The sequence below is a fragment of the Ambystoma mexicanum genome, unplaced genomic scaffold, assembly GCF_040938575.1.
Source record: "Ambystoma mexicanum isolate Mex_15411 unplaced genomic scaffold, UKY_AmexF1_1 Mex_scaf66, whole genome shotgun sequence".
Lineage (NCBI taxonomy): Eukaryota > Metazoa > Chordata > Amphibia > Caudata > Ambystomatidae > Ambystoma > Ambystoma mexicanum.
This window is the reverse complement of record NW_027182484.1, coordinates 715,323-787,411: the sequence shown is the minus strand read 5'-3', so window position 1 is coordinate 787,411 and position 72,089 is coordinate 715,323. Positions and strand designations below refer to the sequence as shown.

The window sequence follows — 72,089 nt, the reverse complement described above, 5'->3', positions numbered from 1 at the left end:
GAGGTTTCCATTGCAAGAATTCATACATTTCGTATCACATGTAGATCTTGGAACTGGAAAAAAAAACTTTTGTCAAATGCACAAATTCTGCAAAACGTAACTGCTTCTCTACTGCAGTTTGTTGATTTTGTGCTAACAGCATAGTTAAACCCAATTGTTCATTGTTTTTTATATGAAATGATGATATATCCTATTGTTTCTTACAGTACATTGGGTTGAAAAACATTTTAACAGGATGTATTGACGAGGGTATATGGTTATGAAACAGGGACTTCTTGAACTGCACTCCTACGTTCTACCATTGAGTTAAACCCTTGAATGCTGAAAACTGCCCTTTTTTAAAAAGGTGATAGAGTGGGTGACTGTATGGAACTTGTAGAACTAATGACATCAGTGCACTTCTGGTCAGCTGTACAAATTAATACATTTCATTAAGAGCATATCATTGGTTTCCACCACAGTTTTATAACATTCATATGAGCTTCCAATGGACTATTTCAAACTGATCATATCACCAGTAGAACTTGGGTGAATGTAAAACACAGCTTGTATCATATGAAGAAATCCTAAACAGTTTCATGGTGTTTACCCTATGTTTCAGGAGATGATCAGGAGTATTTCAAATGTAGAAATGTGTTGCTCATTACATTAAATGCTAAGATTGTAAATGTTTTCTTCAATTTATTTAATTAAAATAATATTTCTACAGGTAAAACAGTTGAACAAGGGGGCACCCAGATTTGAACTAGGGACCTCTTGATCTGCAGTCAAATGCTCTACCACTGAGCTATACCCCACCTCTGAAAAGTTCACCTTTATTAATTCAGTAATATGTACAAAGTACAAGCAACATGCAATCACCATCAAAGCAAACCATTTTCAGCCACCAAACCCTCCTTATAAGTATATGCGGTGCGAAGGATGCCCTTTATCTGCCTTGGTAAAATACAGTGAGGTTTCCATTGCAAGAATTCATACATTTCGTATCACATGTAGATCTTGGAACATGGAAAAAAAAACTTTTGTCAAATGCACAAATTCTGCAAAACGTAACTGCTTCTCTACTGCAGTTTGTTGATTTTGTGCTAAGAGCATAGTTAAACCCAATTGTTCATTGTTTTTTATATGAAATGATGATATATCCTATTGTTTCTTAATGTGCATTGGGTTGAAAAACATTTTAACAGGATCTATTGATGAGGGTATATGGTTATGAAACAGGAACTTCTTGAACTGTACTCCTACGCTCTACCACTGAGTTAAACCCTTGAATGCTGAAAACTGCCCTTTTTTAAAAAGGTGATAGAGTGGGTGACTGTATGGAACTTGTAGAACTAATGACATCAGTGCACTTCTGGTCAGCTGTACAAATTAATACATTTCATTAAGGGCATATTATTGGTTTCCACCACAGTTTTATAACATTCATATGAGCTTCCAATGGACTATTTCAAACTGATAATATCACCAGTAGAACTTGGGTGAATGTAAAACACAGCTTGTATCATATGAAGAAATCCCAAACAGTTTCATGGTGTTTACCCTATGTTTCAGGAGATGATCAGGAGTATTTCAAATGTAGAAATGTGTTGCTCATTACATCAAATGCTAAGATTGTAAATGTTTTTTTCTATAGGTAAAACAGTTGAACAAGGGGGCACCCAGATTTGAACTAGGGACTTCTTGACCTGCAGTCAAATGCTCTACCACTGAGCTATACCCCACCTCTGAAAAGTTCACCTTTATTAATTCAGTAATATGTACAAAGTACAAGCAACATGCAATCACCATCAAAGCAAACCATTTTCAGCCACCAAACCCTCCTTATAAGTATATGCGGTGCGAACGATGCCCTTTATCTGCCTTGGTAAAATACAGTGAGGTTTCCATTGCAAGAATTCATACATTTCGTATCACATGTAGATCTTGGAACATGGAAAAAAAAACTTTTGTCAAATGCACAAATTCTGCAAAATGTAACTGCTTCTCTACTGCAGTTTGTTGATTTTGTGCTAAGGGCATAGTTAAACCCAATTGTTCATTGTTTTGTATATGAAATGATGATATATCCTATTGTTTCTTACAGTGCATTGGGTTGAAAAACATATTAACAGGATCTATTGAAGAGGGTATATGGTTATGAAACAGGGACTTCTTGAAAATCACTCCTACGCTCTACCACTGACATAAACCCTTGAATGCTGAAAACTGCCCTTTTTTAAAAAGGTGATAGAGTGGGTGACTGTATGGAACTTGTAGAACTAATGACATCAGTGCACCTCTGGTCATTTGTACAAATTAATACATTTCATTAAGGCCATATTATTGGTTTCCACCACAGTTTTATAACATTCATATGAGCTTCCAATGGACTATTTCAAACTGATAATATCACCAGTAGAACTTGGGTGAATGTAAAACACACCTTGTATCATATGACGAAATCCTAAACAGTTTCATGGTGTTTACCCTATGTTTCAGGAGATGATCAGGAGTATTTCAAATGTAGAAATGTGTTGCTCATTACATGAAATGCTAAGATTGTAAATGTTTACTTCAATTTATTTAATTAAAAAAATATTTCTACAGGTAAAACAGTTGGACAAGGGGGCACCCAGATTTGAACTAGGGACCTTTTGATCTACAGTGAAATGCTCTACCACTGAGCTATGCCCCCATTTCTGAAATGTTCACCTTTATTTATTCAGTAATATGTACAAAGTGGAAGCAGCATGCAATCACCATCAAAGCAATGCATGTTCAGCCACCAAACCCTCCTTATAAGTATCAGGGGTGCGAAGGATGTCCTTTATCTGCCTTGGTAAAATACAGTGAGGTTTCCATTGCAAGAATTCATACATTTCGTATCACATGTAGATCTTGGAACATGGAAAAAAAATCTTTTGTCAAATGCACAAATTCTGCAAAATGTAACTGCTTCTCTACTGCAGTTTGTTTAGTTTGTGCTAAGAGCATAGTTAAACCCAATTGTTCATTGTTTTGTATATGAAATGATGATATATCCTATTGTTTCTTACAGTGCATTGGGTTGAAAAACATTTTAACAGGATTTATTGAAGAGGGTATATGGCTATGAAACAGGGACTTCTTGAACTACACTCTTACGCTCTACCACTGACATAAACCCTTGAATGTTGAAAACTGCCCCTTTTAAAAAGGTGATAGAGTGGGTGACTCTATGGAACTTGTAGAACTAATGACATCAGTGCACTTCTGGTCAGCTGTACAAATTAATACATTTCATTAAGGGCATATTATTGGTTTCCACCACAGTTTTATAACATTCATATGAGCTTCCAATGGACTATTTCAAACTGATCATATCACCAGTAGAACTTGGGTGAATGTAAAACACAGCTTGTATCATATGAAGAAATCCTAAACAGCTTAATGGTGTTTACCCTATGTTTCAGGTGATGATCAGGAGTATTTGAAATATAGAAATGTGTTGCTCATTACATAAAATGCTAAGATTGTAAATGTTTACTTCAATTTATTTCATTAAAAAAATATTTCTACAGGTAAAACAGTTGGACAAGGGAGCACCCAGATTTGAACTAGGGACTTTTTGATCTGCAGTGAAATGCTCTACCCCTGCCCTATATCCCCATTTCCGAAATATTCACCTTTATTTATTCAGTAATATGTACAAAGTGGAAGCAACATGCAATCACCATCAAAGCAATGCATTTTCAGCCACCAAACCCTCCTTATAAGTATAAGGGTTACAAAAGATGTCCTTTATCTGCCTTGGTAAAATACAGTGAGGTTTCCATTGCAAGAATTCATACATTTCGTATCACATGTAGATCTTGGAACATGGAAAACAATCTTTTGTCAAATGCACAAATTCTGCAAAATGTAACTGCTTCTCTACTGCAGTTTGTTGATTTTGTGCTAAGAGTATAGTTAAACCCAATTGTTCATTGTTTTGTATATGAAATGATGATATATCCTATTGTTTCTTACAGTGCATTGGGTTGAAAAACATTTTAGCAGGATCTATTGAAGAGGGTATATGGTTATGAAACAGGGACTTCTTGAACTACACTACTACGCTCTACCACTGAGTTAAACCCTTGAATGCTGAAAACTGCCCTTTTTTAAAAAGGTGATAGAGTGGGTGACTGTATGGAACTTGTAGAACGAATGACATCAGTGCACTTCTGGTCAGCTGTACAAATTAATACATTTCATTAAGGGCATATTATTGGTTTCCACCACAGTTTTATAACATTCATATGAGCTTCCAATGGACTATTTCAAACTGATAATATCACCAGTAGAATTTGGGTGAATGTAAAACACAGCTTGTATCATATGAAGAAATCCTAAACAGCTTAATGGTGTTTACCCTATGTTTCAGGTGATGATCAGGAGTATTTCAAATGTGGAAATGTGTTGCTCATTACATCAAATGCTAAGATTGTAAATGTTTTTTTCTATAGGTAAAACAGTTGAACAAGTGGGCACCCAGATTTGAACTAGGAACCTCTTGATCTGCAGTCAAATGCTCTACCACTGAGCTATACTCCCCGTTCTGAAAAGATCACCTTTATTAATTCAGTAATATGTACAAAGTGCAAGCAACATGCAATCACCATCAAAGCAATGCATTTTCAGCCACCAAACCCTCCTTATAAGTATATGGGATGCGAAGGATGTCCTTTATCTACCTTGGTAAAATACAGTGAGGTTTCCATTGCAAGAATTCATAAATATCGTATCACATGTAGATCTTGGAACATGGAAAAAAAATCTTTTGTCAAATGCACAAATTCTGCAAAATGTAACTGCTTCTCTACTGCAGTTTGTTGATTTTGTGCTAAGCGCATAGTTAAACCCAATTGTTCATTGTTTTGTATATGAAATGATGATATATCCTATTGTTTCTTACAGTGCATTGGGTTGAAAAACATTTTAACAGGATCTATTGAAGATGGTATATGGTTATGAAACAGGGACTTCTTGAAAAGCACTCCTATGCTCTACCACTGACATAAACCCTTGAATGCTGAAAACTGCCCTTTTTTAAAAAGGTGATAGAGTGGGTGACTGTATGGAACTTGTAGAACTAATGACATCAGTGCACCTCTGGTCATTTGTACAAATTAATACATTTCATTAAGGGCACATTATTGGTTTCCACCACAGTTTTATAACATTCATATGAGCTTCCAATGGACTATTTCAAACTGATAATATCCCCAGTAGAACTTGGGTGAATGTAAAACACAGCTTGTATCATATGACGAAATCCTAAACAGTTTCATGGTGTTTACCCTATGTTTCAGGAGATGATCAGGAGTATTTGAAATGTAGAAATGTGTTCCTCATTACATCAAATGCTAAGATTGTAAATGTGTTTTTCTACAGGTAAAACAGTTGAACAAGGGGGCACCCAGATTTGAACTAGAGACCACTTGATCTGCAGTCAACTGCTGTACCACTGAGCTATACCCCCAGTTCTGAAAAGTTCACCTTTATTAATTCAGGAATATGAACAAAGTGGAAGCAACATGCAATCACCCTCAAAGCAATGAATTTTCAGCCACCAAACCCTCCTTATAAGTATAAGGGGTAGAAAAGATGTCCTTTATCTGCCTTGGTAAAATACTGTGAGGTTTCCATTGCAAGAATTCATACATTTCGTATCACATGTAGATCTTGGAACATGGAAAAAAAATGTTTGTCAAATGCACCAATTCTGCAAAACGTAACTACTTCTCTACTGCAGTTTGTTGATTTTGTGCTAAGAGCATAGTTAAACCCAATTGTTCATTGTTTTTTATATGAAATGATGATATATCCTATTGTTTCTTACAGTACATTGGGTTGAAAAACATTTTAACAGGATGTATTGATGAGGGTATATGGTTATGAAACAGGGACTTCTTGAACTGCACTCCTACGCTCTACCACTGACATAAACCCTTGAATGTTGAAAACTGCCCTTTTTTAAAAAGGTGATAGAGTGGGTGACTGTATGGAACTTGTAGAACTAATGACATCAGTGCACTTCTGGTCATCTCTACAAATTAATACATTTCATTAAGGGCATATTATTGGTTTCCAACACAGTTTTATAACCTTCATATGAGCTTCCAATGGACTATTTCAAACTGATAATATCACCAGTAGAACTTGGGTGAAAGTAAAACACAGCTTGTATCATATGAAGAAATCCTAAACAGTTTCATGGTGTTTCCCCTGTGTTTCAGGAGATGATCAGGAGTATTTCAAATGTAGAAATGTGTTGCTCATTACATCAAATGCTAAGATTGTAAATGTTTTTTTCTACAGGTAAAACAGTTGAACAAGAGGGCACCCAGATTTCAACTAGGGACCTCTTGATTTGCAGTCAAATGCTCTACCACTGAGATATACCCCCAATTTTGAAAAGTTCACCTTTATTAATTCAGTAATATGTACAAAGTGCAAGCAACATGCAATCACCATCAAAGCAATGCATTTTCAGCCACCAAACCCTCCTTATAAGTATATGGGGTGCGATGGATGTCCTTTATCTGCCTTGGTAAAATACAGTGAGGTTTCCATTGCAAGAATTCATACATTTCGTATCACATGTAGATCTTGCAACATGGAAAAAAATCTTTTGTCAAATGCACAAATTCTGCAAAATGTAACTGCTTCTCTACTGCAGTTTGTTGATTTTGTGCTAAGAGCATAGTTAAACCCAATTGTTCATTGTTTTGTATTTGAAATGATGATATATCCTATTGTTTCTTAAAATGCATTGGGTTGAAAAACATTTTAACAGGATCTATTGAAGAGGGTATATGGTTATGAAACAGGGACTTCTTGAAAAGCACTCCTACGCTCAACCACTGACATATACCCTTGAATGCTGAAAACTGCCCTTTTTTAAAAAGGTGATAGAGTGGGTGACTGTATGGAACTTGTAGAACTAATGACATCAGTGCACTTCTGGTCAGCTGTACAAATTAATACATTTCATTAAGGGCATATTATTGGTTTCCACCACAGTTTTATAACATTCATATGAGCTTCCAATGGACTATTTCAAACTGATCATATCACCAGTAGAACTTGGGTGAATGTAAAACACAGCTTGTATCATATGAAGAAATCCTAAACAGCTTAATGGTGTTTACCCTATGTTTCAGGTGATGATCAGGAGTATTTGAAATATAGAAATGTGTTGCTCATTACATAAAATGCTAAGATTGTAAATGTTTACTTCAATTTATTTCATTAAAAAAATATTTCTACAGGTAAAACAGTTGAACAAGGGGGCACCCAGATTTGAACTAGGGACCTCTTGATCTGCAGTCAAATGCTCTACCACTGAGCTATACCCCCAGTTCTGAAAAGTTCATCTTTATTAATTCAGTAATATGTACAAAGTGCAAGCAACATGCAATCACCATCAAAGCAAAGCATTTTCAGCCACCAAACCCTCCTTATAAGTATATGCGGTGCGAAGGATGTCCTTTATCTGCCTTGGTAAAATACAGTGAGGTTTCCATTGCAAGAATTCATACATTTCGTATCACATGTAGATCTTGGAACATGGAAAAAAAATCTTTTGTCAAATGCAAAAATTCTGCAAAATGTAACTGCTTCTCTACTGCAGTTTGTTGATTTTGTGCAAAGAGCATAGTTAAACCCAATTGTTCATTGTTTTGTATATGAAATGATGATATATCCTATTGTTTCTTACAGTGCATTGGGTTGAAAAACATTTTAACAGGATCTATTGAAAAGGGTATATGGTTATGAAACAGGGACTTCTTGAAAAGCACTCCTACGCTCTACCACTGACATAAACCCTTGAATGCTGAAAACTGCCCTTTTTGAAAAAGGTGATAGAGTGGGTGACTGTATGGAACTTGTAGAACTAATGACATCAGTGCACTTCTGGTCAGGTGTACAAATTAATACATTTCATTAAGGGCATATTATTGGTTTCCACCACAGTTTTATAAGATTCATATGAGCTTCCAATGGACTATTTCAAACTAATCATATCACCAGTAGAACTTGGGTGAATGTAAAACACAGCTTGTATCATATGAAGAAATCCTAAACAGCTTAATGGTGTTTACCCTATGTTTCAGATGATGATCAGGAGTATTTGAAATATAGAAATGTGTTGCTCATTACATAAAATGCTAAGATTGTAAATGTTTACTTCAATTTATTTCATTAAAAAAATATTTCTACAGGTAAAACAGTTGGACAAGGGGGCACCCAGATTTGAACTAGGGACCTTTTGATCTGCAGTGAAATGCTCTACCCCTGCCCTATACCCCCATTTCTGAAATATTCACCTTTATTTATTCAGTAATATGTACAAAGTGGAAGCAACATGCAATCACCATCAAAGCAATGCATTTTCAGCCACCAAACCCTCCTTATAAGTATATGCGGTGCGAAGGATGTCCTTTATCTGCCTTGGTAAAATACAGTGAGGTTTCCATTGCAAGAATTCATACATTTCGTATCACATGTAGATCTTGGAACATGGAAAAAAATCTTTTGTCAAATGCACAAATTCTGCAAAATGTAACTGCTTCTCTACTGCCGTTTGTTGATTTTGTGCTAAGAGTATAGTTAAACCCAATTGTTCATTGTTTTGTATATGAAATGATGATATATCCTATTGTTTCTTACAGTGCATTGGGTTGAAAAACATTTTAACAGGATCTATTGAAGAGGGTATATGGTTATGAAACAGGGACTTCTTGAACTACACTCCTACGCTCTACCACTGACAAAAACCCTTGAATGTTGAAAAGTGCCCTTTTTAAAAAGGTGATAGAGTGGGTGGCTGTATGGAACTTGTAGAACTAATGACATCAGTGCACTTCTGGTCAGCTGTACAAATTAATACATTTCATTAAGGGCATATTATTGGTTTCCACCACAGTTTTATAACATTCATATGAGCTTCCAATGGACTATTTCAAACTGATAATATAACCAGTAGAACTTGGGTGAATGTAAAACACAGCTTGTATCATATGAAGAAATCCTAAACAGTTTCATGGTGTTTACCCTATGTTTCAGGAGATGATCAGGAGTATTTCAAATGTAGAAATGTGTTGCTCATTACATGAAATGCTAAGATTGTAAATGTTTACTTCAATTTTTTTAATTGATAAATATTTCTACAGGTAAAACATTTGGACAAGGGGGCACCCAGATTTGAACTAGGGACCTCTTGATCTGCAGTCAAATGCTCTACCACTGAGCTATACTCCCAGTTCTGAAAAGTTCACCTTTATTAATTCAGTAATATGTACAAAGTGCAAGCAACATGCAATCACCATCAAAGCAATGCATTTTCAGCCACCAAACCCTCCTTATAAGTATATGGGATCCGAAGGATGTCCTTTATCTACCTTGGTAAAATACAGTGAGGTTTCCATTGCAAGAATTCATACATTTCGTATCACATGTAGATCTTGGAACATGGAAAAAAAAATCTTTTGTCAAATGCACAAATTCTGCAAAATGTAACTGCTTCTCTACTGCAGTTTGTTGATTTTGTGCTAAGCGCATAGTTAAACCCAATTGTTCATTGTTTTGTATATGAAATGATGATATATCCTATTGTTTCTTACAGTGCATTGTGTTGAAAAACATTTTAACAGGATCTATTGAAAAGGGTATATGGTTATGAAACAGGGACTTCTTGAAAAGCACTCCTACGCTCTACTACTGACATAAACCCTTGAATGCTGAAAACTGCCCTTTTTGAAAAAGGTGATAGAGTGGGTGACTGTATGGAACTTGTAGAACTAATGACATCAGTGCACTTCTGGTCAGGTGTACAAATTAATACATTTCATTAAGGGCATATTATTGGTTTCCACCACAGTTTTATAACATTCATATGAGCTTCCAATGGACTATTTCAAACTAATCATATCACCAGTAGAACTTGGGTGAATGTAAAACACAGCTTGTATCATATGAAGAAATCCTAAACAGCTTAATGGTGTTTACCCTATGTTTCAGATGATGATCAGGAGTATTTGAAATATAGAAATGTGTTGCTCATTACATAAAATGCTAAGATTGTAAATGTTTACTTCAATTTATTTCATTAAAAAAATATTTCTACAGGTAAAACATTTGGACAAGGGGGCACCCAGATTTGAACTAGGGACCTCTTGATCTGCAGTCAAATGCTCTACCACTGAGCTATACTCCCAGTTCAGAAAAGTTCACCTTTATTAATTCAGTAATATGTACAATGTGCAAGCAACATGCAATCACCATCAAAGCAATGCATTTTCAGCCACCAAACCCTCCTTATAAGTATATGGGATCCGAAGGATGTCCTTTATCTACCTTGGTAAAATACAGTGAGGTTTCCATTGCAAGAATTCATACATTTCGTATCACATGTAGATCTTGGAACATGGAAAAAAAATCTTTTGTCAAATGCACAAATTCTGAAAAATGTAACTGCTTCTCTACTGCAGTTTGTTGATTTTGTGCTAAGCGCATAGTTAAACCCAATTGTTCATTGTTTTGTATATGAAATGATGATATATCCTATTGTTTCTTACAGTGCATTGGGTTGAAAAACATTTTAACAGGATCTATTGAAGAGGGTATATGGTTATGAAACAGGGACTTCTTGAAAAGCACTCCTACGCTCTACCACTGACATAAACCCTTGAATGCCGAAAACTGCCTTTTTTTAAAAAGGTGATAGAGTGGGTGACTGTATGGAACTTGTAGAACTAATGACATCAGTGCACCTCTGGTCATTTGTACAAATTAGTACATTTCATTAAGGGCATATTATTGGTTTCCACCACAGTTTTATAACATTCATATGAGCTTCCAATGGACTATTTCAAACTGATAGTATCACCAGTAGAACTTGGGTGAATGTAAAACACAGCTTGTATCATATGACGAAATCCTAAACAGTTTCATGGTGTTTACCCTATGTTTCAGGAGATGATCAGGAGTATTTCAAATGTAGAAATGTGTTCCTCATTACATCAAATGCTAAGATTGTAAATGTTTTTTTTCTACAGGTAAAACAGTTGAACAAGGGGGCACCCAGATTTTAACTAGAGACCACTTGATCTGCAGTCAAATGCTGTACCACTGAGCTATACCCCCAGTTCTGAAACGGTCACCTTTATTAATTCAGGAATATGAACAAAGTGGAAGCAACATGCAATCACCCTCAAAGCAATACATTTTCAGCCACCAAACCCTCCTTATAAGTATAAGGGGTACAAAAGATGTCCTTTATCTGCCTTGGTAAAATACAGTGAGGTTTCCATTGCAAGAATTCATACATTTCGTATCACATGTAGATCTTGGAACATGGAAAAAAAAAACTTTTGTCAAATGCACAAATTCTGCAAAACGTAACTGCTTCTCTACTGCAGTTTGTTGATTTTGTGCTAAGAGCATAGTTAAACCCAATTGTTCATTGTTTTTTATATGAAATGATATATCCTATTGTTTCTTACAGTGCATTGGGTTGAAAAACATTTTAACAGGATCTATTGACGAGGGTATATGGTTATGAAACAGGGACTTCTTGAACTGCACTCCTACGCTCTACCACTGAGTTAAACCCTTGAATGCTTAAAACTGCCCTTTTTTAAAAAGGTGATTGAGTGGTGACTGTATGGAACTTGTAGAACTAATGACATCAGTGCACTTCTGGTCAGCTGTACAAATTAATACATTTCATTAAGGGCATATTATTGGTTTCCACCACAGTTTTATAACATTCATATGAGCTTCCAATGGACTATTTCAAACTGATAATATCACCAGTAGAACTTGGATGAATGTAAAACACAGCTTGTATCATATGAAGGAATCCTAAACAGTTTCATGGTGTTTACCCTATGTTTCAAGAGTATTTCAAATGTAGAAATGTGTTGCTCATTACATCAAATGCTAAGATTGTAAATGTTTTTTTCTACAGGTAAAACAGTTGAACAAGAGGGCACCCAGATTTCAACTAGGGACCTCTTGATTTGCAGTCAAATGCTCTACCACTGAGCTATACCCCCAATTTTGAAAAGTTCACCTTTATTAATTCAGTAATATGTACAAAGTGCAAGCAACATGCAATCACCATCAAAGCAATGCATTTTCAGCCACCAAACCCTCCTTATATGTATATGGGGTGCGATGGATTTCCTTTATCTGCCTTGGTAAAATACAGTGAGGTTTCCATTGCAAGAATTCATACATTTCGTATCACATGTAGATCTTGGAACATGGAAAAAAATCTTTTGTCAAATGCACAAATTCTGCAAAATGTAACTGCTTCTCTACTGCAGTTTGTTGATTTTGTGCTAAGAGCATAGTTAAACCCAATTGTTCATTGTTTTGTATTTGAAATGATGATATATCCTATTGTTTCTTAAAATGCATTGGGTTGAAAAACATTTTAACAGGATCTATTGAAGAGGGTATATGGTTATGAAACAGGGACTTCTTGAAAAGCACTCCTACGCTCAACCACTGACATAAACCCTTGAATGCTGAAAACTGCCCTTTTTTAAAAAGGTGATAGAGTGGGTGACTGTATGGAACTTGTAGAACTAATGACACCAGTGCACTTCTGGTCAGCTGTACAAATTAATACATTTCATTAAGGGCATATTATTGGTTTCCACCACAGTTTTATAACATTCATATGAGCTTCCAATGCACTATTTCAAACTAATCATATCACCAGTAGAACTTGGGTGAATGTACAACACAGCTTGTATCATATGAAGAAATCCTAAACAGCTTAATGGTGTTTACCCTATGTTTCAGGTGATGATCAGGAGTATTTCAAATGTAGAAATGTGTTGCTCATTGCATAAAATGCTAAGATTGTAAATGTTTACTTCAATTTATTTAATTAACAAAAATATTTCTACAGGTAAAACAGATAGATAAAGGAAGCACCCAGATTTGAACTAGGGACCTCTTGATCTGCAGTGAAATGCTCTACCCCTGAGCTATAACCCAATTTCTCAAATGTTCACCTTTATTTATTCAGTAATATGTACAAAGTGGAAACAACATGCAATCACCACCAAAGCAATGCATTTTCAGCTGCAACCAAACCCTCCTTATAAGTATAAGGGGTACAAAAGATGTCCTTTATCTGCCTTGGTAAAATACAGTGAGGTTTCCATTGCAAGAATTCATACATTTCGTACTACATGTAGATCTTGGAACATGGAAAAAAAAACTTTTGTCAAATGCACAAATTCTGCAAAACATAACTGCTTCTCTACTGCAGTTTGTTGATTTTGTGCTAAGAGCATAGTTAAACCCAATTGTTCATTGATTTTTATATGAAATGATGATATACCCTATTGTTTCTTACAGTACATTGGGTTGAAAAACATTTTAACAGGATCTTTTGACAAAGGTATATGGTTATGAAACAGGGACTTCTTGAACTGCACTCCTACGCTCTACCACTGAGTTAAACCCTTGAATGCTGAAAACTGCCCTTTTTTAAAAAGGTAATAGAGTGGGTGACTGTATGGAACTTGTAGAACTAATGACATCAGTGCACTTCTGGTCAGCTGTACAAATTAATACATTTCATTAAGGGCATATTATTGGTTTCCTCCACACTTTTATAACATTCATATGAGCTTCCAATGGACTATTTCAAACTGATAATATCACCAGTAGAACTTGGGTGAATGTAAAACACAGCTTGTATCATATGAAGGAATCCTAAACAGTTTCATGGTGTTTACCCTATGTTTCAAGAGTATTTCAAATGTAGAAATGTGTTGCTCATTACATCAAATGCTAAGATTGTAAATGTTTTTTTCTACAGGTAAAACAGTTGAACAAGAGGGCACCCAGATTTCAACTAGGGACCTCTTGATTTGCAGTCAAATGCTCTACCACTGAGCTATACCCCCAATTTTGAAAAGTTCACCTTTATTAATTCAGTAATATGTACAAAGTGCAAGCAACATGCAATCACCATCAAAGCAATGCATTTTCAGCCACCAAACCCTCCTTATATGTATATGGGGTGCGATGGATTTCCTTTATCTGCCTTGGTAAAATACAGTGAGGTTTCCATTGCAAGAATTCATACATTTCGTATCACATGTAGATCTTGGAACATGGAAAAAAATCTTTTGTCAAATGCACAAATTCTGCAAAATGTAACTGCTTCTCTACTGCAGTTTGTTGATTTTGTGCTAAGAGCATAGTTAAACCCAATTGTTCATTGTTTTGTATTTGAAATGATGATATATCCTATTGTTTCTTAAAATGCATTGGGTTGAAAAACATTTTAACAGGATCTATTGAAGAGGGTATATGGTTATGAAACAGGGACTTCTTGAAAAGCACTCCTACGCTCAACCACTGACATAAACCCTTGAATGCTGAAAACTGCCCTTTTTTAAAAAGGTGATAGAGTGGGTGACTGTATGGAACTTGTAGAACTAATGACATCAGTGCACTTCTGGTCAGCTGTACAAATTAATACATTTCATTAAGGGCATATTATTGGTTTCCACCACAGTTTTATAACATTCATATGAGCTTCCAATGCACTATTTCAAACTAATCATATCACCAGTAGAACTTGGGTGAATGTACAACACAGCTTGTATCATATGAAGAAATCCTAAACAGCTTAATGGCGTTTACCCTATGTTTCAGGTGATGATCAGGAGTATTTCAAATGTAGAAATGTGTTGCTCATTGCATAAAATGCTAAGATTGTAAATGTTTACTTCAATTTATTTAATTAACAAAAATATTTCTACAGGTAAAACAGATAGATAAAGGAAGCACCCAGATTTGAACTAGGGACCTCTTGATCTGCAGTGAAATGCTCTACCCCTGAGCTATAACCCAATTTCTCAAATGTTCACCTTTATTTATTCAGTAATATGTACAAAGTGGAAACAACATGCAATCACCACCAAAGCAATGCATTTTCAGCTGCAACCAAACCCTCCTTATAAGTATAAGGGGTACAAAAGATGTCCTTTATCTGCCTTGGTAAAATACAGTGAGGTTTCCATTGCAAGAATTCATACATTTCGTACTACATGTAGATCTTGGAACATGGAAAAAAAAACTTTTGTCAAATGCACAAATTCTGCAAAACATAACTGCTTCTCTACTGCAGTTTGTTGATTTTGTGCTAAGAGCATAGTTAAACCCAATTGTTCATTGATTTTTATATGAAATGATGATATATCCTATTGTTTCTTACAGTACATTGGGTTGAAAAACATTTTAACAGGATCTTTTGACAAAGGTATATGGTTATGAAACAGGGACTTCTTGAACTGCACTCCTACGCTCTACCACTGAGTTAAACCCTTGAATGCTGAAAACTGCCCTTTTTTAAAAAGGTAATAGAGTGGGTGACTGTATGGAACTTGTAGAACTAATGACATCAGTGCACTTCTGGTCAGCTGTACACATTAATACATTTCATTAAGGGCATATTATTGGTTTCCACCACAGTTTTATAACATTCATATGAGCTTCCAATGGACTATTTCAAACTGATAATATCCCCAGTAGAACTTGGGTGAATGTAAAACACAGCTTGTATCATATGAAGAAATCCTAAACAGTTTCATGGTGTTTACCGTATGTTTCAGGAGTATTTCAAATGTAGAAATGTGTTGCTCATTACATCAAATGCTAAGATTGTAAATGTTTTTTTCTACAGGTAAAACAGTTGAACAAGAGGGCACCCAGATTTGAACTAGGGACCGCTTGATCTGCGGTTAAATGCTCTACCACTGAGCTATACCCCCAATTTTGAAAAGTTGACCTTTATTAATTCAGTAATATGTACAAAGTGCAAGCAACATGCAATCACCATCAAAGCAATGCATTTTCAGCCACCAAACCCTCCTTATAAGTATATGGGGTGCGAAGGATGTCCTTTATCTGCCTTGGTAAAATACAGCGAGGTTTCCATTGCAAGAATTCATACATTTCGTATCACATGTAGATCTAGGAACATGGAAAAAAAATCTTTTGTCAAATGCACAAATTCTGCAAAATGTAACTGCTTCTCTACTGCAGTTTGTTGATTTTGTGCTAAGAGCATAGTTAAACCCAATTGTTCATTGTTTTGTATATGAAATGATGATATATCCTATTGTTTCTTAAAGTGCATTGGGTTGAAAAAACATTTTAACAGGATCTGTTGAAGAGGGTATATGGTTATGAAACAGGGACTTCTTGAACTGCACTCCTACGCTCTACCACTGAGTTAAACCCTTGAATGCTGAAAACTGCCCTTTTTTAAAAAGGTGATAGAGTGGGTGACTGTATGGAACTTGTAGAACTAATGACATCAGTGCACTTCTGGTCAGCTGTACAAATTAATACATTTCATTAAGGGCATATTATTGGTTTCCTCCACACTTTTATAACATTCATATGAGCTTCCAATGGACTATTTCAAACTGATAATATCACCAGTAGAACTTGGGTGAATGTAAAACACAGCTTGTATCATATGAAGAAATCCTAAACAGCTTAATGGTGTTTACCCTATGTTTCAGGTGATGATCAGGAGTATTTCAAATGTAGAAATGTGTTGCTCATTACATCAAATGCTAAGATTGTAAATGTTTTTTTCTACAGGTAAAACAGTTGAATAAGAGGTCAGCCAGATTTGAACTAAGGACCTCTTGATCTGCGGTTAAATGCTCTACCACTGATCTACACCGCCAGTTCCGAAAAGTTCATCTTTATTTATTCAGTAATATGTACAAAGTGGAAGCAACATGCAATCACCATCAAAGCAATGCATGTTCAGCCACCAAACCCTCCTTATAAGTATAAGGGGTGTGAAGGATGTCCTTTATCTGCCTTGGTAAAATACAGTGAGGTTTCCATTGCAAGAATTCATACATTTCGTATCACATGTAGATCTTGGAACATGGAAAAAAAATCTTTTGTCAAATGCACACATTCTGCAAAATGTAACTGCTTCTCTACTGCAGTTTGTTGATTTTGTGCTAAGAGCATAGTTAAACCCAATTGTTCATTGTTTTGTATATGAAATGATGATATATCCTATTGTTTCTTACAGTGCATTGGGTTGAAAAACATTTTAACAGGATCTATTGAAGAGGGTATATGGTTATGAAACAGGGACTTCTTGAACTACACTCCTACGCTCTACCACTGACATAAACCCTTCAATGTTGAAAACTGCCCTTTTTTAAAAATGTGATAGAGTGGGTGACTCTATGGAACTTGTAGAACTAATGACATCAGTGCACTTCTGGTCAGCTGTACAAATTAATACATTTCATTAAGGGCATATTATTGGTTTCCACCACAGTTTTATAACATTCATATGAGCTTCCAATGGACTATTTTAAACTGGTCATATCACCAGTAGAACTTGGGTGAATGTAAAACACAGCTTGTATCACATGAAGAAATCCTAAACAGCTTAATGGTGTTTACCCTATGTTTCAGGTGATGATCAGGAGTATTTCAAATGTAGAAATGTGTTGCTCATTACATAAAATGCTAAGATTGTAAATGTTTACTTCAATTTATTTAATTAAAAAAATATTTCTACAGGTAAAGCAGTTGGACAAGGGGGCACCCGGATTTGAACTAGGGCCTTCTTGATCTGCAGTGAAATGCTCTACCCCTGAGCTATAACCCCATTTCTGAAATGTTCACCTTTATTTATTCAGTAATATGTATAAAGTGGAAGCAACATGCAATCACCATCAAAGCAATTCATTTTCAGCCACCAAACCCTCCTTATACGTATAAGGGGTACAAAAGATGTCCTTTATCTGTCTTGGTAAAATACAGTGAGGTTTCCATTGCAAGAATTCATACATTCCGTATCACATGTAGATCTTGGAACATGGAAAAAAAACTTTTGTCAAATGCACAAATTCTGCAAAACGTAACTACTTCTCTACTGCAGTTTGTTGATTTTGTGCTAAGAGCATAGTTAAACCCAATTGTTCATTGTTTTTTATATGAAATGATATATCCTATTGTTTCTTACAGTGCATTGGGTTGAAAAACATTTTAACAGGATCTATTGAAGAGGGTATATGGTTATGAAACAGGGACTTCTTGAAAAGCACTCCTACGCTCTACCACTGACATAAACCCTTGAATGCTGAAAACTGCCCTTTTTTAAAAAGGTGATAGAGTGGGTGACTGTATGGAACTTGTAGAACTAATGACATCAGTGCACTTCTGGTCAGCTGTACAAATTAATACATTTCATTAAGGGCATATTATTGGTTTCCACCACAGTTTTATAACATTCATATGAGCTTCCAATGGACTATTTCAAACTAATCATATCACCAGTAGAACTTGGGTGAATGTACAACACAGCTTGTATCATATGAAGAAATCCTAAACAGCTTAATGGTGTTTACCCTATGTTTCAGGTGATGATCAGGAGTATTTCAAAGGTAGAAATGTGTTGCTCATTGCATAAAATGCTAAGATTGTAAATGTTTACTTCAATTTATTTAATTAACAAAAATATTTCTACAGGTAAAACAGATAGATAAAGGAAGCACCCAGATTTGAACTAGGGACCTTTTGATCTGCAGTGAAATGCTCTACCCCTGAGCTATAACCCAATTTCTGAAATGTTCACCTATATTTATTCAGTAATATGTACAAAGTGGAAACAACATGCAATCACCACCAAAGCAATGCATTTTCAGCTGCAACCAAACCCTCCTTATAAGTATAAGGGGTACAAAAGATGTCCTTTATCTGCCTTGGTAAAATACAGTGAGGTTTCCATTGCAAGAATTCATACATTTCGTACTACATGTAGATCTTGGAACATGGAAAAAAAAAACTTTTGTCAAATGCACAAATTCTGCAAAACATAACTGCTTCTCTACTGCAGTTTGTTGATTGTGTGCTAAGAGCATAGTTAAACCCAATTGTTCATTGTTTTTTATATGAAATGATGATATATCCTATTGTTTCTTACAGTACATTGGGTTGAAAAACATTTTAACAGGATCTTTTGACGAAGGTATATGGTTATGAAACAGGGACTTCTTGAACTGCACTCCTACGCTCTACCACTGAGTTAAACCCTTGAATGCTGAAAACTGCCCTTTTTTAAAAAGGTAATAGAGTGGGTGACTGTATGGAACTTGTAGAACTAATGACATCAGTGCACTTCTGGTCAGCTGTACACATTAATACATTTCATTAAGGGCATATTATTGGTTTCCACCACAGTTTTATAACATTCATATGAGCTTCCAATGGACTATTTCAAACTGATAATATCACCAGTAGAACTTGGGTGAATGTAAAACACAGCTTGTATCATATGAAGAAATCCTAAACAGTTTCATGGTGTTTACCGTATGTTTCAGGAGTATTTCAAATGTAGAAATGTGTTGCTCATTTCATCAAATGCTAAGATTGTAAATGTTTTTTTCTACAGGTAAAACAGTTGAACAAGAGGGCACCCAGATTTGAACTAGGGACCGCTTGATCTGCGGTTAAATGCTCTACCACTGAGCTATACCCCCAATTTTGAAAAGTTCACCTTTATTAATTCAGTAATATGTACAAAGTGCAAGCAACATGCAATCACCATCAAAGCAATGCATTTTCAGCCACCAAACCCTCCTTATAAGTATATGGGGTGCGAAGGATGTCCTTTATCTGCCTTGGTAAAATACAGCGAGGTTTCCATTGCAAGAATTCATACATTTCGTATCACATGTAGATCTAGGAACATGGAAAAAAAAATCTTTTGTCAAATGCACAAATTCTGCAAAATGTAACTGCTTCTCTACTGCAGTTTGTTGATTTTGTGCAAAGAGCATAGTTAAACCCAATTGTTCATTGTTTTGTATATGAAATGATGATATATCCTATTGTTTCTTACAGTGCATTGGGTTGAAAAACATTTTAACACGATCTATTGAAAAGGGTACATGGTTATGAAACAGGGACTTCTTGAAAAGCACTCCTACGCTCTACCACTGACATAAACCCTTGAATGCTGAAAACTGCCCTTTTTGAAAAAGGTGATAGAGTGGGTGACTGTATGGAACTTGTAGAACTAATGACATCAGTGCACTTCTGGTCAGGTGTACAAATTAATACATTTCATTAAGGGCATATTATTGGTTTCCACCACAGTTTTATAACATTCATATGAGCTTCCAATGGACTATTTCAAACTAATCATATCACCAGTAGAACTTGGGTGAATGTAAAACACAGCTTGTATCATATGAAGAAATCCTAAACAGCTTAATGGTGTTTACCCTATGTTTCAGATGATGATCAGGAGTATTTGAAATATAGAAATGTGTTGCTCATTACATAAAATGCTAAGATTGTAAATGTTTACTTCAATTTATTTCATTAAAAAAATATTTCTACAGGTAAAACAGTTGGACAAGGGGGCACCCAGATTTGAACTAGGGACCTTTTGATCTGCAGTGAAATGCTCTACCCCTGCCCTATACCCCCATTTCTGAAAGATTCACCTTTATTTATTCAGTAATATGTACAAAGTGGAAGCAACATGCAATCACCATCAAAGCAATGCATTTTCAGCCACCAAACCCTCCTTATAAGTATAAGGTTTACAAAAGATGTCCTTTATCTGCCTTGGTAAAATACAGTGAGGTTTCCATTGCAAGAATTCATAAATTTCGTATCACATGTAGATCTTGGAACATGGAAAAAAATCTTTTGTCAAATGCACAAATTCTGCAAAATGTAACTGCTTCTCTACTGCAGTTTGTTGATTTTGTGCTAAGAGTATAGTTAAACCCAATTGTTCATTGTTTTGTATATGAAATGATGATATATCCCATTGTTTCTTACAGTGCATTGGGTTGAAAAACATTTTAACAGGATCTATTGAAGAGGGTATATGGTTATGAAACAGGGACTTCTTGAACTACACTCCTACGCTCTACCACTGACAAAAACCCTTGAATGTTGAAAACTGCCCTTTTTAAAAAGGTGATAGAGTGGGTGGCTGTATGGAACTTGTAGAACTAATGACATCAGTGCACTTCTGGTCAGCTGTACAAATTAATACATTTCATTAAGGGCATATTATTGGTTTCCACCACAGTTTTATAACATTCATGTGAGCTTCCAATGGACTATTTCAAACTGATAGTATCACCAGTAGAACTTGGGTGAATGTAAAACACAGCTTGTATCATATGACGAAATCCTAAACAGTTTCATGGTGTTTACCCTATGTTTCAGGAGATGATCAGGAGTATTTCAAATGTAGAAATGTGTTCCTCATTACATCAATTGCTAAGATTGTAAATTTTTTTTTTCTACCTACAGGTAAAACAGTTGAACAAGGGGGCACCCAGATTTGAACTAGAGACCACTTGATCTGCAGTCAAATGCTGTACCACTGAGCTATACCCCCAGTCCTGAAACGTTCACCTTTATTAATTCAGGAAATGAACAAAGTGGAAGCAACATGCAATCACCCTTAAAGCAATGCATTTTCAGCCACCAAACCCTCCTTATAAGTATAAGGGGTACAAAAGATGTCCTTTATCTGCCTTGGTAAAATACAGTGAGGTTTCCATTGCAAGAATTCATACATTTCGTATCACATGTAGATCTTGGAACATGGAAAAAAAAACTTTTGTCAAATGCACAAATTCTGCAAAACGTAACTGCTTCTCTACTGCAGTTTGTTGATTTTGTGCTAAGAGCATAGTTAAACCCAATTGTTCATTGTTTTTTATATGAAATGATGATATATCCTATTGTTTCTTACAGTACATTGGGTTGAAAAACATTTTAACAGGATGTATTGACGAGGGTATATGGTAATGAAACAGGGACTTCTTGAAAAGCACTCCTACGCTCTACCACTGACATAAACCCTTGAATGCTGACAACTGCCCTTTTTTCAAAAGGTGATAGAGTGGGTGACTGTATGGAACTTGTAGAACTAATGACATCAGTGCACTTCTGGTCAGGTGTACACATTAATACATTTCATTAAGGGCATATTATTGGTTTCCACCACAGTTTTATAACATTCATATGAGCTTCCAATGGACTATTTCAAACTAATCATATCACCAGTAGAACCTGGGTGAATGTAAAACACAGCTTGTATCATATGAAGAAATCCTAAACAGCTTAATGGTGTTTACCCCATGTTTCAGGTGATGATCAGGAGTATTTCAAATGTAGAAATGTGTTGCTCATTACATATTACATAAAATGCTAAGATTGTAAATGTTTACTTCAATTTATTTAATTAAAAAAATATTTCTACAGGTAAAACATTTGGACAAGGGGGCACCCAGATTTGAACTAGGGACCTCTTGATCTGCAGTCAAATGCTCTACCACTGAGCTATACCCCCAGTTCTGAAAAGTTCACCTTTATTAATTCAGTAATATGTACAAAGTGCAAGCAACATGCAATCACCATCAAAGCAAAGCATTTTCAGCCACCAAACCCGCCTTATAAGTATATGCGGTGCGAAGGATGTCCTTTATCTGCCTTGGTAAAATACAGTGAGGTTTCCATTGCAAGAATTCATACATTTCGTATCACATGTAGATCTTGGAACATGGAAAAAAAATCTTTTGTCAAATGCAAAAATTCTGCAAAATGTAACTGCTTCTCTACTGCAGTTTGTTGATTTTGTGCTAAGATCATAGTTAAACCCAATTGTTCATTGGTTTGTATATGAAATGATGATATATCCTATTGTTTCTTACAGTGCATTGGGTTGAAAAACATTTTAACAGGATCTATTGAAAAGGGTATATGGTAATGAAACAGGGACTTCTTGAAAAGCACTCCTACGCTCTACCACTGACATAAACCCTTGAATGCTGAAAACTGCCCTTTTTTAAAAAGGTGATAGAGTGGGTGACTGTATGGAACTTGTAGAACTAATGACATCAGTGCACTTCTGGTCAGGTGTACAAATTAATACATTTCATTAAGGGCATATTATTGGTTTCCACCACAGTTTTATAACATTCATATGAGCTTCCAATGGACTATTTCAAACTAATCATATCACAAGTAGAACTTGGGTGAATGTAAAACACAGCTTGTATCATATGAAGAAATCCTAAACAGCTTAATGGTGTTTACCCTATGTTTCAGGAGATGATCAGGAGTATTTCAAATGTAGAAATGTGTTGCTCATTACATAAAATGCTAAGATTGTAAATGTTTACTTCAATTTATTTCATTAAAAAAATATTTCTACAGGTAAAACAGTTGAACAAGGGGGCACCCAGATTTGAACTAGGGACCTCTTGATCTGCAGTCAAATGCTCTAGCACTGAGCTATACACCCAGTACTGAAAAGTTCATCTTTATTAATTCAGTAATATGTACAAAGTGCAAGCAACATGCAATCACCATCAAAGCAAAGCATTTTCAGCCACCAAACCCTCCTTATAAGTATATGCGGTGCGAAGGATGTCCTTTATCTGCCTTGGTAAAATACAGTGAGGTTTTCATTGCAAGAATTCATACATTTCGTATCACATGTAGATCTTGGAACATGGAAAAAAATCTTTTGTCAAATGCAAAAATTCTGCAAAATGTAACTGCTTCTCTACTGCAGTTTGTTGACTTTGTGCAAAGAGCATAGTTAAACCCAATTGTTCATTGTTTTGTATATGAAATGATGATATATCCTATTGTTTCTTACAGTGCATTGGGTTGAAAAACATTTTAACAGGATCTATTGAAAAGGGTATATGGTTATGAAACAGGGACTTCTTGAAAAGCACTCCTACGCTCTACCACTGACATAAACCCTTGAATGCTGAAAACTGCCCTTTTTGAAAAAGGTGATAGAGTGGGTGACTGTATGGAACTTGTAGAACTAATGACATCAGTGCACTTCTGGTCAGGTGTACAAATTAATACATTTCATTAAGGGCATATTATTGGTTTCCACCACAGTTTTATAACATTCATATGAGCTTCCAATGGACTATTTCAAACTAATCATATCACCAGTAGAACTTGGGTGAATGTAAAACACAGCTTGTATCATATGAAGAAATCCTAAACAGCTTAATGGTGTTTACCCTATGTTTCAGATGATGATCAGGAGTATTTGAAATATAGAAATGTGTTGCTCATTACATAAAATGCTAAGATTGTAAATGTTTACTTCAATTTATTTCATTAAAAACATATTTCTACAGGTAAAACAGTTGGACAAGGGGGCACCCAGATTTGAACTAGGGACCTTTTGATCTGCAGTGAAATGCTCTACCCCTGCCCTATACCCCCATTTCTGAAATATTCACCTTTATTTATTCAGTAATATGTACAAAGTGGAAGCAACATGCAATCACCATCAAAGCAATGCATTTTCAGCCACCAAACCCTCCTTATAAGTATAAGGGTTACAAAAGATGTCCTTTATCTGCCTTGGTAAAATACAGTGAGGTTTCCATTGCAAGAATTCATACATTTCGTATCACATGTAGATCTTGGAACATGGAAAAAAATCTTTTGTCAAATGCACAAATTCTGCAAAATGTAACTGCTTCTCTACTGCAGTTTGTTGATTTTGTGCTAAGAGTATAGTTAAACCCAATTGTTCATTGTTTTGTATATGAAATGATGATATATCCTATTGTTTCTTACAGTGCATTGGGTTGAAAAACATTTTAACAGGATCTATTGAAGAGGGTATATGGTTATGAAACAGGGACTTCTTGAACTACACTCCTACGCTCTACCACTGACAAAAACCCTTGAATGTTGAAAACTGCCCTTTTTAAAAAGGTGATAGAGTGGGTGGCTGTATGGAACTTGTAGAACTAATGACATCAGTGCACTTCTGGTCAGCTGTACAAATTAATACATTTCATTAAGGGCATATTATTGGTTTCCACCACAGTTTTATAACATTCATATGAGCTTCCAATGGACTATTTCAAACTGATAATATAACCAGTAGAACTTGGGTGAATGTAAAACACAGCTTGTATCATATGAAGAAATCCTAAACAGTTTCATGGTGTTTACCCTATGTTTCAGGAGATGATCAGGAGTATTTCAAATGTAGAAATGTGTTGCTCATTACATGAAATGCTAAGATTGTAAATGTTTACTTCAATTTATTTAATTGATAAATATTTCTACAGGTAAAACATTTGGACAAGGGGGCACCCAGATTTGAAGTAGGGACCTCTTGAACTGCAGTCAAATGCTCTACCACTGAACTATACTCCCAGTTCTGAAAAGTGCACCTTTATTAATTCAGTAATATGTACAAAGTGCAAGCAACATGCAATCACCATCAAAGCAATGCATTTTCAGCCACCAAACTCTCCTTATAAGTATATGGGATCCGAAGGATGACCTTTATCTACCTTGGTAAAATACAGTGAGGTTTCCATTGCAAGAATTCATACATTTCGTATCACATGTAGATCTTGGAACATGGAAAAAAAATCTTTTGTCAAATGCACAAATTCTGCAAAATGTAACTGCTTCTCTACTGCAGTTTGTTGATTTTGTGCTAAGCGCATAGTTAAACCCAATTGTTCATTGTTTTGTATATGAAATGATGATATATCCTATTGTTTCTTACAGTGCATTGGGTTGAAAAACATTTTAACAGGATCTATTGAAGAGGGTATATGGTTATGAAACAGGGACTTCTTGAAAAGCACTCCTACGCTCTACCACTGACATAAACCCTTGAATGCTGAAAACTGCCCTTTTTTAAAAAGGTGATAGAGTGGGTGACTGTATGGAACTTGTAGAACTAATGACATCAGTGCACCTCTGGTCATTTGTACAAATTAGTACATTTCATTAAGGGCATATTATTGGTTTCCACCACAGTTTTATAACATTCATATGAGCTTCCAATGGACTATTTCAAACTGATAGTATCACCAGTAGAACTTGGGTTAATGTAAAACACAGCTTGTATCATATGACGAAATCCTAAACAGTTTCATGGTGTTTACCCTATGTTTCAGGAGATGATCAGGAGTATTTCAAATGTAGAAATGTGTTCCTCATTACATCAAATGCTAAGATTGTAAATGTTTTTTTTCTACAGGTAAAACAGTTGAACAAGGGGGCACCCAGATTTGAACTAGAGACCACTTGTTCTACAGTCAAATGCTGTACCACTGAGCTATACCCCCAGTTCTGAAACGGTCACCTTTATTAATTCAGGAATATGAACAAAGTGGAAGCAACATGCAATCACCCTCAAAGCAATGCATTTTCAGCCACCAAACCCTCCTTATAACTATAAGGGTTACAAAAGATGTCCTTTATCTGCCTTGGTAAAATACAGTGAGGTTTCCATTGCAAGAATTCATACATTTCGTATCACATGTAGATCTTGGAACATGGAAAAAAATCTTTTGTCAAATGCACAAATTCTGCAAAATGTAACTGCTTCTCTACTGCAGTTTGTTGATTTTGTGCTAAGAGTATAGTTAAACCCAATTGTTCATTGTTTTGTATATGAAATGATGATATATCCTATTGTTTCTTACAGTGCATTGGGTTGAAAAACATTTTAACAGGATCTATTGAAGAGGGTATATGGTTATGAAACAGGGACTTCTTGAACTACACTCCTACGCTCTACCACTGACAAAAACCCTTGAATGTTGAAAACTGCCCTTTTTAAAAAGGTGATAGAGTGGGTGGCTGTATGGAACTTGTAGAACTAATGACATCAGTGCACTTCTGGTCAGCTGTACAAATTAATACATTTCATTAAGGGCATATTATTGGTTTCCACCACAGTTTTATAACATTCATATGAGCTTCCAATGGACTATTTCAAACTGATAATATAACCAGTAGAACTTGGGTGAATGTAAAACACAGCTTGTATCATATGAAGAAATCCTAAACAGTTTCATGGTGTTTACCCTATGTTTCAGGAGATGATCAGGAGTATTTCAAATGTAGAAATGTGTTGCTCATTACATGAAATGCTAAGATTGTAAATGTTTACTTCAATTTATTTAATTGATAAATATTTCTACAGGTAAAACATTTGGACAAGGGGGCACCCAGATTTGAACTAGGGACCTCTTGATCTGCAGTCAAATGCTCTACCACTGAGCTATACTCCCAGTTCTGAAAAGTGCACCTTTATTAATTCAGTAATATGTACAAAGTGCAAGCAACATGCAATCACCATCAAAGCAATGCATTTTCAGCCACCAAACTCTCCTTATAAGTATATGGGATCCGAAGGATGACCTTTATCTACCTTGGTAAAATACAGTGAGGTTTCCATTGCAAGAATTCATACATTTCGTATCACATGTAGATCTTGGAACATGGAAAAAAAAATCTTTTGTCAAATGCACAAATTCTGCAAAATGTAACTGCTTCTCTACTGCAGTTTGTTGATTTTGTGCTAAGCGCATAGTTAAACCCAATTGTTCATTGTTTTGTATATGAAATGATGATATATCCTATTGTTTCTTACAGTGCATTGGGTTGAAAAACATTTTAACAGGATCTATTGAAGAGGGTATATGGTTATGAAACAGGGACTTCTTGAAAAGCACTCCTACGCTCTACCACTGACATAAACCCTTGAATGCTGAAAACTGCCCTTTTTTAAAAAGGTGATAGAGTGGGTGACTGTATGGAACTTGTAGAACTAATGACATCTGTGCACCTCTGGTCATTTGTACAAATTAGTACATTTCATTAAGGGCATATTATTGGTTTCCACCACAGTTTTATAACATTCATATGAGCTTCCAATGGACTATTTCAAACTGATAGTATCACCAGTAGAACTTGGGTGAATGTAAAACACAGCTTGTATCATATGACGAAATCCTAAACAGTTTCATGGTGTTTACCCTATGTTTCAGGAGATGATCAGGAGTATTTCAAATGTAGAAATGTGTTCCTCATTACATCAAATGCTAAGATTGTAAATGTTTTTTTTCTACAGGTAAAACAGTTGAACAAGGGGGCACCCAGATTTGAACTAGAGACCACTTGTTCTACAGTCAAATGCTGTACCACTGAGCTATACCCCCAGTTCTAAAACGGTCACCTTTATTAATTCAGGAATATGAACAAAGTGGAAGCAACATGCAATCACCCTCAAAGCAATGCATTTTCAGCCACCAAACCCTCCTTATAACTATAAGGGGTACAAAAGATGTCCTTTATCTGCCTTGGTAAAATACAGTGAGGTTTCCATTGCAAGAATTCATACATTTCGTATCACATGTAGATCTTGGAACATGGAAAAAAAAACTTTTGTCAAATGCACAAATTCTGCAAAACGTAACTGCTTCTCTACTGCAGTTTGTTGATTTTGTGCTAAGAGCATAGTTAAACCCAATTGTTCATTGTTTTTTATATGAAATGATGATATATCCTATTGTTTCTTACAGTACATTGGGTTGAAAAACATTTTAACAGGATGTATTGACGAGGGTATATGGTAATGAAACAGGGACTTCTTGAAAAGCACTCCTACGCTCCACCACTGACATAAACCCTTGAATGCTGAAAACTGCCCTTTTTTAAAAAGGTGATAGAGTGGGTGACTGTATGGAACTTGTAGAACTAATGACATCAGTGCACTTCGGGTCAGGTGTACACATTAATACATTTCATTAAGGGCATATTATTGGTTTCCACCACAGTTTTATAACATTCATATGAGCTTCCAATGGACTATTTCAAACTAATCATATCACCAGTAGAACTTGGGTGAATGTAAAACACAGCTTGTATCATATGAAGAAATCCTAAACAGCTTAATGGTGTTTACCCTATGTTTCAGGAGATGATCATGAGTATTTCAAATGTCGAAATGTGTTCCTCATTACATCAAATGCTAAGATTGTAAATGTTTACTTCAATTTATTTAATTAAAAAAATATTTCTACAGGTAAAGCAGATGGACAAGGGGGCACCCGGATTTGAACTAGGGACCTCTTGATCTGCAGTGAAATGCTCTACCCCTGAGCTATAACCCCATTTCTGAAATGTTCACCTTTATTTATTCAGTAATATGTATAAAGTGGAAGCAACATGCAATCACCATCAAAGCAATTCATTTTCAGCCACCAAACCCTCCTTATAAGTATAAGGGGTACAAAAGATGTCCTTTATCTGTCTTGGTAAAATACAGTGAGGTTTCCATTGCAAGAATTCATACATTTCGTATCACATGTAGATCTTGGAACATGGAAAAAAAACTTTTGTCAAATGCACAAATTCTGCAAAACGTAACTACTTCTCTACTGCAGTTTGTTGATTTTGTGCTAAGAGCATAGTTAAACCCAATTGTTCATTGTTTTTAATATGAAATGATATATCCTATTGTTTCTTACAGTGCATTGGGTTGAAAAACATTTTAACAGGATCTATTGACGAGGGTATATGGTTATGAAACAGGGACTTCTTGAACTGCACTCCTACGCTCTACCACTGAGTTAAACCCTTGAATGCTTAAAACTGCCCTTTTTTAAAAAGGTGATTGAGTGGTGACTGTATGGAACTTGTAGAACTAATGACATCAGTGCACTTCTGGTCAGCTGTACAAATTAATACATTTCATTAAGGGCATATTATTGGTTTCCACCACAGTTTTATAACATTCATATGAGCTTCCAATGGACTATTTCAAACTGATAATATCACCAGTAGAACTTGGGTGAATGTAAAACACAGCTTGTATCATATGAAGGAATCCTAAACAGTTTCATGGTGTTTACCCTATGTTTCAAGAGTATTTCAAATGTAGAAATGTGTTGCTCATTACATCAAATGCTAAGATTGTAAATGTTTTTTTCTACAGGTAAAACAGTTGAACAAGAGGGCACCCAGATTTCAACTAGGGACCTCTTGATTTGCAGTCAAATGCTCTACCACTGAGATATACCCCCAATTTTGAAAAGTTCACCTTTATTAATTCAGTAATATGTACAAAGTGCAAGCAACATGCAATCACCATCAAAGCAATGCATTTTCAGCCACCAAACCCTCCTTATAAGTATATGGGGTGCGATGGATGTCCTTTATCTGCCTTGGTAAAATACAGTGAGGTTTCCATTGCAAGAATTCATACATTTCGTATCACATGTAGATCTTGGAACATGGAAAAAAATCTTTTGTCAAATGCACAAATTCTGCAAAATGTAACTGCTTCTCTACTGCAGTTTGTTGATTTTGTGCTAAGAGCATAGTTAAACCCAATTGTTCATTGTTTTGTATTTGAAATGATGATATATCCTATTGTTTCTTAAAATGCATTGGGTTGAAAAACATTTTAACAGGATCTATTGAAGAGGGTATATGGTTATGAAACAGGGACTTCTTGAAAAGCACTCCTACGCTCAACCACTGACATATACCCTTGAATGCTGAAAACTGCCCTTTTTTAAAAAGGTGATAGAGTGGGTGACTGTATGGAACTTGTAGAACTAATGACATCAGTGCACTTCTGGTCAGCTGTACAAATTAATACATTTCATTAAGGGCATATTATTGGTTTCCACCACAGTTTTATAACATTCATATGAGCTTCCAATGGACTATTTCAAACTAATCATATCACCAGTAGAACTTGGGTGAATGTACAACACAGCTTGTATCATATGAAGAAATCCTAAACAGCTTAATGGTGTTTACCCTATGTTTCAGGTGATGATCAGGAGTATTTCAAATGTAGAAATGTGTTGCTCATTGCATAAAATGCTAAGATTGTAAATGTTCACTTCAATTTATTTAATTAACAAAAATATTTCTACAGGTAAAACAGATAGATAAAGGAAGCACCCAGATTTGAACTAGGGACCTCTTGATCTGCAGTGAAATGCTCTACCCCTGAGCTATAACCCAATTTCTCAAATGTTCATCTTTATTTATTCAGTAATATGTACAAAGTGGAAAGAACATGCAATCACCACCAAAGCAATGCATTTTCAGCTGCAACCAAACCCTCCTTATAAGTATAAGGGGTACAAAAGATGTCCTTTATCTGCCTTGGTAAAATACAGTGAGGTTTCCATTGCAGGAATTCATACATTTCGTACTACATGTAGATCTTGGAACATGGAAAAAAAAACTTTTGTCAAATGCACAAATTCTGCAAAACATAACTGCTTCTCTACTGCAGTTTGTTGATTTTGTGCTAAGAGCATAGTTAAACCCAATTGTTCATTGTTTTTTATATGAAATGATGATATATCCTATTGTTTCTGACAGTACATTGGGTTGAAAAACATTTTAACAGGATCTTTTGACAAAGGTATATGGTTATGAAACAGGGACTTCTTGAACTGCACTCCTACGCTCTACCACTGAGTTAAACCCTTGAATGCTGAAAACTGCCCTTTTTTAAAAAGGTAATAGAGTGGGTGACTGTATGGAACTTGTAGAACTAATGACATCAGTGCACTTCTGGTCAGCTGTACACATTAATACATTTCATTAAGGGCATATTATTGGTTTCCACCACAGTTTTATAACATTCATATGAGCTTCCAATGGACTATTTCAAACTGATAATATCACCAGTAGAACTTGGGTGAATGTAAAACACAGCTTGTATCATATGAAGAAATCCTAAACAGTTTCATGGTGTTTACCGTATGTTTCAGGAGTATTTCAAATGTAGAAATGTGTTGCTCATTACATCAAATGCTAAGATTGTAAATGTTTTTTTCTACAGGTAAAACAGTTGAACAAGAGGGCACCCAGATTTGAACTAGGGACCGCTTGATCTGCGGTTAAATGCTCTACCACTGAGCTATACCCCCAATTTTGAAAAGTTCACCTTTATTAATTCAGTAATATGTACAAAGTGCAAGCAACATGCAATCACCATCAAAGCAATGCATTTTCAGCCACCAAACCCTCCTTATAAGTATATGGGGTGCGAAGGATGTCCTTTATCTGCCTTGGTAAAATACAGCGAGGTTTCCATTGCAAGAATTCATACATTTCGTATCACATGTAGATCTAGGAACATGGAAAAAAAATCTTTTGTCAAATGCACAAATTCTGCAAAATGTAACTGCTTCTCTACTGCAGTTTGTTGATTTTGTGCTAAGAGCATAGTTAAACCCAATTGTTCATTGTTTTGTATATGAAATGATGATATATCCTATTGTTTCTTAAAGTGCATTGGGTTGAAAAACATTTTAACAGGATCTGTTGAAGAGGGTATATGGTTATGAAACAGGGACTTCTTGAACTGCACTCCTACGCTCTACCACTGAGTCAAACCCTTGAATGCTGAAAACTGCCCTTTTTTAAAAAGGTGATAGAGTGGGTGACTGTATGGAACTTGTAGAACTAATGACATCAGTGCACTTCTGGTCAGCTGTACAAATTAATACATTTCATTAAGGGCATATTATTGGTTTCCTCCACACTTTTATAACATTCATATGAGCTTCCAATGGACTATTTCAAACTGATAATATCACCAGTAGAACTTGGGTGAATGTAAAACACAGCTTGTATCATATGAAGAAATCCTAAACAGCTTAATGGTGTTTACCCTATGTTTCAGGTGATGATCAGGAGTATTTCAAATGTAGAAATTTGTTGCTCATTACATCAAATGCTAAGATTGTAAATGTTTTTTTCTACAGGTAAAACAGTTGAATAAGAGGTCAGCCAGATTTGAACTAGGGACCTCTTGATCTGCGGTTAAATGCTCTACCACTGAGCTACACCGCCAGTTCCGAAAAGTTCATCTTTATTTATTCAGTAATATGTACAAAGTGGAAGCAACATGCAATCACCATCAAAGCAATGCATGTTCAGCCACCAAACCCTCCTTATAAGTATAAGGGGTGTGAAGGATGTCCTTTATCTGCCTTGGTAAAATACAGTGAGGTTTCCATTGCAAGAATTCATACATTTCGTATCACATGTAGATCTTGGAACATGGAAAAAAAATCTTTTGTCAAATGCACAAATTCTGCAAAATGTAACTGCTTCTCTACTGCAGTTTGTTGATTTTGTGCTAAGAGCATAGTTAAACCCAATTGTTCATTGTTTTGTATATGAAATGATGATATATCCTATTGTTTCTTACAGTGCATTGGGTTGAAAAACATTTTAACAGGATCTATTGAAGAGGGTATATGGTTATGAAACAGGGACTTCTTGAACTACACTCCTACGCTCTACCACTGACATAAACCCTTCAATGTTGAAAACTGCCCTTTTTTAAAAATGTGATAGAGTGGGTGACTCTATGGAACTTGTAGAACTAATGACATCAGTGCACTTCTGGTCAGCTGTACAAATTAATACATTTCATTAAGGGCATATTATTGGTTTCCACCACAGTTTTATAACATTCATATGAGCTTCCAATGGACTATTTTAAACTGGTCATATCACCAGTAGAACTTGGGTGAATGTAAAACACAGCTTGTATCACATGAAGAAATCCTAAAGAGCTTAATGGTGTTTACCCTATGTTTCAGGTGATGATCAGGAGTATTTCAAATGTAGAAATGTGTTGCTCATTACATAAAATGCTAAGATTGTAAATGTTTACTTCAATTTATTTAATTAAAAAAATATTTCTACAGGTAAAGCAGTTGGACAAGGGGGCACCCGGATTTGAACTAGGGACCTCTTGATCTGCAGTGAAATGCTCTACCCCTGAGCTATACCCCCATTTCTGAAATGTTCACCTTTATTTATTCAGTAATATGTATAAAGTGGAAGCAACATGCAATCACCATCAAAGCAATTCATTTTCAGCCACCAAACCCTCCTTATAAGTATAAGGGGTACAAAAGATGTCCTTTATCTGTCTTGGTAAAATACAGTGAGGTTTCCATTGCAAGAATTCATACATTCCGTATCACATGTAGATCTTGGAACATGGAAAAAAAACTTTTGTCAAATGCACAAATTCTGCAAAACGTAACTACTTCTCTACTGCAGTTTGTTGATTTTGTGCTAAGAGCATAGTTAAACCCAATTGTTCATTGTTTTTTATATGAAATGATATATCCTATTGTTTCTTAAAGTGCATTGGGTTGAAAAACATTTTAACAGGATCTATTGACGAGGGTATATGGTTATGAAACAGGGACTTCTTGAACTGCACTCCTACGCTCTACCACTGAGTTAAACCCTTGAATGCTTAAAACTGCCCTTTTTTAAAAAGGTGATTGAGTGGTGACTGTATGGAACTTGTAGAACTAATGACATCAGTGCACTTCTGGTCAGCTGTACAAATTAATACATTTCATTAAGGGCATATTATTGGTTTCCACCACAGTTTTATAACATTCATATGAGCTTCCAATGGACTATTTCAAACTGATAATATCACCAGTAGAACTTGGGTGAATGTAAAACACAGCTTGTATCATATGAAGGAATCCTAAACAGTTTCATGGTGTTTACCCTATGTTTCAAGAGTATTTCAAATGTAGAAATGTGTTGCTCATTACATCAAATGCTAAGATTGTAAATGTTTTTTTCTACAGGTAAAACAGTTGAACAAGAGGGCACCCAGATTTCAACTAGGGACCTCTTGATCTACAGTCAAATGCTCTACCACTGAGCTATACCCCCAATTTTGAAGAGTTCACCTTTATTAATTCAGTAATATGTACAAAGTGCAAGCAACATGCAATCACCATCAAAGCAATGCATTTTCAGCCACCAAACCCTCCTTATAAGTATATGGGGTGTGATGGATGTCCTTTATCTGCCTTGGTAAAATACAGTGAGGTTTCCATTGCAAGAATTCATACATTTCGTATCACATGTAGATCTTGGAACATGGAAAAAAATCTTTTGTCAAATGCACAAATTCTGCAAAATGTAACTGCTTCTCTACTGCAGTTTGTTGATTTTGTGCTAAGAGCATAGTTAAACCCAATTGTTCATTGTTTTGTATTTGAAATGATGATATATCCTATTGTTTCTTAAAGTGCATTGGGTTGAAAAACATTTTAACAGGATCTATTGAAGAGGGTATATGGTTATGAAACAGGGACTTCTTGAAAAGCACTCCTACGCTCTACCACTGACATAAACCCTTGAATGCTGAAAACTGCCCTTTTTTAAAAAGGTGATAGAGTGGGTGACTGTATGGAACTTGTAGAACTAATGACATCAGTGCACTTCTGGTCAGCTGTACAAATTAATACATTTCATTAAGGGCATATTATTGGTTTCCACCACAGTTTTATAACATTCATATGAGCTTCCAATGGACTATTTCAAACTAATCATATCACCAGTAGAACTTGGGTGAATGTACAACACAGCTTGTATCATATGAAGAAATCCTAAACAGCTTAATGGTGTTTACCCTATGTTTCAGGTGATGATCAGGAGTATTTCAAATGTAGAAATGTGTTGCTCATTGCATAAAATGCTAAGATTGTAAATGTTTACTTCAATTTATTTAATTAACAAAAATATTTCTACAGGTAAAACAGATAGATAAAGGAAGCACCCAGATTTGAACTAGGGACCTCTTGATCTGCAGTGAAATGCTCTACCCCTGAGCTATAACCCAATTTCTGAAATGTTCTCCTTTATTTATTCAGTAATATGTACAAAGTGGAAACAACATGCAATCACCACCAAAGCAATGCATTTTCAGCTGCAACCAAACCCTGCTTATAAGTATAAGGGGTACAAAAGATGTCCTTTATCTGCCTTGGTAAAATACAGTGAGGTTTCCATTGCAAGAATTCATACATTTCGTACTACATGTAGATCTTGGAACATGGAAAAAAAAAACTTTTGTCAAATGCACAAATTCTGCAAAACATAACTGCTTCTCTACTGCAGTTTGTTGATTTTGTGCTAAGAGCATAGTTAAACCCAATTGTTCATTGTTTTTTATATGAAATGATGATATATCCTATTGTTTCTTACAGTACATTGGGTTGAAAAACATTTTAACAGGATCTTTTGACGAAGGTATATGGTTATGAAACAGGGACTTCTTGAACTGCACTCCTACGCTCTACCACTGAGTTAAACCCTTGAATGCTGAAAACTGCCCTTTTTTAAAAAGGTTATAGAGTGGGTGACTGTATGGAACTTGTAGAACTAATGACATCAGTGCACTTCTGGTCAGCTGTACACATTAATACATTTCATTAAGGGCATATTATTGGTTTCCACCACAGTTTTATAACATTCATATGAGCTTCCAATGGACTATTTCAAACTGATAATATCACCAGTAGAACTTGGGTGAATGTAAAACACAGCTTGTATCATATGAAGAAATCCTAAACAGTTTCATGGTGTTTACCATATGTTTCAGGAGTATTTCAAATGTAGAAATGTGTTGCTCATTTCATCAAATGCTAAGATTGTAAATGTTTTTTTCTACAGGTAAAACAGTTGAACAAGAGGGCACCCAGATTTGAACTAGGGACCGCTTGATCTGCGGTTAAATGCTCTACCACTGAGCTATACCCCCAATTTTGAAAAGTTCACCTTTATTAATTCAGTAATATGTACAAAGTGCAAGCAACATGCAATCACCATCAAAGCAATGCATTTTCAGCCACCAAACCCTCCTTATAAGTATATGGGGTGCGAAGGATGTCCTTTATCTGCCTTGGTAAAATACAGCGAGGTTTCCATTGCAAGAATTCATACATTTCGTATCACATGTAGATCTAGGAACATGGAAAAAAAATCTTTTGTCAAATGCACAAATTCTGCAAAATGTAACTGCTTCTCTACTGCAGTTTGTTGATTTTGTGCTAAGAGCATAGTTAAACCCAATTGTTCATTGTTTTGTATATGAAATGATGATATATCCTATTGTTTCTTAAAGTGCATTGGGTTGAAAAACATTTTAACAGGATCTGTTGAAGAGGGTATATGGTTATGAAACAGGGACTTCTTGAACTGCACTCCTACGCTCTACCACTGAGTTAAACCCTTCAATGCTGAAAACTGCCCTTTTTTAAAAAGGTGATAGAGTGGGTGACTGTATGGAACTTGTAGAACTAATGACATCAGTGCACTTCTGGTCAGCTGTACAAATTAATACATTTCATTAAGGGCATATTATTGGTTTCCACCACAGTTTTATAACATTCATATGAGCTTCCAATGGACTATTTCAAACTGATAATATCACCAGTAGAACTTGGGTGAATGTACAACACAGCTTGTATCATATGAAGAAATCCTAAACAGCTTAATGGTGTTTACCCTATGTTTCAGGTGATGATCAGGAGTATTTCAAATGTAGAAATGTGTTGCTCATTGCATAAAATGCTAAGATTGTAAATGTTTACTTCAATTTATTTAATTAACAAAAATATTTCTACAGGTAAAACAGATAGATAAAGGAAGCACCCAGATTTGAACTAGGGACCTCTTGATCTGCAGTGAAATGCTCTACCCCTGAGCTATAACCCAATTTCTGAAATGTTCTCCTTTATTTATTCAGTAATATGTACAAAGTGGAAACAACATGCAATCACCACCAAAGCAATGCATTTTCAGCTGCAACCAAACCCTGCTTATAAGTATAAGGGGTACAAAAGATGTCCTTTATCTGCCTTGGTAAAATACAGTGAGGTTTCCATTGCAAGAATTCATACATTTCGTACTACATGTAGATCTTGGAACATGGAAAAAAAAAACTTTTGTCAAATGCACAAATTCTGCAAAACATAACTGCTTCTCTACTGCAGTTTGTTGATTTTGTGCTAAGAGCATAGTTAAACCCAATTGTTCATTGTTTTTTATATGAAATGATGATATATCCTATTGTTTCTTACAGTACATTGGGTTGAAAAACATTTTAACAGGATCTTTTGACGAAGGTATATGGTTATGAAACAGGGACTTCTTGAACTGCACTCCTACGCTCTACCACTGAGTTAAACCCTTGAATGCTGAAAACTGCCCTTTTTTAAAAAGGTTATAGAGTGGGTGACTGTATGGAACTTGTAGAACTAATGACATCAGTGCACTTCTGGTCAGCTGTACACATTAATACATTTCATTAAGGGCATATTATTGGTTTCCACCACAGTTTTATAACATTCATATGAGCTTCCAATGGACTATTTCAAACTGATAATATCACCAGTAGAACTTGGGTGAATGTAAAACACAGCTTGTATCATATGAAGAAATCCTAAACAGTTTCATGGTGTTTACCATATGTTTCAGGAGTATTTCAAATGTAGAAATGTGTTGCTCATTTCATCAAATGCTAAGATTGTAAATGTTTTTTTCTACAGGTAAAACAGTTGAACAAGAGGGCACCCAGATTTGAACTAGGGACCGCTTGATCTGCGGTTAAATGCTCTACCACTGAGCTATACCCCCAATTTTGAAAAGTTCACCTTTATTAATTCAGTAATATGTACAAAGTGCAAGCAACATGCAATCACCATCAAAGCAATGCATTTTCAGCCACCAAACCCTCCTTATAAGTATATGGGGTGCGAAGGATGTCCTTTATCTGCCTTGGTAAAATACAGCGAGGTTTCCATTGCAAGAATTCATACATTTCGTATCACATGTAGATCTAGGAACATGGAAAAAAAATCTTTTGTCAAATGCACAAATTCTGCAAAATGTAACTGCTTCTCTACTGCAGTTTGTTGATTTTGTGCTAAGAGCATAGTTAAACCCAATTGTTCATTGTTTTGTATATGAAATGATGATATATCCTATTGTTTCTTAAAGTGCATTGGGTTGAAAAACATTTTAACAGGATCTGTTGAAGAGGGTATATGGTTATGAAACAGGGACTTCTTGAACTGCACTCCTACGCTCTACCACTGAGTTAAACCCTTCAATGCTGAAAACTGCCCTTTTTTAAAAAGGTGATGGAGTGGGTGACTGTATGGAACTTGTAGAACTAATGACATCAGTGCACTTCTGGTCAGCTGTACAAATTAATACATTTCATTAAGGGCATATTATTGGTTTCCACCACAGTTTTATAACATTCATATGAGCTTCCAATGGACTATTTCAAACTGATAATATCACCAGTAGAACTTGGGTGAATGTACAACGCAGCTTGTATCATATGAAGAAATCCTGAACAGTTTCATGGTGTTTACCCTATGTTTCAGGTGATGATCAGGAGTATTTCAAATGTAGAAATGTGTTGCTCATTACATAAAATGCTAAGATTGTAAATGTTTACTTCAATTTATTTAATTAAAAAAATATTTCTACAGGTAAAACAGTTGGACAAGGGGGCACCCAAATTTGAACTAGGGACCTTTTGATCTGCAGTGAAATGCTCTACCCCTGAGCTATCCCCCCATTTCTGAAATGTTCACCTTTATTTATTCAGTAATATGTACAAAGTGGAAGCAACATGCAATCACCATCAAAGCAATGCATTTTCAGCCACCAAACCCTCCTTATAAGTATCAGGGGTACAAAAGATGTCCTTTATCTGCCTTGGTAAAATACAGTGAGGTTTCCATTGCAAGAATTCATACATTTCGTATCACATGTAGATCTTCGAACATGGAAAAAAAAAATCTTTTTTCAAATGCACAAATTCTGCAAAATGTAACTGCTTCTCTACTGCAGTTTGTTGATTTTGTGCTAAGAGCATAGTTAAACCCAATTGTTCATTGTTTTGTATATGAAATGATGATATATCCTATTGTTTCTTACAGTGCATTGGGTTGAAAACATTTTAACAGGATCTATTGAAGAGGGTATATCTTTATGAAACAGGGACTTCTTGAAAAGCACTCCTACGCTCTACCACTGACATAAACCCTTAAATGCTGAAAATTGCCCTATTTTAAAAAGGTGATAGAGTGGGTGACTGTATGGAACTTGTAGAACTAATAAAATCAGTGCACTTCTGGTCAGCTGTACAAATTAATACATTTCATTAAGGGCATATTATTGGTTTCCACCACAGTTTTATAACATTCATATGAGCTTCCAATGGACTATTTCAAACTAATCATATCACCAGTTGAACTTGGGTGAATGTAAAACACAGCATGTATCATATGAAGAAATCCTAAACAGTTTCATGGTGTTTACCCTATGTTTGAGGAGATGATCAGGAGTATTTCAAATGTAGAAATGTGTTGCTCATTACATAAAATGCTAAGATTGTAAATGTTTTCTTCAATTTATGTAATTAAAATAATATTTCTACAGGTAAAACAGTTGAACAAGGGGGCACCCAGATTTCAACTAGGGACCTCTTGATCTGCAGTCAAATGCTCTACCACTGAGCTATACCCCAAGTTCTGAAAAGTGCACCTTTATTAATTCAGTAATATGTACAAAGTGCAAGCAACATGCAATCACCATCAAAGCAAAGCATTTTCAGCCACCAAACCCTCCTTATAAGTATATGGGGTGCGAAGGATGTCCTTTATCTGCCTTGGTAAAATAAAAAAAAAAGACATCACTGTTGAGAAACTCTTACCACTCATCCTCCCATTATTGCACGCAGCTTCAGAGTCCTGCACTGACCCCACAGCATTAGTAGACACTTATAATCGTGTTATGCTAAAAGCCCTTAATACTATCGCCCCTATCAAACTGCGTAAACAAAAACCACGGACCCACTTGAACTCTTGGTTCACTCCGCAACTACGTGACCTACGCAAAGAAAAAAGAAAAGCAGAGGCCTCATGGAAAAGTATCCCCTCCCTGGCCAACAAAAATAATCTTACGCTAGCCACCCTGGCCTATAAAGAAGCCATCCTTGCTGCCAAAAAGGAAGCTTATAATAAAAGAATCACCCAAGTCCGCTCTAACACTAAGGAACTGTTTAAGATACTTAAGGAACTGGAGTCCCCTATCGCTCCTCTCAATAAGTGTACCCCTGACACTGATTGGTGTACAAACATCCAAAATGCTTTACTAGACAAAATCACCACTCTCCAAACTAAAATCAAAGCAAAAAAAAACTACCTCTCAAGTTCAACGAGCACCACCCTGAATTATAAAATACAAGCACTCAATCACAACTTCAAACCATTCAGCTTCTCTCCCCTCTCCATCAAGGAAGTAGAAATCATTATATCTAAACTAAAACCTTCCAATTGCCAAGGTGATGCATGCCCCGCTGTCATCATTAAGGAAGCCGCACCCAAGCTCGCCCCATTTATTACCTCCTTCATAAATGCCTCCTTTGAATCAAGCACCGTACCTGACAACCTTAAGGATGCCTGGGTCATACCATTAATTAAAAAAGCCAATCTTGACCCCAGCAACCCTTCAAACTACAGGCCCATCACCACTGTGCCTTTCCTGCTTAAAATCCTTGACCGCGCAGCCTATCTCCAAATCCAGGAGTATCTCGAACGCAACAATCTACTAGGGCTGAGACAATCTGGTTTCCGTCCCAGGCATGGCACTGAGACAGCTTTACTGGACCTGAAAACCCAAATCGAGGACCTGAAAGACAAGGGCAAATTGGCACTCCTGCTCCTCCTTGATCTCTCAGCTGCCTTCGACCTGGTTGACCACCAAATTCTCTGTCATCATCTCAAAATCGCAGCCCACTTCTCGGAAGCAGCCACTTCTTGGATCAGTTCATTCCTTGCCAACAGAACCATGAGGGTCTTCTCTCCACTAGCAGCGGCTGACCCCTCCCACGTCCCCTGTGGAGTCCCACAAGGATCCTGTGTATCTCCCACCCTTTACAATGTGTTTACTAAACCACTCTTTGATATCCTTGATTATCTGGGTGTCTCCTACACTAATTATGCGGATGACACCCAGATACTCATCCCTATCACTGGTGATTTTGTAACCGATTCAAAATCTCTTAATACGGTCTACTCCGTCATCCAGGCCTGGATGGCCAATCATGGGCTCTGCCTTAACGACGAAAAAACAGAGTTAATCATCCTGGGCTCCCAAACTAAACTCGCGAAACTTGACGCCAACTACAATTCCTTCACTATTGACGGGATTGACATCAAAGTGGCCAATGTCACCAAATCTCTAGGAATCTACCTTGATTCTACCCTGTCCCTCACACGACAAACCAATGCAGTTGTCTCTGCATCGTCCTACACCTGCAAATTGATTACAGCCTGCAGGCCATTCCTGACTCCAGACAATTGTCTGACCCTCGCGAGAACCCTCATCTTATCCAAAATAGACTATTGCAATGCCCTATACCTTGGGACGAGCCAAAGAAATCTGGACAAACTACAGGTCACACAAAACAACGCCATTAGGGCAGCATTCAACATACGTAGACGGAATCATATAGCCACTATCAGACGCAACATCCAGTGGTCACCTATCTTGCACCGCATATCACTCAAATCACTTGTGCTCACACACAAGGCACAGAACAATGCAGCTCCAGCCTACTTAATATCACGTTTCTCGCATCACACAGCCACCAGACCCTTGAGAGCTGCCCAGGCGCACACTTTGGACATCCCCAGCTTCAAATTACGCTCGGCAGGAGGGTCAAGTTTTCCGGTCCTTGCTGCCAAGCTCTGGAACTCACTCCCCAATGCACTAAGGAACATTCCGCTTTGCCACGTATTCAAAACCAAAGCTAAACTTTGGTTACGGGAACAAGACATCCTGTAAATTTGTAACTGCTCACAGCGCGTACCCTTCTACTGTAACCTTGGGTACTGCTACTTTGTTGTTATTATCTATGTCATTTTCACCCGTTATGTTATACTGTATCATTGTCATTTTCACCGTTCATGTTATACTGTATCACTACCTATGTAACTGTTAACCTCTTCTCCTGGAACCTGTAACTTCTCCTCTGCAACTTGTAACTGCCTACTAAACATGCGCCCGCAAGCCACCGGGCAAGGTGCGCAATACAAATAAATAAATAAATACAAATACAGTGAGGTTTCCATTGCAAGAATTCATACATTTCGTATCACATGTAGATCTTGGAACATGGAAAAAAAATCTTTTGTCAAATGCAAAAATTCTGCCAAAAGGTAACTGCTTCTCTCCTGCAGTTTGTTGATTTTGTGCTAAGAGCATAATTAAACCCAATTGTTCATTGTTTTTATATGAAATGAAGATATATCCTATTGTTTCTTACAGTGCATTGGGTTGAAAAACATTTTAACAGGATCTATTGACGAGGGTATATGGTCATGAAACAGGGACTTCTTGTACTGCACTCCTACGCTCTACCACTGAGTTAAACCCTTCAATGCTGAAAACTGCCCTTTTTTTAAAAAGGTGATAGAGTGGGTGACTGTATGGAACTTGTAGAACTAATGACATCAGTGCACTTCTGGTAAGCTGTACAAATTAATACATTTCATTAAGGGCATATTATTGGTTTCCACCACAGTTTTATAACATTCATATGAGCTTCCAATGGACTATTTCAAACTGATAATATCACCAGTAGAACTTGGGTGAATGTACAACACAGCTTGTATCATACGAAGAAATCCTAAACAGCTTAATGGTGTTTACCCTATGTTTCAGGTGATAATCAGGAGTATTTCAAATGTAGAAATGTGTTGCTCATTACATAAAATGCTAAGATTGTAAATGATTACTTCAATTTATTTAATTAAAAAAATATTTCTACAGGTAAAACAGTTGGACAAGGGGGCACCCAAATTTGAACTAGGGACCTTTTGATCTGCAGTGAAATGCTCTACCCCTGAGCTGTCCCCCCATTTCTGAAATGTTCACCTTTATTTATTCAGTAATATGTACAAAGTGGAAGCAACATGCAATCACCATCAAAGCAATGCATGTTCAGCCACCAAACCCTCCTTATAAGTATAAGGGGTGTGAAGGATGTCCTTTATCTGCCTTGGTAAAATACAGTGAGGTTTCCATTGGAAGAATTCATACATTTCGTATCACATGTAGATCTTCGAACATGGAAAAAAAATCTTTTGTCAAATGCACAAATTCTGCAAAATGTAACTGCTTCTCTACTGCAGTTTGTTGATTTTGTGCTAAGAGCATAGTTAAACCCAATTCTTCATTGTTTTGTATATGAAATGATGATATATCCTATTGTTTCTTACAGTGCATTGGGTTGAAAACATTTTAACATGATCTATTGAAGAGGGTATATGGTTATGAAACAGGGACTTCTTGAAAGGCACTCCTACGCTCTACCACTGACATAAACCCTTGAATGCTGAAAATTGCCCTATTTTAAAAAGGTGATAGAGTGGGTGACTGTATGGAACTTGTAGAACTAATAAAATCAGTGCACTTCTGGTCAGCTGTACAAATTAATACATTTCATTAAGGGCATATTATTATTTTCCACCACAGTTTTATAACATTCATATGAGCTTCCAATGGACTATTTCAAACTAATCATATCACCAGTAGAACTTGGGTGAATGTAAAACACAGCACGTATCATATGAAGAAATCCTAAACAGTTTCATGGTGTTTACCCTATGTTTGAGGAGATGATCAGGAGTATTTCAAATGTAGAAATGTGTTGCTCATTACATAAAATGCTAAGATTGTAAATGTTTTCTTCAATTTATGTAATTAAAATAATATTTCTACAGGTAAAACAGTTGAACAAGGGGGCACCCAGATTTCAACTAGGGACCTCTTGATCTGCAGTCAAATGCTCTACCACTGAGCTATACCCCCAGTTCTGAAAAGTGCACCTTTATTAATTCAGTAATATGTACAAAGTGCAAGCAACATGCAATCACCATCAAAGCAAAGCATTTTCAGCCACCAAACCCTCCTTATAAGTATATGGGGTGCGAAGGATGTCCTTTATCTGCCTTGGTAAAATACAGTGAGGTTTCCATTGCAAGAATTCATACATTTCGTATCACATGTAGATCTTGGAACATGGAAAAAAAATCTTTTGTCAAATGCAAAAATTCTGCCAAAAGGTAACTGCTTCTCTACTGCAGTTTGTTGATTTTGTGCTAAGAGCATAATTAAACCCAATTGTTCATTGTTTTTTATATGAAATGAAGATATATCCTATTGTTTCTTACAGTGCATTGGGTTGAAAAACATTTTAACAGGATCTATTGACGAGGGTATATGGTCATGAAACAGGGACTTCTTGTACTGCACTCCTACGCTCTACCACTGAGTTAAACCCTTCAATGCTGAAAACTGCCCTTTTTTAAAAAGGTGATAGAGTGGGTGACTGTATGGAACTTGTAGAACTAATGACATCAGTGCACTTCTGGTCAGCTGTACAAATTAATACATTTCATTAAGGGCATATTATTGGTTTCCACCACAGTTTTATAACATTCATATGAGCTTCCAATGGACTATTTCAAACTGATAATATCACCAGTAGAACTTGGGTGAATGTACAACGCAGCTTGTATCATATGAAGAAATCCTGAACAGTTTCATGGTGTTTACCCTATGTTTCAGGTGATGATCAGGAGTATTTCAAATGTAGAAATGTGTTCCTCATTACATCAAAAGCTAAGATTGTAAATGTTTACTTCAATTTATTTAATTAAAAAAATATTTCTACAGGAAAAACAGTTGGACAAGGGGGCACCCAGATTTGAACTAGGGACCTTTTGATCTGTAGTGAAATGCTCTACCCCTGAGCTATACCCCCATTTCTGAAATGTTCACCTTTATTTATTCAGTAATATGTACAAAGTGGAAGCAACATGCAATCACCATCAAAGCAATGCATTTTCAGCCACCAAACCTTCCTTATAAGTATATGGGGTGCGAAGGATGTCCTTTATCTGCCTTGGTAAAATACAGTGAGGTTTCCATTGCAAGAATTCATACATTTCGTATCACATGTAGATCTTGGAACATGGAAAAAAAATCTTTTGTCAAATGCACAAATTCTGCAAAATGTAACTGCTTCTCTACTGCAGTTTGTTGATGTTGTGCTAAGAGCATAGTTAAACCCAATTGTTCATTGTTTTGTATATGAAATGATGATATATCCTATTGTTTCTTACAGTGCATTGGGTTGAAAAACATTTTAACAGGATCTATTGAAGAGGGTATATGGTTATGAAACAGGGACTTCTTGAACTACACTCCTACGCTCTACTACTGACATAAACCATTCAATGTTGAAAACTGGCCTTTTTTAAAAAGGTGATAGCGTGGGTGACTGTATGGAACTTGTAGAACTAATGACATCAGTGCACTTCTGGTCATCTGTACAAATTAATACATTTCATTAAGGGCATATTATTGGTTTCCACCACAGTTTTATAACATTCACATGAGCTTCCAATGGACTAGTTCAAACTGATCATATCACCAGTAGAACTTGGGTGAATGTAAAGCACAGCTTATATCATATGAAGAAATCCTAAACATCTTAATGGTGTCTACCCTATGTTTCAGGTGATGATCAGGAGTATTTCAAATGTAGAAATGTGTTGCTCATTACATAAAATGCTAAGATTGTAAATGTTTACTTCAATTTATTTAATTAAAAAAATATTTCTACAGGTAAAATAGTTGGATAAGGGGGCACCCAGAATTGAACTAGTGACCTCTTGATCTGCAGTGAAATGCTCTACCCCTGAGCTATAACCCCATTTCTGAAATGTTCAACTTTACTTATTCAGTAATATGTACAAAGTGGAAGCAACATGCAATCACCATCAAAGCAATGCATTTTCAGCCACCAAACCCTCCTTATTAGTATAAGGGGTACAAAAGATGTCCTTTATCTGCCTTGGTAAAATACAGTGAGGTTTCCATTGCAAGAATTCATACATTTCGTATCACATGTAGATCTTGGAACATGGAAAAAAAAACTTTCGTCAAATGCACAAATTCTGCAAAACGTAACTGCTTCTCTACTGCAGTTTGTTGATTTTCTGCTAAGAGCATAGTTAAACCCAATTGTTCATTGTTTTTATATGAAATGATGATATATCCTTTTGTTTCTTACAGTACATTGGGTTGAAAAACATTTTAACAGGATCTAGTGACGAGGGTGTATGGTTATGAAACAGGGATTTCTTGAACTGCACTCCTATGCTCTACCACTGAGTTAAACCCTTGAATGCTGAAAACTGCCCTTTTTTTAAAATGGTGATAGAGTGGGTGACTGTATGGAACTTGTAAAACTAATGACATCAGTGCACTTCTGGTCAGCTGTACAAATTAATACATTTCATTAAGGGCATATTATTGGTTTCCACCACAGTTTTATTACATTCATATGAGCTTCCAATGGACTATTACCAACTGATAATATCACCAGTAGAACTTGGATGAATGTAAAACACAGCTTGTATCATATGAAGAAATCCTAAACAGTTTCATGGTGTTTACCCTATGTTTCAGGAGATGATCAGGAGTATTTCAAATGTAGAAATGTGTTGCTCATTACATAAAATGCTAAGATTGTAAATGTTTTCTTCAATTTATTTAAAAAATATTTCTACAGGTAAAACAGCTGAACAAGGGGGCACCCAGATTTGAACTAGGGACCTCTTGATCTGCAGAGAAATGCTCTATCACTGAGCTATATCCCCATTTCTGAAATGTTCACCTTTATTTATTCAGTAATATGTACAAAGTGGAAGCAACATGCAATCACCATCAAAGCAATGCATTTTCAGCCACCAAACCCTCCTTATAAGTATAAGGGGTACAAAAGATGTCCTTTATCTGCCTTGGTAAAATACAGTGAGGTTTCCATTGCAAGGATTCATACATTTCGTATCACATGTAGATCTTGGAACATGGAAAAAAAAATCTTTTGTTAAATGCACAAATTCTGCAAAATGTAACTGCTTCTCTACTGCAGTTTGTTGATGTTGTGCTAAGAGCATAGTTAAACCCAATTGTTCATTGTTTTGTATATGAAATGATGATATATCCTATTGTTTCTTACAGTGCATTGGGTTGAAAAACATTTTAACAGGATCTATTGAAGAGGGTATATGGTTATGAAACAGGGACTTCTTGAACTACAGTCCTACGCTCTACCACTGACATAAACCCTTCAATGTTGAAAACTGCACTTTTATAAAAAGGTGATAGAGTGGGTGACTTTATGGAACTTGTAGAACTAATGATATCAGTTCACTTCTGGTCATCTGTACAAATTAATACATTTCATTAAGGGCATATTATTGGTTTCCACCACAGTTTTATAACATTCATATGAGCTTCCAATGGACTATTTCAAACTAATCATATCACCAGTAGAACTTGGGTGAATGTAAAACACAGCTTGTATCATACGAAGAAATCCTAAACAGCTTAATGGTGTTTACCCTATGTTTCAGGTGATGATCAGGAGTATTTCAAATGTAGAAATGTGTTGCTCATTACATAAAATGCTAAGATTGTAAATGATTACTTCAATTTATTTAATTAAAAAAATATTTCTACAGGTAAAACAGCTGGACAAGGGGGCATCCAGATTTGAACTAGGGACCTTTTGATCTGCAGTGAAATGCACTACCCCTGAGCTATACCGCCATTTCTGAAATGTTCACCTTTATTTATTCAGTAATATGTACAAAGTGGAAGCAACATGCAATCAACATCAAAGCAATGCATTTTCAGCCACCAAACCCTCCTTATAAGTATAAGGGGTACAAAAGATGTCCTTTATCTGTCTTGGTAAAATACAGTGAGGTTTCCATTGCAAGAATTCATACATTTCGTATCACATGTAGATCTTGGAACATGGAAAAAAAACTTTTGTCAAATGCACAAATTCTGCAAAACGTAACTACTTCTCTACTGCAGTTTGTTGATTTTGTGCTAAGAGCATAGTTAAACCCAATTGTTCATTGTTTTTTATATGAAATGATATATCCTATTGTTTCTTACAGTGCATTGGGTTGAAAAACATTTTAACAGGATCTATTGACGAAGGTATATGGTTATGAAACAGGGACTTCTTGAACTGCACTCCTACGCTCTACCACTGAGTTAAACCCTTGAATGCTGAAAACTGCCCTTTTTTAAAAAGGTGATAGAGTGGGTGACTGCATGGAACTTGTAGAACTAATGACATCAGTGCACTTCTGGTCATCTGTACAAATTAATACATTTCATTAAGGGCATATTATTGGTTTCCACCACAGTTTTATAACATTCATATGAGCTTCCAATGGACTATTTCAAACTGATAATATCACCAGTAGAACTTGGGTGAATGTAAAACACAGCTTGTATCATATGAAGGAATCCTAAACAGTTTCATGGTGTTTACCCTATGTTTCAGGAGTATTTCAAATGGAGAAATGTGTTGCTCATTACATCAAATGCTAAGAGTGTAAATGTTTTTTTTCTACAGGTAAAACAGTTGAACAAGAGGGCACCCAGATTTCAACTAGGGACCTCTTGAACTGCAGTCAAATGCTCTACCACTGAGCTATACCCCCAATTTTGAGAAGTTCATCTGTATTAATTCAGTAATATGTACAAAGTGCAAACAACATGCAATCACCATCAAAGCAATGCATTTTCAGCCACCAAACCCTCCTTATAAGTATATGGGGTGCGATGGATGTCCTTTATCTGCCTTGGTAAAATACAGTGAGGTTTCCATTGCAAGAATTCATACATTTCGTATCACATGTAGATCTTGGAACATGGAAAAAAATCTTTTGTCAAATGCACAAATTCTGCAAAATGTAACTGCTTCTCTACTGCAGTTTGTTGATTTTGTGCTAAGAGCATAGTTAAACCCAATTGTTCATTGTTTTGTATATGAAATGATGATATATCCTATTGTTTCTTAAAGTGCATTGGGTTGAAAAACATTTTAACAGGATCTATTGAAGTGGGTATATGGTTATGAAACAGGGACTTCTTGAAAAGCACTCCTACGCTCTACCACTGACATAAACCCTTGAATGCTGAAAATTGCCCTTTTTTAAAAAGGTGATAAAGTGGGTGACTGTATGGAACTTGTAGAACTAATAACATCAGTGCACTTCTGGTCAGCTGTACAAATTAATACATTTCATTAAGGGCATATTATTGGTTTCCACCACAGTTTTATAACATTAATATGAGCTTCCAATGGACTATTTCAAACTAATCATATCACCAGTAGAACTTGGGTGAATGTAAAACACAGCATGTATCATATGAAGAAATCCTAAACAGTTTCATGGTGTTTACCCTATGTTTCAGGAGATGATCAGGAGTATTTCAAATGTAGAAATATGTTGCTCATTACATAAAATGCTAAGATTGTAAATGTTTTCTTCAATTTATGTAATTAAAATAATATTTCTACAGGTAAAACAGTTGAACAAGGGGGCACCCAGATTTCAACTAGGGACCTCTTGATCTGCAGTCAAATGCTCTACCACTGAGCTATACCCCCAGTTCTGAAAAGTTCACCTTTATTAATTCAGTAATATGTACAAAGTGGAAGCAACATGCAATCACCATCAAAGCAATGCATTTTCAGCCACCAAACCCTCCTTATAAGTATATGGGGTGTAAAGGATGTCCTTTATCTGCCTTGGTAAAATACAGTGAGGTTTCCATTGCAAGAATTCATACATTTCGTATCACATGTAGATCTTGGAACATGGAAAAAAAATCTTTTGTCAAATGCAAAAATTCTGCCAAAAGGTAACTGCTTCTCTACTGCAGTTTGTTGATTTTGTGCTAAGAGCATAATTAAACCCAATTGTTCATTGTTTTTTATATGAAATGAAGATATATCCTATTGTTTCTTACAGTGCATTGGGTTGAAAAACATTTTAACAGGATCTATTGACGAGGGTATATGGTTATGAAACAGGGACTTCTTGAACTGCACTCCTACGCTCTACCACTGAGTTAAACCCTTGAATGCTGAAAACTGCCCTTTTTTAAAAAGGTGATAGAGTGGGTGACTGTATGGAACTTGTAGAACTAATGACATCAGTGCACTTCTGGTCAGCTGTACAAATTAATACATTTCATTAAGGGCATATTATTGGTTTCCACCACAGTTTTATAACATTCATATGAGCTTCCAATGGACTATTTCAAACTGATAATATCACCAGTAGAACTTGGGTGAATGTACAACGCAGCTTGTATCATATGAAGAAATCCTAAACAGTTTCATGGTGTTTACCCTATGTTTCAGGAGTATTTCAAATGTAGAAATGTGTTCCTCATTACATCAAAAGCTAAGATTGTAAATGTTTACTTCAATTTATTTAATTAAAAAAATATTTCTACAGGAAAAACAGTTGGACAAGGGGGCACCCAGATTTGAACTAGGGACCTTTTGATCTGTAGTGAAATGCTCTACCCCTGAGCTATACCCCCATTTCTGAAATGTTCACCTTTATTTATTCAGTAATATGTACAAAGTGGAAGCAACATGCAATCACCATCAAAGCAATGCATTTTCAGCCACCAAACCTTCCTTATAAGTATATGGGGTGCGAAGGATGTCCTTTATCTGCCTTGGTAAAATACAGTGAGGTTTCCATTGCAAGAATTCATACATTTCGTATCACATGTAGATCTTGGAACATGGAAAAAAAATCTTTTGTCAAATGCACAAATTCTGCAAAATGTAACTGCTTCTCTACTGCAGTTTGTTGATGTTGTGCTAAGAGCATAGTTAAACCCAATTGTTCATTGTTTTGTATATGAAATGATGATATATCCTATTGTTTCTTACAGTGCATTGGGTTGAAAAACATTTTAACAGGATCTATTGAAGAGGGTATATGGTTATGAAACAGGGACTTCTTGAACTACACTCCTACGCTCTACTACTGACATAAACCATTCAATGTTGAAAACTGGCCTTTTTTAAAAAGGTGATAGCGTGGGTGACTGTATGGAACTTGTAGAACTAATGACATCAGTGCACTTCTGGTCATCTGTACAAATTAATACATTTCATTAAGGGCATATTATTGGTTTCCACCACAGTTTTATAACATTCACATGAGCTTCCAATGGACTAGTTCAAACTGATCATATCACCAGTAGAACTTGGGTGAATGTAAAGCACAGCTTATATCATATGAAGAAATCCTAAACATCTTAATGGTGTCTACCCTATGTTTCAGGTGATGATCAGGAGTATTTCAAATGTAGAAATGTGTTGCTCATTACATAAAATGCTAAGATTGTAAATGTTTACTTCAATTTATTTAATTAAAAAAATATTTCTACAGGTAAAATAGTTGGATAAGGGGGCACCCAGAATTGAACTAGTGACCTCTTGATCTGCAGTGAAATGCTCTACCCCTGAGCTATAACCCCATTTCTGAAATGTTCAACTTTACTTATTCAGTAATATGTACAAAGTGGAAGCAACATGCAATCACCATCAAAGCAATGCATTTTCAGCCACCAAACCCTCCTTATTAGTATAAGGGGTACAAAAGATGTCCTTTATCTGCCTTGGTAAAATACAGTGAGGTTTCCATTGCAAGAATTCATACATTTCGTATCACATGTAGATCTTGGAACATGGAAAAAAAAACTTTCGTCAAATGCACAAATTCTGCAAAACGTAACTGCTTCTCTACTGCAGTTTGTTGATTTTCTGCTAAGAGCATAGTTAAACCCAATTGTTCATTGTTTTTATATGAAATGATGATATATCCTTTTGTTTCTTACAGTACATTGGGTTGAAAAACATTTTAACAGGATCTAGTGACGAGGGTGTATGGTTATGAAACAGGGATTTCTTGAACTGCACTCCTATGCTCTACCACTGAGTTAAACCCTTGAATGCTGAAAACTGCCCTTTTTTTAAAATGGTGATAGAGTGGGTGACTGTATGGAACTTGTAAAACTAATGACATCAGTGCACTTCTGGTCAGCTGTACAAATTAATACATTTCATTAAGGGCATATTATTGGTTTCCACCACAGTTTTATTACATTCATATGAGCTTCCAATGGACTATTACCAACTGATAATATCACCAGTAGAACTTGGATGAATGTAAAACACAGCTTGTATCATATGAAGAAATCCTAAACAGTTTCATGGTGTTTACCCTATGTTTCAGGAGATGATCAGGAGTATTTCAAATGTAGAAATGTGTTGCTCATTACATAAAATGCTAAGATTGTAAATGTTTTCTTCAATTTATTTAAAAAATATTTCTACAGGTAAAACAGCTGAACAAGGGGGCACCCAGATTTGAACTAGGGACCTCTTGATCTGCAGAGAAATGCTCTATCACTGAGCTTTATCCCCATTTCTGAAATGTTCACCTTTATTTATTCAGTAATATGTACAAAGTGGAAGCAACATGCAATCACCATCAAAGCAATGCATTTTCAGCCACCAAACCCTCCTTATAAGTATAAGGGGTACAAAAGATGTCCTTTATCTGCCTTGGTAAAATACAGTGAGGTTTCCATTGCAAGGATTCATACATTTCGTATCACATGTAGATCTTGGAACATGGAAAAAAAAATCTTTTGTTAAATGCACAAATTCTGCAAAATGTAACTGCTTCTCTACTGCAGTTTGTTGATGTTGTGCTAAGAGCATAGTTAAACCCAATTGTTCATTGTTTTGTATATGAAATGATGATATATCCTATTGTTTCTTACAGTGCATTGGGTTGAAAAACATTTTAACAGGATCTATTGAAGAGGGTATATGGTTATGAAACAGGGACTTCTTGAACTGCACTCCTACGCTCTACCACTGAGTTAAACCCTTGAATGCTGAAAACTGCCCTTTTTTAAAAAGGTGATAGAGTGGGTGACTGTATGGAACTTGTAGAACTAATAAAATCAGTGCACTTCTGGTCAGCTGTACAAATTAATACATTTCATTAAGGGCATATTATTGGTTTCCACCACAGTTTTATAACATTCATATGAGCTTCCAATGGACTATTTCAAACTGATAATATCACCAGTAGAACTTGGGTGAATGTAAAACACAGCTTGTATCATATGAAGGAATCCTAAACAGTTTCATGGTGTTTACCCTATGTTTCAGGAGTATTTCAAATGGAGAAATGTGTTGCTCATTACATCAAATGCTAAGAGTGTAAATGTTTTTTTTCTACAGGTAAAACAGTTGAACAAGAGGGCACCCAGATTTCAACTAGGGACCTCTTGAACTGCAGTCAAATGCTCTACCACTGAGCTATACCCCCAATTTTGAGAAGTTCACCTTTATTAATTCAGTAATATGTACAAAGTGCAAACAACATGCAATCACCATCAAAGCAATGCATTTTCAGCCACCAAACCCTCCTTATAAGTATATGGGGTGCGATGGATGTCCTTTATCTGCCTTGGTAAAATACAGTGAGGTTTCCATTGCAAGAATTCATACATTTCGTATCACATGTAGATCTTGGAACATGGAAAAAAATCTTTTGTCAAATGCACAAATTCTGCAAAATGTAACTGCTTCTCTACTGCAGTTTGTTGATTTTGTGCTAAGAGCATAGTTAAACCCAATTGTTCATTGTTTTGTATATGAAATGATGATATATCCTATTGTTTCTTAAAGTGCATTGGGTTGAAAAACATTTTAACAGGATCTATTGAAGTGGGTATATGGTTATGAAACAGGGACTTCTTGAAAAGCACTCCTACGCTCTACCACTGACATAAACCCTTGAATGCTGAAAATTGCCCTTTTTTAAAAAGGTGATAAAGTGGGTGACTGTATGGAACTTGTAGAACTAATAACATCAGTGCACTTCTGGTCAGCTGTACAAATTAATACATTTCATTAAGGGCATCTTATTGGTTTCCACCACAGTTTTATAACATTAATATGAGCTTCCAATGGACTATTTCAAACTAATCATATCACCAGTAGAACTTGGGTGAATGTAAAACACAGCATGTATCATATGAAGAAATCCTAAACAGTTTCATGGTGTTTACCCTATGTTTCAGGAGATGATCAGGAGTATTTCAAATGTAGAAATATGTTGCTCATTACATAAAATGCTAAGATTGTAAATGTTTTCTTCAATTTATGTAATTAAAATAATATTTCTACAGGTAAAACAGTTGAACAAGGGGGCACCCAGATTTCAACTAGGGACCTCTTGATCTGCAGTCAAATGCTCTACCACTGAGCTATACCCCCAGTTCTGAAAAGTTCACCTTTATTAATTCAGTAATATGTACAAAGTGGAAGCAACATGCAATCACCATCAAAGCAATGCATTTTCAGCCACCAAACCCTCCTTATAAGTATATGGGGTGTAAAGGATGTCCTTTATCTGCCTTGGTAAAATACAGTGAGGTTTCCATTGCAAGAATTCATACATTTCGTATCACATGTAGATCTTGGAACATGGAAAAAAAATCTTTTGTCAAATGCAAAAATTCTGCCAAAAGGTAACTGCTTCTCTACTGCAGTTTGTTGATTTTGTGCTAAGAGCATAATTAAACCCAATTGTTCATTGTTTTTTATATGAAATGAAGATATATCCTATTGTTTCTTACAGTGCATTGGGTTGAAAAACATTTTAACAGGATCTATTGACGAGGGTATATGGTTATGAAACAGGGACTTCTTGAACTGCACTCCTACGCTCTACCACTGAGTTAAACCCTTGAATGCTGAAAACTGCCCTTTTTTAAAAAGGTGATAGAGTGGGTGACTGTATGGAACTTGTAGAACTAATGACATCAGTGCACTTCTGGTCAGCTGTACAAATTAATACATTTCATTAAGGGCATATTATTGGTTTCCACCACAGTTTTATAACATTCATATGAGCTTCCAATGGACTATTTCAAACTGATAATATCACCAGTAGAACTTGGGTGAATGTACAACGCAGCTTGTATCATATGAAGAAATCCTAAACAGTTTCATGGTGTTTACCCTATGTTTCAGGAGTATTTCAAATGTAGAAATGTGTTCCTCATTACATCAAAAGCTAAGATTGTAAATGTTTACTTCAATTTATTTAATTAAAAAAATATTTCTACAGGAAAAACAGTTGGACAAGGGGGCACCCAGATTTGAACTAGGGACCTTTTGATCTGTAGTGAAATGCTCTACCCCTGAGCTATACCCCCATTTCTGAAATGTTCACCTTTATTTATTCAGTAATATGTACAAAGTGGAAGCAACATGCAATCACCATCAAAGCAATGCATTTTCAGCCACCAAACCTTCCTTATAAGTATATGGGGTGCGAAGGATGTCCTTTATCTGCCTTGGTAAAATACAGTGAGGTTTCCATTGCAAGAATTCATACATTTCGTATCACATGTAGATCTTGGAACATGGAAAAAAAATCTTTTGTCAAATGCACAAATTCTGCAAAATGTAACTGCTTCTCTACTGCAGTTTGTTGATGTTGTGCTAAGAGCATAGTTAAACCCAATTGTTCATTGTTTTGTATATGAAATGATGATATATCCTATTGTTTCTTACAGTGCATTGGGTTGAAAAACATTTTAACAGGATCTATTGAAGAGGGTATATGGTTATGAAACAGGGACTTCTTGAACTACAGTCCTACGCTCTACCACTGACATAAACCCTTCAATGTTGAAAACTGCACTTTTATAAAAAGGTGATAGAGTGGGTGACTTTATGGAACTTGTAGAACTAATGATATCAGTTCACTTCTGGTCATCTGTACAAATTAATACATTTCATTAAGGGCATATTATTGGTTTCCACCACAGTTTTATAACATTCATATGAGCTTCCAATGGACTATTTCAAACTAATCATATCACCAGTAGAACTTGGGTGAATGTAAAACACAGCTTGTATCATACGAAGAAATCCTAAACAGCTTAATGGTGTTTACCCTATGTTTCAGGTGATGATCAGGAGTATTTCAAATGTAGAAATGTGTTGCTCATTACATAAAATGCTAAGATTGTAAATGATTACTTCAATTTATTTAATTAAATAAATATTTCTACAGGTAAAACAGCTGGACAAGGGGGCATCCAGATTTGAACTAGGGACCTTTTGATCTGCAGTGAAATGCACTACCCCTGAGCTATACCGCCATTTCTGAAATGTTCACCTTTATTTATTCAGTAATATGTACAAAGTGGAAGCAACATGCAATCAACATCAAAGCAATGCATTTTCAGCCACCAAACCCTCCTTATAAGTATAAGGGGTACAAAAGATGTCCTTTATCTGTCTTGGTAAAATACAGTGAGGTTTCCATTGCAAGAATTCATACATTTCGTATCACATGTAGATCTTGGAACATGGAAAAAAAACTTTTGTCAAATGCACAAATTCTGCAAAACGTAACTACTTCTCTACTGCAGTTTGTTGATTTTGTGCTAAGAGCATAGTTAAACCCAATTGTTCATTGTTTTTTATATGAAATGATATATCCTATTGTTTCTTACAGTGCATTGGGTTGAAAAACATTTTAACAGGATCTATTGACGAAGGTATATGGTTATGAAACAGGGACTTCTTGAACTGCACTCCTACGCTCTACCACTGAGTTAAACCCTTGAATGCTGAAAACTGCCCTTTTTTAAAAAGGTGATAGAGTGGGTGACTGCATGGAACTTGTAGAACTAATGACATCAGTGCACTTCTGGTCATCTGTACAAATTAATACATTTCATTAAGGGCATATTATTGGTTTCCACCACAGTTTTATAACATTCATATGAGCTTCCAATGGACTATTTCAAACTGATAATATCACCAGTAGAACTTGGGTGAATGTAAAACACAGCTTGTATCATATGAAGGAATCCTAAACAGTTTCATGGTGTTTACCCTATGTTTCAGGAGTATTTCAAATGGAGAAATGTGTTGCTCATTACATCAAATGCTAAGAGTGTAAATGTTTTTTTTCTACAGGTAAAACAGTTGAACAAGAGGGCACCCAGATTTCAACTAGGGACCTCTTGAACTGCAGTCAAATGCTCTACCACTGAGCTATACCCCCAATTTTGAGAAGTTCATCTGTATTAATTCAGTAATATGTACAAAGTGCAAACAACATGCAATCACCATCAAAGCAATGCATTTTCAGCCACCAAACCCTCCTTATAAGTATATGGGGTGCGATGGATGTCCTTTATCTGCCTTGGTAAAATACAGTGAGGTTTCCATTGCAAGAATTCATACATTTCGTATCACATGTAGATCTTGGAACATGGAAAAAAATCTTTTGTCAAATGCACAAATTCTGCAAAATGTAACTGCTTCTCTACTGCAGTTTGTTGATTTTGTGCTAAGAGCATAGTTAAACCCAATTGTTCATTGTTTTGTATATGAAATGATGATATATCCTATTGTTTCTTAAAGTGCATTGGGTTGAAAAACATTTTAACAGGATCTATTGAAGTGGGTATATGGTTATGAAACAGGGACTTCTTGAAAAGCACTCCTACGCTCTACCACTGACATAAACCCTTGAATGCTGAAAATTGCCCTTTTTTAAAAAGGTGATAAAGTGGGTGACTGTATGGAACTTGTAGAACTAATAACATCAGTGCACTTCTGGTCAGCTGTACAAATTAATACATTTCATTAAGGGCATATTATTGGTTTCCACCACAGTTTTATAACATTAATATGAGCTTCCAATGGACTATTTCAAACTAATCATATCACCAGTAGAACTTGGGTGAATGTAAAACACAGCATGTATCATATGAAGAAATCCTAAACAGTTTCATGGTGTTTACCCTATGTTTCAGGAGATGATCAGGAGTATTTCAAATGTAGAAATATGTTGCTCATTACATAAAATGCTAAGATTGTAAATGTTTTCTTCAATTTATGTAATTAAAATAATATTTCTACAGGTAAAACAGTTGAACAAGGGGGCACCCAGATTTCAACTAGGGACCTCTTGATCTGCAGTCAAATGCTCTACCACTGAGCTATACCCCCAGTTCTGAAAAGTTCACCTTTATTAATTCAGTAATATGTACAAAGTGGAAGCAACATGCAATCACCATCAAAGCAATGCATTTTCAGCCACCAAACCCTCCTTATAAGTATATGGGGTGTAAAGGATGTCCTTTATCTGCCTTGGTAAAATACAGTGAGGTTTCCATTGCAAGAATTCATACATTTCGTATCACATGTAGATCTTGGAACATGGAAAAAAAATCTTTTGTCAAATGCAAAAATTCTGCCAAAAGGTAACTGCTTCTCTACTGCAGTTTGTTGATTTTGTGCTAAGAGCATAATTAAACCCAATTGTTCATTGTTTTTTATATGAAATGAAGATATATCCTATTGTTTCTTACAGTGCATTGGGTTGAAAAACATTTTAACAGGATCTATTGACGAGGGTATATGGTTATGAAACAGGGACTTCTTGAACTGCACTCCTACGCTCTACCACTGAGTTAAACCCTTGAATGCTGAAAACTGCCCTTTTTTAAAAAGGTGATAGAGTGGGTGACTGTATGGAACTTGTAGAACTAATGACATCAGTGCACTTCTGGTCAGCTGTACAAATTAATACATTTCATTAAGGGCATATTATTGGTTTCCACCACAGTTTTATAACATTCATATGAGCTTCCAATGGACTATTTCAAACTGATAATATCACCAGTAGAACTTGGGTGAATGTACAACGCAGCTTGTATCATATGAAGAAATCCTAAACAGTTTCATGGTGTTTACCCTATGTTTCAGGAGTATTTCAAATGTAGAAATGTGTTCCTCATTACATCAAAAGCTAAGATTGTAAATGTTTACTTCAATTTATTTAATTAAAAAAATATTTCTACAGGAAAAACAGTTGGACAAGGGGGCACCCAGATTTGAACTAGGGACCTTTTGATCTGTAGTGAAATGCTCTACCCCTGAGCTATACCCCCATTTCTGAAATGTTCACCTTTATTTATTCAGTAATATGTACAAAGTGGAAGCAACATGCAATCACCATCAAAGCAATGCATTTTCAGCCACCAAACCTTCCTTATAAGTATATGGGGTGCGAAGGATGTCCTTTATCTGCCTTGGTAAAATACAGTGAGGTTTCCATTGCAAGAATTCATACATTTCGTATCACATGTAGATCTTGGAACATGGAAAAAAAATCTTTTGTCAAATGCACAAATTCTGCAAAATGTAACTGCTTCTCTACTGCAGTTTGTTGATGTTGTGCTAAGAGCATAGTTAAACCCAATTGTTCATTGTTTTGTATATGAAATGATGATATATCCTATTGTTTCTTACAGTGCATTGGGTTGAAAAACATTTTAACAGGATCTATTGAAGAGGGTATATGGTTATGAAACAGGGACTTCTTGAACTACACTCCTACGCTCTACTACTGACATAAACCATTCAATGTTGAAAACTGGCCTTTTTTAAAAAGGTGATAGCGTGGGTGACTGTATGGAACTTGTAGAACTAATGACATCAGTGCACTTCTGGTCATCTGTACAAATTAATACATTTCATTAAGGGCATATTATTGGTTTCCACCACAGTTTTATAACATTCACATGAGCTTCCAATGGACTAGTTCAAACTGATCATATCACCAGTAGAACTTGGGTGAATGTAAAGCACAGCTTATATCATATGAAGAAATCCTAAACATCTTAATGGTGTCTACCCTATGTTTCAGGTGATGATCAGGAGTATTTCAAATGTAGAAATGTGTTGCTCATTACATAAAATGCTAAGATTGTAAATGTTTACTTCAATTTATTTAATTAAAAAAATATTTCTACAGGTAAAATAGTTGGATAAGGGGGCACCCAGAATTGAACTAGTGACCTCTTGATCTGCAGTGAAATGCTCTACCCCTGAGCTATAACCCCATTTCTGAAATGTTCAACTTTACTTATTCAGTAATATGTACAAAGTGGAAGCAACATGCAATCACCATCAAAGCAATGCATTTTCAGCCACCAAACCCTCCTTATTAGTATAAGGGGTACAAAAGATGTCCTTTATCTGCCTTGGTAAAATACAGTGAGGTTTCCATTGCAAGAATTCATACATTTCGTATCACATGTAGATCTTGGAACATGGAAAAAAAAACTTTCGTCAAATGCACAAATTCTGCAAAACGTAACTGCTTCTCTACTGCAGTTTGTTGATTTTCTGCTAAGAGCATAGTTAAACCCAATTGTTCATTGTTTTTATATGAAATGATGATATATCCTTTTGTTTCTTACAGTACATTGGGTTGAAAAACATTTTAACAGGATCTAGTGACGAGGGTGTATGGTTATGAAACAGGGATTTCTTGAACTGCACTCCTATGCTCTACCACTGAGTTAAACCCTTGAATGCTGAAAACTGCCCTTTTTTTAAAATGGTGATAGAGTGGGTGACTGTATGGAACTTGTAAAACTAATGACATCAGTGCACTTCTGGTCAGCTGTACAAATTAATACATTTCATTAAGGGCATATTATTGGTTTCCACCACAGTTTTATTACATTCATATGAGCTTCCAATGGACTATTACCAACTGATAATATCACCAGTAGAACTTGGATGAATGTAAAACACAGCTTGTATCATATGAAGAAATCCTAAACAGTTTCATGGTGTTTACCCTATGTTTCAGGAGATGATCAGGAGTATTTCAAATGTAGAAATGTGTTGCTCATTACATAAAATGCTAAGATTGTAAATGTTTTCTTCAATTTATTTAAAAAATATTTCTACAGGTAAAACAGCTGAACAAGGGGGCACCCAGATTTGAACTAGGGACCTCTTGATCTGCAGAGAAATGCTCTATCACTGAGCTTTATCCCCATTTCTGAAATGTTCACCTTTATTTATTCAGTAATATGTACAAAGTGGAAGCAACATGCAATCACCATCAAAGCAATGCATTTTCAGCCACCAAACCCTCCTTATAAGTATAAGGGGTACAAAAGATGTCCTTTATCTGCCTTGGTAAAATACAGTGAGGTTTCCATTGCAAGGATTCATACATTTCGTATCACATGTAGATCTTGGAACATGGAAAAAAAAATCTTTTGTTAAATGCACAAATTCTGCAAAATGTAACTGCTTCTCTACTGCAGTTTGTTGATGTTGTGCTAAGAGCATAGTTAAACCCAATTGTTCATTGTTTTGTATATGAAATGATGATATATCCTATTGTTTCTTACAGTGCATTGGGTTGAAAAACATTTTAACAGGATCTATTGAAGAGGGTATATGGTTATGAAACAGGGACTTCTTGAACTGCACTCCTACGCTCTACCACTGAGTTAAACCCTTGAATGCTGAAAACTGCCCTTTTTTAAAAAGGTGATAGAGTGGGTGACTGTATGGAACTTGTAGAACTAATAAAATCAGTGCACTTCTGGTCAGCTGTACAAATTAATACATTTCATTAAGGGCATATTATTGGTTTCCACCACAGTTTTATAACATTCATATGAGCTTCCAATGGACTATTTCAAACTGATAATATCACCAGTAGAACTTGGGTGAATGTAAAACACAGCTTGTATCATATGAAGGAATCCTAAACAGTTTCATGGTGTTTACCCTATGTTTCAGGAGTATTTCAAATGGAGAAATGTGTTGCTCATTACATCAAATGCTAAGAGTGTAAATGTTTTTTTTCTACAGGTAAAACAGTTGAACAAGAGGGCACCCAGATTTCAACTAGGGACCTCTTGAACTGCAGTCAAATGCTCTACCACTGAGCTATACCCCCAATTTTGAGAAGTTCACCTTTATTAATTCAGTAATATGTACAAAGTGCAAACAACATGCAATCACCATCAAAGCAATGCATTTTCAGCCACCAAACCCTCCTTATAAGTATATGGGGTGCGATGGATGTCCTTTATCTGCCTTGGTAAAATACAGTGAGGTTTCCATTGCAAGAATTCATACATTTCGTATCACATGTAGATCTTGGAACATGGAAAAAAATCTTTTGTCAAATGCACAAATTCTGCAAAATGTAACTGCTTCTCTACTGCAGTTTGTTGATTTTGTGCTAAGAGCATAGTTAAACCCAATTGTTCATTGTTTTGTATATGAAATGATGATATATCCTATTGTTTCTTAAAGTGCATTGGGTTGAAAAACATTTTAACAGGATCTATTGAAGTGGGTATATGGTTATGAAACAGGGACTTCTTGAAAAGCACTCCTACGCTCTACCACTGACATAAACCCTTGAATGCTGAAAATTGCCCTTTTTTAAAAAGGTGATAAAGTGGGTGACTGTATGGAACTTGTAGAACTAATAACATCAGTGCACTTCTGGTCAGCTGTACAAATTAATACATTTCATTAAGGGCATATTATTGGTTTCCACCACAGTTTTATAACATTAATATGAGCTTCCAATGGACTATTTCAAACTAATCATATCACCAGTAGAACTTGGGTGAATGTAAAACACAGCATGTATCATATGAAGAAATCCTAAACAGTTTCATGGTGTTTACCCTATGTTTCAGGAGATGATCAGGAGTATTTCAAATGTAGAAATATGTTGCTCATTACATAAAATGCTAAGTTTGTAAATGTTTTCTTCAATTTATGTAATTAAAATAATATTTCTACAGGTAAAACAGTTGAACAAGGGGGCACCCAGATTTCAACTAGGGACCTCTTGATCTGCAGTCAAATGCTCTACCACTGAGCTATACCCCCAGTTCTGAAAAGTTCACCTTTATTAATTCAGTAATATGTACAAAGTGGAAGCAACATGCAATCACCATCAAAGCAATGCATTTTCAGCCACCAAACCCTCCTTATAAGTATATGGGGTGTAAAGGATGTCCTTTATCTGCCTTGGTAAAATACAGTGAGGTTTCCATTGCAAGAATTAATACATTTCGTATCACATGTAGATCTTGGAACATGGAAAAAAAATCTTTTGTCAAATGCAAAAATTCTGCCAAAAGGTAACTGCTTCTCTACTGCAGTTTGTTGATTTTGTGCTAAGAGCATAATTAAACCCAATTGTTCATTGTTTTTTATATGAAATGAAGATATATCCTATTGTTTCTTACAGTGCATTGGGTTGAAAAACATTTTAACAGGATCTATTGACGAGGGTATATGGTTATGAAACAGGGACTTCTTGAACTGCACTCCTACGCTCTACCACGGAGTTAAACCCTTGAATGCTGAAAACTGCCCTTTTTTAAAAAGGTGATAGAGTGGGTGACTGTATGGAACTTGTAGAACTAATGACATCAGTGCACTTATATGAAATGAAGATATATCCTATTGTTTCTTACAGTGCATTGGGTTGAAAAACTGCACTCCTACGCTCTACCACTGAGTTAAACCCTTGAATGCTGAAAACTGCCCTTTTTTAAAAAGGTGATAGAGTGGGTGACTGTATGGAACTTGTAGAACTAATGACATCAGTGCACTTCTGGTCAGCTGTACAAATTAATACATTTCATTAAGGGCATATTATTGGTTTCCACCACAGTTTTATAACATTCATATGAGCTTCCAATGGACTATTTCAAACTGATAATATCACCAGTAGAACTTGGGTGAATGTACAACGCAGCTTGTATCATATGAAGAAATCCTAAACAGTTTCATGGTGTTTACCCTATGTTTCAGGAGTATTTCAAATGTAGAAATGTGTTCCTCATTACATCAAAAGCTAAGATTGTAAATGTTTTTTTCTACAGGTAAAACACTTGAACAAGAGGGCACACAGATTAGAACTAGGGACCTCTTGATCTGCAGTCAAATGCTCTACCACTGAGCTACACAGCCAGTTCCAAAAAGTTCATCTTTATTTATTCAGTAATATGTACAAAGTGGAAGCAACATGCAATCACCATCAAAGCAATGCATGTTCAGCCACCAAACCCTCCTTATAAGTATAAGGGGTGTGAAGGATGTCCTTTATCTGCCTTGGTAAAATACAGTGAGGTTTCCATTGCAAGAATTCATACAATGCGTATCACATGTAGATCTTGGAACATGGAAAAAAAATCTTTTGTCAAATGCACAAATTCTGCAAAATGTAACTGCTTCTCTACTGCAGTTTGTTGATTTTGTGCTAAGAGCATAGTTAAACCCAATTGTTCATTGTTTTGTATATGAAATGATGATATATCCTATTGTTTCTTACAGTGCATTGGGTTGAAAAACATTTTAACAGGATCTATTGAAGAGGGTATATGGTTATGAAACAGTGACTTCTTGAACTACACTCCTACGCTCTACCACTGACATAAACCCTTCAATGTTGAAAACTGCCCTTTTTTAAAAATGTGATAGAGTGGGTGACTCTATGGAACTTATAGAACTAATGACATCAGTGCACTTCTGGTCAGCTGTACAAATTAATACATTTCATTAAGGGCATATTATTGGTTTCCACCACAGTTTTATAACATTCGTATGAGCTTCCAATGGATTATTTTAAACTGGTCATATCACCAGTAGAACTTGGGTGAATGTAAAACACAGCTTGTATCATATGAAGAAATCCTAAACAGCTTAATGGTGTTTACCCTATGTTTCAGGTGATGATCAGGAGTATTTCAAATGTAGAAATGTGTTGCTCATTACATAAAATGCTAAGATTGTAAATGTTTACTTCAATTTATTTAATTAAAAAAATATTTCTACAGGAAAAACAGTTGGACAAGGGGGCACCCAGATTTGAACTAGGGACTTTTGATCTGCAGTGAAATGCTCTACCCCTGAGCTATACCCCCATTTATGAAATGTGCACCTTTATTTATTCAGTAATATGTACAAAGTGGAAGCAACATGCAATCACCATCAAAGCAATGCATTTTCAGCCACCAAACCTTCCTTATAAGTATATGGGGTGCGAAGGATGTCCTTTATCTGCCTTGGTAAAATACAGTGAGGTTTCCATTGCAAGAATTCATGCATTTCGTATCACATGTAGATCTTGGAACATGGAAAAAAAATCTTTTGTCAAATGCACAAATTCTGCAAAATGTAACTGCTTCTCTACTGCAGTTTGTTGATGTTGTGCTAAGAGCATAGTTAAACCCAATTGTTCATTGTTTTGTATATGAAATGATGATATATCCTATTGTTTCTTACAGTGCATTGGGTTGAAAAACATTTTAACAGGATCTATTGAAGAGGGTATATGGTTATGAAGCAGGGACTTCTTGAACTACACTCCTACGCTCTACTACTGACATAAACCATTCAATGTTGAAAACTGGCCTTTTTTAAAAAGGTGATAGAGTGGGTGACTGTATGGAACTTGTAGAACTAATGACATCAGTGCACTTCTGGTCATCTGTACAAATTAATACATTTCATTAAGGGCATATTATTGGTTTCCACCACAGTTTTAGAACATTCATATGAGCTTCCAATGGACTATTACAAACTGAAAATATCACCAGTAGAACTTGGGTGAATGTAAAACACAGCTTGTATATGGATATCGGGTGCAAAGGATGTCCTTTATCTGCCTTGGTAAAATACAGTGAGGTTTCCATTGCAAGAATTCATACATTTCATATCACATGTAGATCTTGGAACATGGAAAAAAAACTTTCGTCAAATGCTTAAATTCTGCAAAATGTAACTGTTTCTCTACTGCAGTTTGGTGATTTTGTGCTAAGAGCATAGTTAAACCCAATTGTTCATTGTTTTGTATATGAAATGATGATATATCCTATTGTTTCTTACAGTGCATTGGGTTGAAAAACATTTTAACAGGATCTATTGAAGAGGGTATATGGTTATGAAACAGGGACTTCTTGAACTGCACTCCTACGCTCTACCACTGAGTTAAACCCTTGAATGCTGAAAACTGCCCTTTTTTAAAAAGGTGATAGAGTGGGTGACTGTATGGAACTTGTAGAACTAATGACATCAGTGCACTTCTGGTCAGCTGTACAAATTAATACATTTCATTAAGGGCATATTATTGGTTTCCACCACAGTTTTATAACATTCATATGAGCTTCCAATGGACTAGTTCAAACTGATCATATCACCAGTAGAACTTGGGTGAATGTAAAGCACAGCTTGTATCATATGAAGAAATCCTAAACATCTTAATGGTGTTTAACCTATGTTTCAGGTGATGATCAGGAGTATTTCAAATGTGGAAATGTGTTGCTCATTACATAAAATGCTAAGATTGTAAATGTTTACTTCAATTTATTTAATTAAAAAAATATTTCTACAGGTAAAATAGTTGGATAAGGGGGCACCCAGAATTGAACTAGTGACCTCTTGATCTGCAGTGAAATGCTCTATCCCTGAGCTATTACCCCATTTCTGAAATGTTCACCTTTACTTATTCAGTAATATGTACAAAGTGGAAGCAACATGCAATCACCATCAAAGCAATGCATTTTCAGCCACCAAACCCTCCTTATAAGTATAATGGGTACAAAAGATGTCCTTTATCTGCCTTGGTAAAATACAGTGAGGTTTCCATTGCAAGAATTCATACATTTCGTATCACATGTAGATCTTGGAACATGGAAAAAAAAACTTTCGTCAAATGCACAAATTCTGCAAAACGTAACTGCTTCTCTACTGCAGTTTGTTGATTTTGTGCTAAGAGCATAGTTAAACCCAATTGTTCATTGTTTTTATATGAAATGATGATATATCCTATTGTTTCTTACAGTGCATTGGGTTGAAAAACATTTTAACAGGATCTATTGACGAGGGTATATGGTTATGAAACAGGGACTTCTTGAACTGCACTCCTACGCTCAACCACTGAGTTAAACCCTTGAATGCTGAAAACTCACCTTTTTTAAAAAGGTGATAGAGTGGGTGACTGTATGGAACTTGTAGAACTAATGACATCAGTGCACTTCTGGTGAGCTGTACAAATTAATACATTTCATTAAGGGCATATTATTGGTTTCCACCACAGTTTTATAACATTCATATGAGCTTCCAATGGACTATTTCAAACTGATAATATCACCAGTAGAACTTGGGTGAATGTAAAACACAGCTTGTATCATATGAAGAAATCCTAAACAGTTTCATGGTGTTTACCCTATGTTTCAGGAGTATTTCAAATGTAGAAATGTGTTCCTCATTACATCAAATGCTAAGATTGTAAATGTTTTTTTCTACAGGTAAAACAGTTGAACAAGAGAGCACACAGATTTGAACTAGGGATCTCTTGATCTGCAGTCAAATGTTCTACCACTGAGCTACACCCCCAGTTCCGAAAAGTTCACCTTTATTTATTCAGTAATATGTACAAAGTTGAAGCAACATGCTGTCGTGGGGAAATTCTGCCGGGGTCGGCCGGGCCGTCCGCGGACCTCCAGGCAGGGAGGCCCCAACTCCTCCCGTGTATCCCAGTTGAGACAGAGTGCGAGACACACACAAGGAGCAAGGTGACTCTGCTGTTTATTAGACAAAAACGGCAGGGATGGGTCAAGGAGCGTACGCGTCCGTCCTGACACACACACAATCGTGGGGCTCGCAGGCCCTTTTTACTGCATTATGACGCGCTATTCGCGTCACTTCAGAAAGTTAACAAAAAACCTATCGCCACTCTTAATTGGTTGCTCGAGTGGTAGGGTTAGTATAGCACACATATAGAGGACAATGTTACTGGACAAAGGGTAGTCAGGTGATATATCTGGGTTGTCCCTACAATTAGATACATGAAAATTGTTACATGAAGACTCCTGAGGATTGGCTAATATTACTGACGTCTGAGATAAGAGCCCCATGTTCTGATTGGTGCACCCGTGAGCTTCCCAGCCTGGGACCACCGTTGTTCCCAGCTCTCGGTGTACCTGCGATTGCAACAATGTTTCAATATGGGTACGTGCAGACAATGTGAGGATTTATGCATAGTTGGAAGGCTGACCGCTCCCACTGTCGCAGATGTCCATTGAGCCTTTCAAGTGTATCTGCCTGTGTCTCGTAGCGAGGGATCCAGGCGCCTTTTCTCTCCTGGGTTTGGCATCTCGTCAGGTTCGGCTTGGTCACGTGGGGAGGGACCGTGTTTGAGGCAGAATTCTGCACAATTAATATTGCTCTTCCACTGTGTGTCTGGTTTAATTTGCAGGTGTGACCTTAACGTTGGTGCGCGGAGTGCGAGGCTGCAACATCGTGCCTTTGATGCTTTGTTCTTGGAATGTGGGTTTGCAACATCGCGACCTTGGCTGGTTGTTTCACCGGGCCCATTCTGCAGAATCAGCAACCAGACTCTTGCTTTGTTAACGTCCACGGGAGCTCTTGTTTGAGGCATACTTGGGCCTGGTGCATACGTGATCCGGTTGGTGCATGGGTGCTTTAAGTTATAGTAGAATATAGTTCCATGACCAGTATCGTGTCTTCATTATAGTTCTTATAGTGGTAACTGGTTTCAAGAGAAGCGTGAGCAAGCTTTGTAAATGAGTTCATGACGCGTCTTGCGTTTCTGCATTCTGAAAGCCTATGTAAAAATAATAAAGATGCACGTCCGTGAATATGCCTGTCGCCTACGTCATAGCACTGAGTATATTCTTCGTGTATGATCGGTGTGGGAATGTCCAATGTGTGTATTTGTGCAGAGGTGCTTCCCGTTGTCTAGGTCGTCATGGCATCTCTAACGACGTGTAGTTTTAGTCTAGTTGGTCCGTGCCGCAGGTGTCGGCATGGCCAGTACGGGCTGTTGGGCAGGCAGATGGACACATCCGTATGTTCCTATACCAGGGTATTTGGTCATCTGGTAAATGGACAAACTCTTCTCGTGGCGGGTGTCTGGGTCGTGACCCTCTAGGCCAAGCGCGAGAGGTGAAGGACGGGAGCCTGGTCTTCCATTCTCCCACTTCAGTCCCCCTGTGGTCGACTTGTCGACCACAAACATATCCTTTCCGTTATCTCCTCTTACTCGCCATATCTTAGTTATTCCTCCTAGATGTCCATAATGGTTCACATGATCTTCAAATGACCAATACATATATTCACAGGTCCCTCCAGGAGTACAGTATACCCATTTCCCTATGTAACTCCTGGGGTTTCTTGGGTTCTCGATCTTCACTGATGGTGGGTCTAGATGGTTGGTGATTATTTGGGTGCGCAGCTTCTCCCTCTCCTGTATTATCACACCTGTATGTTGGCCCTCATCTGCTGGCATCAGGGGGTGCATTCCCACCATTTCGAGCAACTCGTCAGTGGTGCGTGCCTTCCGGGCCTTCCAAAATCTAATTATGATCAGCGTAGCTCCAGCCAAAATAGTACAACCCACTATTATTTGCAGTCCATCTGACAGCCAGGATGGCATCCATGACCATAATATTGAGAACCAGCTCTTATCCTTGTTTACACCGTTACTTTCATCCATCATTTTGGAGTGCATCTGGGCCAATTGTGAAACTGCTTCAGTCAGTGTACCATTATCAGCATCGTTGGCAGGTGTGAACGTGCAGCATGATTGTCCTATCTTTGCACAAACTCCTCCTTCCATTGCTGTGAGAAGGTCCAATACATATCTGTTCTGGAGTGCTACCATTCTTATAGCTCGCAGCTCCTCTTTTATTGCGTTAAACCCATTTACTGTAGAATTGATGGTCATCATTAGTTCCCATCTAGTTATTTGGAGCCATTTCGCCTTTGCGTAAGCCTGCAGTCCCGGGTGTATTATTGAAGAGAAGAACATTGCTGCTCTGCTGAATAGTCTGTGTTCTGGCGGTATGGAGGTTAGTTCCGTTTCCGACCTTCCCCACAGGTAATTTCCTGTCAGTGGCTCTCCTTGTCTTTTCCTTCTATTTAGAACAGTATCATTGTTGTTGGTCCTGTTCCCTTGCTCCTCCTTAAGTGGTGCAGATCTCTTTTTTCTCTTGTCCCCTTCATCCATTTTGGGAAAGTTCGCCACATTAACATGCTTCTTAGGTACCACTAGTGATGGTACATTGACGTGCACCATTGTGCACACACCATTCCACAGGGGGGGCAGTGTATGGTATGCCTTTTCTCCACAGGCCCAATAATGGTCCATTATTACTGCTGTTCCTGCTCCCCCCTCAGGTAACTCCGTCACACTTGCACAATTGGTGTTATATCCTACGTCCACCTCTCCTTTATGCTGGTAGCATACCTTGGGCGCAGTCAGCAGTAGTATTGTTATTGGGTCTTCATCTGTTTCTACCCACGTGAGCATTGGTACATACTTGATCCACGTCGTCCAACATCGGTGATTGTGGGCCTCGATAGTTGAGATAGTTTCTTTTGTTACCATGTTGCTGCCAATCACTCCTATCTCCCAGCTGTTGTCCAGATACACCTTTCCTGTTATCGTCACCAGCGGCCTCTCCCAACATCCTTGTTTGCCCGGAACTTCGGTGGCGTACCAATCACATGGTAGATACTGCAGTGTTACTTTCTTTGTTTCTCCTTTTGCAGGGCCACTTGTTTTGTATCTGAATACTTCTGCATGTAAACTGGTCTTGTGATAACTCAAATAGGTCTTGAGAAAGTTGTTTTCATATGGATATGAGTCTCGTGTTTTCCATGTCATGTGCACTACCGTCCCTTGAAATAATCCTTTCGTTTGGAACAGTGCCAAGTATATTATGCATTGTGCTATCTTTTCATCAATTTCTGTGGCAACAAATGTTCGTGAAGCACTCATGGCGTATGGTATTAATGAGCAAACGTAGCAGCTGTCCTCAGTTGTTTGTTTACCAATGCGGGTCATGTGTTGGTACCATATGTTGTTTGTGACGTGTGCTGAATCTTGTATAAAATTATCAATACCTTTATTGTCTGAGTATGTGCTGCGTTTAACTCTATTTTGCTTGGGTGCAAGGTTACTACTATCACCTGACGTAACACCTGTTGCAGCAGGGGACAGGGGTATATTAGGTTTAGGTGCAGCAATAAAATTAATAGCATAGCTGTACTGCCATACAGAAGCAGCCAAGAACCCGGTGATCATCAAAATCCCTATTATCTTTATTACATATGCTAGTCTCACCGGCATTTTGCTCTTACCTTGCTGCAGTCCTGGCAGCGTATTCTTGCGACGTTAAAGTTGCCCGCCTGAAAATTCTCAAAAATGCTGGTTACTAAATGTTAGTGGTTTGTTTCCTTTAAGCTCTCCCTATCAAATAGTCATTCAGTGCCCAGGCGAAGAGCTGTTCCCACGCTACTCTAAGTGATCTGTCTCTTAGGATCGGCAAGTATGGGCGGAGGTGGGGCATGGAATATTCTATGGCCAAGAGGAATGCTGTGTAGTAGACACGCACCCTTCTCCTTTTTAGGTACGTTGGCCTTT

The 72,089-nt window shown here is 36.4% G+C and overlaps 14 non-coding genes across 14 annotated transcripts; all 14 read right to left on the bottom strand.

Moving 5' to 3' along the window:
* Window positions 1–7,293: 7,293 nt before the first annotated feature.
* TRNAC-GCA (transfer RNA cysteine (anticodon GCA)) lies at window positions 7,294–7,365 on the bottom strand. Its single transcript has one exon. It is a non-coding gene; the product is annotated as a tRNA-Cys (tRNA).
* A 1,833-nt stretch (window positions 7,366–9,198) lies between these two features.
* On the bottom strand, window positions 9,199–9,270 carry TRNAC-GCA (transfer RNA cysteine (anticodon GCA)). Its single transcript has one exon. It is a non-coding gene; the product is annotated as a tRNA-Cys (tRNA).
* Window positions 9,271–10,153: 883 nt separating this feature from the next.
* Window positions 10,154–10,225, bottom strand: TRNAC-GCA (transfer RNA cysteine (anticodon GCA)). The gene has a single exon. It is a non-coding gene; the product is annotated as a tRNA-Cys (tRNA).
* Window positions 10,226–22,348: 12,123 nt separating this feature from the next.
* Window positions 22,349–22,420, bottom strand: TRNAC-GCA (transfer RNA cysteine (anticodon GCA)). The gene has a single exon. It is a non-coding gene; the product is annotated as a tRNA-Cys (tRNA).
* Window positions 22,421–27,086: 4,666 nt separating this feature from the next.
* On the bottom strand, window positions 27,087–27,158 carry TRNAC-GCA (transfer RNA cysteine (anticodon GCA)). The gene has a single exon. It is a non-coding gene; the product is annotated as a tRNA-Cys (tRNA).
* Window positions 27,159–44,562: 17,404 nt separating this feature from the next.
* On the bottom strand, window positions 44,563–44,634 carry TRNAC-GCA (transfer RNA cysteine (anticodon GCA)). The gene has a single exon. It is a non-coding gene; the product is annotated as a tRNA-Cys (tRNA).
* An 883-nt stretch (window positions 44,635–45,517) lies between these two features.
* Window positions 45,518–45,589, bottom strand: TRNAC-ACA (transfer RNA cysteine (anticodon ACA)). The gene has a single exon. It is a non-coding gene; the product is annotated as a tRNA-Cys (tRNA).
* Window positions 45,590–50,242: 4,653 nt separating this feature from the next.
* On the bottom strand, window positions 50,243–50,314 carry TRNAC-GCA (transfer RNA cysteine (anticodon GCA)). The gene has a single exon. It is a non-coding gene; the product is annotated as a tRNA-Cys (tRNA).
* Window positions 50,315–51,186: 872 nt separating this feature from the next.
* Window positions 51,187–51,258, bottom strand: TRNAC-ACA (transfer RNA cysteine (anticodon ACA)). Its single transcript has one exon. It is a non-coding gene; the product is annotated as a tRNA-Cys (tRNA).
* Window positions 51,259–54,961: 3,703 nt separating this feature from the next.
* On the bottom strand, window positions 54,962–55,033 carry TRNAC-GCA (transfer RNA cysteine (anticodon GCA)). The gene has a single exon. It is a non-coding gene; the product is annotated as a tRNA-Cys (tRNA).
* Window positions 55,034–55,905: 872 nt separating this feature from the next.
* Window positions 55,906–55,977, bottom strand: TRNAC-ACA (transfer RNA cysteine (anticodon ACA)). The gene has a single exon. It is a non-coding gene; the product is annotated as a tRNA-Cys (tRNA).
* Window positions 55,978–58,726: 2,749 nt separating this feature from the next.
* Window positions 58,727–58,798, bottom strand: TRNAC-GCA (transfer RNA cysteine (anticodon GCA)). Its single transcript has one exon. It is a non-coding gene; the product is annotated as a tRNA-Cys (tRNA).
* Window positions 58,799–59,670: 872 nt separating this feature from the next.
* Window positions 59,671–59,742, bottom strand: TRNAC-ACA (transfer RNA cysteine (anticodon ACA)). Its single transcript has one exon. It is a non-coding gene; the product is annotated as a tRNA-Cys (tRNA).
* Window positions 59,743–63,445: 3,703 nt separating this feature from the next.
* On the bottom strand, window positions 63,446–63,517 carry TRNAC-GCA (transfer RNA cysteine (anticodon GCA)). Its single transcript has one exon. It is a non-coding gene; the product is annotated as a tRNA-Cys (tRNA).
* Between the last annotated feature and the right edge of the window lie 8,572 nt (window positions 63,518–72,089).